The 71,029-nt window shown below is 50.5% G+C and overlaps 2 protein-coding genes and 1 pseudogene across 4 annotated transcripts; 1 reads left to right on the top strand and 2 right to left on the bottom strand.

Moving 5' to 3' along the window:
• Positions 1-17,481: 17,481 nt before the first annotated feature.
• Positions 17,482-26,727, bottom strand: LOC128843154 (serine-rich single-pass membrane protein 1-like). Its single transcript, XM_054039733.1, is given in 4 exon segments — positions 17,482-17,505; positions 24,332-24,510; positions 24,513-24,799; positions 26,723-26,727. Coding segments are annotated over 4 exon segments (495 nt in total).
• A 13,113-nt stretch (positions 26,728-39,840) lies between these two features.
• On the bottom strand, positions 39,841-47,077 carry LOC128843153 (testis-specific serine/threonine-protein kinase 5-like; annotated as a pseudogene).
• Positions 47,078-50,250: 3,173 nt separating this feature from the next.
• On the top strand, positions 50,251-64,480 carry LOC128843680 (uncharacterized). Of its 3 annotated transcripts, none has more exons than XM_054040713.1 (2): positions 50,251-50,410; positions 59,902-64,480. In XM_054040713.1, the coding sequence occupies exons 1-2, from the start codon at positions 50,371-50,373 to the stop codon at positions 60,774-60,776; spliced, it is 915 nt and encodes a 304-aa protein (XP_053896688.1). In that variant the 5' UTR covers positions 50,251-50,370; the 3' UTR covers positions 60,777-64,480. The 3 variants fall into 3 exon arrangements, with proteins under 3 accessions (XP_053896688.1, XP_053896687.1, XP_053896686.1); XM_054040712.1 differs by having other exon boundaries at positions 60,527-64,479; XM_054040711.1 differs by having other exon boundaries at positions 60,514-64,479.
• Positions 64,481-71,029: the final 6,549 nt, after the last annotated feature.

The following is a 71,029-nucleotide window of genomic DNA, read 5'->3' as shown; positions in this document are numbered from 1 at the left end:
GAAAAAAAACCTTTGAAGTGATAATCTAGATGACAATGTCCTGTTGGAAGAGTTTTCTACCACCAGAGAGGAATTTTGGTGGAGTGGGGTATATATTTGAACAGTACAATTCTTACTCGTTTATTATCTTGAGCTGATGATGTTCATTGCTGGGTTGTAACCATGTCTAAAGCAAAGAAGTAAAAACTGAAGAAAATGTCCTCATAAATAGGAAATGTTTGCACATGCTACATCACGGTAAGCGCTGTGGCGCTTCGTGGTCTTGAGATGCCCTGTTTGTGAGTTAACTGAGTGCTAATTATTTGCAACTAAATGCCTTGTTTCTTTCTTGGCGGGGGCGGGGGGGGGAACAAACCAACAAACTACTGTGAGAGGAAGCAGGGCCTTTGTGCCTTGCAGAGTCTGGGGGGGTGGGGGTGTGTCACATCCTTCATGGTGGGAATGCTGCGTGGAGGAGAGGGGGCTCATGCCCTTCAATGTCATGGGGGGAGGGCATTGTGTGTGGAAGGGAGGGGGCTCATGTACCTTAGGGAGACAGTGCTGGGGGGGGGGGAGGTGGACCAAGCCCTGCGATGTCCCTAGGGGGTTCATGCCCCTCATGGGAATGTTGGGGCGGGCACCCATGCTCTGCAGTGTTGGGGTGGTCCATGCCTCTGAGCAGGGCTGGGTCTAGATTTTTTTGCTGCCCCAAGCAAAAAAATTTTTGGCTACCCGCCACCCCCCCCAGCCCTGAGCGTCCCCCCTGCCCACCAGTGCACCCCCACACCCTCTGCCGCCCCAGCACTGGGTTCCTCCCCAAACGTGGGATCCGATACCAGCACACGGCGGCCAAGCCCTGGCCCAGCTGTGACTCTGTCCCCATGCAGGTGGAGCTGCTGGGTGGCACGGAGTGGGAGTACTTCCCGGTGGCGGTGTGGCTGCTGGGTGGCGCGGAGAACACGGCCCCCTCCCTGGGCTTCGCGGCGCTGCTGGTGGCCAAGGTGGATCAGTTTGTGCTCACCGCCCTCACCCCTGACATGTTGGCAGCTGAGGACCTGGAGAGCCCCCCGGACCTGCTGCTCTTCAGCCTCACCGCGCCCTGGCCCAGCCTCGGCGGGCGGGAAGGCGAGGATCTCCGGCTGCGGGGCTACCTGCTCAGCACCAACGAACCCAGCCAGCCGCTCACCTCTTCACACACTGCGGGAGCCCCTCTCGCCGCCGCCGCAGCCCGGGCTTGGCTCCAGGGGACCCCGCTTCCCTCCCTCCCTCCCTGGCTCCTCACACACTCTCAGCAGGGCTGCCCAGAGAATTCAGGGGGCCCAGGGCAAAGCAATTTCAGGGGCCCTGTAGTGAGTCGGTGTGGCTCCCCTCCTGCCCAGAAGAGGGAGCCCACGTGCAGGCACCAGAGTGGGTGGGACCACCACCGCCTGTCCCCGCCCCCCGGAAGTCAAGGGGCGGGACAGGAAGTATAAAGGCCGGCCGCCACAGCTCAGTCGGCGGCCAGCCACCGCCGGGAGCAGACGTGTGGCCGGGAGCTCCCAGCCAGGAGACCGCCGAAGACCGAGGCCTGGACCCTAGCTGGCCCGAGCTACCCCGGGCACGCTACGAGGAGGAGCCACCGGAGCCCATCCGCTCCAGTCACTGGGAGAATCCTTGGGAGCCTCACCCCACCAACCCTGAGGGTGAGACTGTACCCGAACCCCTCCGCCCCTGCTGCTACCCAGAGGAGCCGCCTGAGGACCATTGGCCTGACTTCCCGGCAGAGCTACCGGACCTGCCACCGAGCCCTGGCCGAGAGGAGCCCATGCAGATGGACTGGCCTGAGCCCGGCGTGACGAACGAGGTAGGCTCTGAGGGGGATCACGGAAGTGGCCCGGGGGTAGCCGACCCCGGTCCGGCTGCAACTGAATGTGATCTAGGGCCCCGGGCTGGAACGCAGTGGAGTGGGTGGGCCTGCGTTCCCCCCTGCCACCCCCGCTCACGGGTGGCAGGCATCCCCCTCACCCAACACTCGGCTACAGAAAGCCTAGGCGTGCCTTGCCTGGGCTCTGAACTATTTGCTCGCTCAGCCCCTGCAAACAAGGGCCTGAGCTTACCTGTGTTTGCCCCGCCCTGATCCAGGGCCTGGGCTTCTGAACTGCTTGCTGGCTCAGCTCCCTGCAAACAAGGGCCTGAGCTTAACTGTGTTTGCCCCGCCCTGATCTAGGGCCTGGGCTCTGAACTGTTTGCTCGCTCAACCCCTACAGTTAAGGACCTGAGCTTTAACTGTGGTTGCTCCGGCCCTGCACCAAAGAGCCGGAGCTTCGGGACTAACTGACTGCTTGTTCCCACAGTAGTGAGTCGGTGTGGCTCCCCTCCTGCCGGAAGGGTCGAGCCCCGGCTAGGACCTATTACATTTGGCGCCCAACGTGGGGCACGAGCCCCTGCCCCTGTGAGAAGGGGCTAGAGGGGGAGTGGCCGTTGCCCACCCCCCCGTTCTAAGGAATGGATATGGAACGGTTGTTCCAGCTGCTCGCGGAGAGCCAGGAGCGGCAGCAGACGGTCCAGCTGCAGCAGCAACAGCAACAGCAGGCCGCTCAGCTCGCGCAGCAACAGCAGCGAGATGCCGCCCAACTCCAGTTGCAGCAGGAGCAGCACACGGCCCAGCTCGAGCAACAGCAGCAGCTGGTGCGGCAGTTGGGAGTCCAGCTGCAGCAGCTGCTGGTCACGCTCCCTCGCCCCGCGCCGGGGCCGGCGGGGGAGGCTGCGGAGATGCCGTGGTTAGCTGCCCCCCTTCAGTTGACTAAGATGAGCCCAGACGACGACCCTGAGGCATTCCTGGTCATGTTCGAGCGGGTAGCCCTCGTCGCCGGATGGCCCAGGGACCAGTGGGCTACCCTCTTAGCCCCCTACCTGACGGGGGCGGCCCAGGTGGCCTATCGTGGATTGGCGGCTGAGGAAGCACGGGACTACGACCGGGTGAAGGCCGCGATATTGAACGCCCTTGACGTCAGTCCCGAGACTTTCCGACAAAGGTTTCGGGGCCAGACTTACCCCACCGGGGCCCGACCGCGGGTAGTGGCCCAAACCTTAAAAGAGGCTTGCCGACGGTGGCTACAGCCCGGCACCCGGACGGCGGAGGAGGTAACCGAGCAGGTGGTGTTAGAACAGTTCGTGCACACCCTACCCTCCCGAGGGCACGCCTGGGTGCTTCGCCACCGGCCGACGACGCTGGCCCAGGCAGTGTCGCTAATGGAGGACTTCCTGGCCGCCGAAGATGCAGTAGGGCCCACCTTCCGACGCCCCAGGCCCGAACCAGCCCGTGGCGAAAAGAAAGGGGAACCCCCGAGCGGACCACGACACCCCGCACCGAGGCCCGACCCCCGCCGCGAGGCCCGGACCCGGCACACGGACCCGGCTCCTCGGACCGGACCAATGGCCCCGGGCCAGGGGCCCCCAAGGGCTCGGCGAAGCCCCCCCCCCCCCGGAGCCCAAGCCGAGAGGGCCCCAGGAGCAGACGACCTGAACTCGGTCCCTGCTTCGGTTGTGGGAAGATGGGACACCTCCAGCGAGACTGTCCGGAGATGGATTGCAGCTATGGGCAAGTGTGGGCGGGCCACACTCGAGCCCGGCCAGCCATGAACCCCAAGCTGACCGTCCCGGCGGCCGTCGGAGGACGGACTACGCGGGCCTTGATCGACTCGGGCTGTGGCCAGACGTTGGTCCGTAAGGACCTGGTACCGCCGGGTGATACCCGCCTCGGGTGTATTCATCTACAATGCATCCATGGGGATGTCCGACCATACCCCAGCGCCCGGGTCCCCCTAACCATCGCGGGGATCACCCGACACCTGGTGGTTGCGGTAGCTCCCCATCTTGCATATCCTGTGATCCTCGGTCGGGACTGGCCGGCCTTCGAGGAAGTCCTACGGTCCACGCCGGCCCTGGAGGCTGATCGGCTGGGGTCCTCATCCGAGACCCCCGAGCAGGGCCCGGCGACCGAGGTAGACGACACGGACGCAGCGGGACCGCCGCCGGAGCCGGCCCCTCAGCCCCGCTTCGATACCAATTTCTGTCAGGACCAGCGAGAGGATCCCACCCTTAGCCGCTTCTACGAGCAGCTCGCGGCAGTAGACGGGAGTGTTGTGGACCCCCAGCAGGCCACCCTGTGGCCCCACTTTGAGCTGCGCCGGGACCGGCTCTACCACGTGGACCGTGACCCCCGCACCCAGGAACCACAAACCCAACTGTTAGTGCCCCTGTGTCACCGGCGGGCGGTAATGAAGTTGGCCCACGATGTGCCAGCCGCTGGGCACCTGGGGCGAGAGAAGACCCTCGCTCGAATCCTGGCGCGCTTCTTTTGGCCAGGAATCTCTCAGGAGGTGAAAGAATATTGCGCCTCCTGCCCAGACTGTCAGCGGGTCGCCCCGCCCGGGATCCCCAAGGCACCCCTGGTCCCCATGCCAGTGATGGAGACGCCCTTCGAACGGGTCGCCATGGACCTCGTGGGCCCCCTCCCGAAAAGTGCCGCGGGGTTTCAATACATCCTGGTTTTGGTGGACTATGCCTCTCGGTTCCCGGAAGCCATCCCCCTGTGAAGTATTACCGCCCGGACTATCGCGGGGGAATTGCTGAAAATCTTCGCCCGAGTAGGACTGCCTAGAGAGATCCTGACCGACCAGGGAACGAACTTCATGTCCCAATTGTTGCGACAGGTCTGTGCCCTCTTAGGCATCAAACAACTCCGGATGTCCGTGTACCACCCGCAGACGGACGGGTTGGTGGAGCGGTTTAACCGCACTTTGAAAAGCATGTTGCGGAAATTCCCAGCAGAGGACCTCCGCCACTGGGACCAATTCCTTCCACCCTTGCTGCTAGCCATCCGAGAAGTCCCACAGACCTCAACGAAATTTTCCCCTTTCGAGCTGCTGTATGGACGCAGACCATGGGGCCTCTTAGACCTGATGAGAGAGACCTGGGAACAGTCAGCTTCCCCAGCCCAGGGCCTCCTGAAATATGTCATCCAGCTACAGGAATACCTTGCCCAAGCCGGAGCCCTGGCCCGCGAAAATTTGAAGACGGCGCAGGAGCGGCAGAAACGAACCTACGATCAGGGAGCCCAAGTCCGGGAGTTCCAACCAGGAGACCGTGTCCTACTCCTCCTGTCCAGTGAGTCAAAACTGTTAGCCCGGTGGCAGGGACCTTACGACGTCGTGCGTAAGGTCGGTCCCGTCACCTACGAGGTGCGGCAACCGGACAAGCGGAAGGGGACCCAACGGTATCACGTAAACCTGCTGAAATGGTGGCAGGACCAGGAGGGCCTCTTAATTAACCCGTGCCCGCCCGAGCCGGAATTGGGACCCCGCGTACCCTCGACAGATGACCCCCCGGCACCCCTATTAGGACAATCGCTCACGGAAGAGCAATGTAAACAGACCAACTGCCTGCTGCAGGCCTTCAAGCGAACCTTCACGGCCGTACCGGGCTACACGTCCCTGGTCGAACACTCCATCCAGACCGAGCCGGGGAAAGTGGTTCGAGAGACGACCCGGCCCCTGCCCTATCGGATGCGGGATGCGGTTGAGGAGGAAGTAAGAGCCATGCTGGCTCTGGGCGTCATTGAGCTGTCCCAGAGCGAGTGGCGTAGTCCGGTGGTCCTGGTGCCCAAGCCAGACGGCACCCGCCGTTTCTGCATCGACTTTCGAAGGGTAAACGCCATCTCGCACTTCGATGCGTACCCGATGCCCCGAGTGGACAAGCTACTGGGCCGCCTGGGGGAGGCCCAGTATATCACCACGCTGGACCTCAGCAAAGGCTATTGGCAGATTCCCCTCGAAGAGGCCTCGAAGGAGAAAACCGCCTTTGCCACCCCAACGGGGCTGTACCAATTCACACGAATGCTGTTCGGTCTCCATGGGGCCCCAGCCACCTTCCAGCGACTGATGGACCATCTTCTGCAGCCCCATCAGGACTATGTGGCTGCCTACTTAGACGACGTGGTCATCTATAGCCGCAGCTGGGAGGACCATCTGCCTCGGGTTGCGGCGGTCCTAAGGTCCCTACGACAAGCGGGCCTGACCGCCAACCCCAAAAAGTGCCGTATTGCCTGGCGAGAGACCACCTATCTCGGCTATACCGTCGGGGGCGGGCAGGTCAAACCCCTCGTCGGGAAGGTTCAGGCCCTACTGGACTGCCCCACCCCGTCAACCAAACGGCACGTTCGGCAGTTCCTGGGCCTCGTTGGGTATTACCGACGGTTCATCCCCCAGTTCGCGACCATCGCCGCACCCTTAACTGGGCTTCTGACGAAGGACAGCCCCCGGCAGGTACAGTGGACCCCAGAGTGTGAGGCTGCCTTCCGGACACTGCAGAAGTGTCTCTGCCAGGAGCCGGTGCTCTATAGCCCGGACTTTAAACGCCCATTCATCCTGCAGACCGACGCCTCCGGGGTAGGGTTAGGGGCAGTCTTGTCCCAAGAAGTGGAGGGAAAGGACCACCCCGTATTATACCTCAGCCGGAAGCTGTTTCCCCGTGAGAGGAATTACGCAGTGGTGGAAAAAGAGGCCCTCGCGGTGAAGTGGGCCTGCGATGCCCTGCGCTTCTACCTCCTCGGGGCCCCGTTCACCCTCGTCACAGACCACGCCCCCCTCCGGTGGCTAATGCGGATGAAAGATAATAACGCCCGCATTATGCGGTGGTACCTCGCCTTACAACCCTACGCATTTACGGTTCAGCATCGAGCTGGTAAGGACCATACGAATGCGGACTTCCTATCCCGCATGGGGGAGATGGAAGGACCTGGCCCCGACACGCGGGAGCCAGTCTTAAGGGGGGGTGTGTGTAGTGAGTCGGTGTGGCTCCCCTCCTGCCCAGAAGAGGGAGCCCACGTGCAGGCACCAGAGTGGGTGGGACCACCACCGCCTGTCCCCGTCCCCCGGAAGTCAAGGGGCGGGACAGGAAGTATAAAGGCCGGCCGCCACAGCTCAGTCGGCGGCCAGCCACCGCTGGGAGCAGACGTGTGGCCGGGAGCTCCCAGCCAGGAGACCGCCGAAGACCGAGGCCTGGACCCTAGCTGGCCCGAGCTACCCCAGGCACGCTACGAGGAGGAGCCACCAGAGCCCATCCGCTCCCGTCACTGGGAGAATCCCTGGGAGCCTCACCCCACCAACCCTGAGGGTGAGACTGTACCCAAACCCCTCCGCCCCTGCTGCTACCCAGAGGAGCCGCCTGAGGACCATTGGCCTGACTTCCCGGCAGAGCTACCGGACCTGCCACAGAGCCCTGGCCGAGAGGAGCCCATGCAGATGGACTGGCCTGAGCCCGGCGCGACGAACGAGGTAGGCTCTGAGGGGGATCACGGAAGTGGCCCGGGGGTAGCCGACCCCGGTCTGGCTGCAACTGAATGTGATCTAGGGCCCCGGGCTGGAACGCAGTGGAGTGGGTGGGCCTGCGTTCCCCCCTGCCACCCCCGCTCACGGGTGGCAGGCATTCCCCTCACCCAACACTCGGCTACAGAAAGCCTAGGCGTGCCTTGCCTGGGATCTGAACTATTTGCTCACTCAGCCCCTGCAAACAAGGGCCTGAGCTTAACTGTGTTTGCCCCGCCCTGATCTAGGGCCTGGGCTCTGAACTGTTTGCTCGCTCAACCCCTACAGTTAAGGACCTGAGCTTTAACTGTGGTCGCTCCGGCCCTGCACCAAAGAGCCGGAGCTTCGGGACTAACTGACTGCTTGTTCCCACAGTAGTGAGTCGGTGTGGCTCCCCTCCTGCTGGAAGGGTCGAGCCCCGGCTAGGACCTATTACAGGCCCCTTCCATAAAAAAAAGTTGCAATACTATAGTAACATGTATTTGGAAATGTAAAAAATAACTATTACAAATTCATTTTTGAATGTATTTCACTAATTTGAAAATACACTAAATACATTATTTTAAAACATTAAATGCTTTAATGGTATGTATACATTTGCAGTTACATAATGGGCTGTTGCTGGGTGATGGCGACGGTTGGTGCTAATGGGCTGTCGCTACCTGAGGGTAGCGCTGCTGTTGCCCTGGGCTGGGTGGGGAGCTAGGCTCTGGGTTGGGGGGTACCTGGCTCACAGGGGCTGGGCTCAGGGCTGTGGGGAGATGGGGTCGGGGGGTGTCTGGCTCAGAGGGGCTGGGCTCGGAGCTGGGGGCCAGGGCGGTGGGGGGGATGGGGTCGGGGGGGTGCCCGGCTCAGAGGGGCTGGGCTCAGAGCTGGGGGTCAGGGCTGTGGGGGATGGGGTCGGGGGGTGCCCGGCTCAGAGGAGCTGGGGGTCAGCGCTGTGGGGGGGATGGGGTCGGGGGGTGCCCGGCTCAGAGGGGCTGGGTGCGGAGCTGGGGGGAGGATGGGGATAGGGGAAGACGGAGGCGGGGGGAGCCTTGGACATACTCATGGGGGCCCCTGCGGGGCCCGGGGAAATTGCCCCACTTGCCCCCCCCGGGCGGCCCTGACTCCGGGAGCCCCTCTTGCCACCGCCGCAGCCCGGGCTCGGCTCCGGGGGACTCCGCTTCTCCCCCCCGCTCCTCACACACTCCGGGGGCCCGGGCTGCGGCGGGCGCGAGAGGGGCTCCCGGGGTGTGTGTGTGGGGGGGGGGGGGGAAGTGGCGCCTGGGCTCAGGGCTGGCGTTAGAAAGAACGGGGCCCGGTTCCTGGGGGCGGAGCTTGCCGCAAGCCTCGCCCCCAGGAGCCGAGTCACGCTCTGGCCGGGGTCGCCGGGCTCGGGGCCGGGACGGAGCCGCGCCGCGGGGGCCGGGCCCGAACTGAGCTGGACCCGAGCCCTGCGTTGTGGGCGGGGCAATAAGCGGCCCCACCGTGCGGCATGCCCGGCAGCGACGCCTCGCCCCTTGGGGGCGGAGCCCGGCGCAGGCAGCGCTCGGGGTGGGGGCAGGGCACCGCTCCGCTCTCTCCAGCCCTCAGCACCTGGGAGTCGGAAGCCGGGCGCGCGGCTGGAAATGGAGCCGTGGGCGGGGCCGCACCGCTCCAGGCTCTGATTGGCCGTCCGCTCCTCAGTGCCCACCCTTGCCCAGCGCGAACGTGCCGCGCGGCTGTTCTCGGGCGTAGGGGGGTGGGGCCAGGCAAGCGGCTTTCCCGCCATGTGGGGCTCTGCCTGTAGTCAGCCCTGCGGGGGGAGGGGCGCTTTGGGGGAGCAGCCCCAGCGCGGGGCTCAGCAGCACCTGACTCTGGCTGGGTTTGGGGGATGGCGCCACTCAGGGAGTCGGGGTAGGGGAGCTGCCTGGAGCTGCCTTCCCCATAGGACGTGGGGGAGCAATAGAGCCATCTTCCCCCTAGGAACTGAGTGGGGGGAAAGGGACTGGAGCTGCCTTCCCTATAGGAACTGAGGTGAGGGATTGGGGACAATGGCTGGAGCTGCCTTTCCCATAGGAACTGGTTCGGGGAAGGGACTGGAACCACCTTCCCCATAGGAATTGGGAGGTATGGGAGCTACAGAGACCTCCAAATGGCCCTGTACCCACAGGCCACAGCATAGATGCTGAACTGCCCTGGAGGAGGAGAGGGTGACTGTCTGGTTGACATGCGCATACTGGGCTCCTTCCTTGTTGGAGGGAGAGATGTTAGATTGCTTGTTTGTTTGAAAAGTGTGAATTGGGAGTGCTTTGTTCCAGGTGGGCCTTGAGTGGGCCTGACTGGTATATAAGGGCAGTCAGCAGCGAACCAGCTGAGCGGCGAACAGCAGAGGCTAACAGCGGGAGTTTGCCTGGGAGCTCGCTTGGGGAGAGCACACTGAGGCTTTCATCTGCAGGTTTCTCTGAGTAGTTCCTGCAACAGTTGAGGAAGCTCTTAAGAGGACGGTGATATGGAAGGTGAGCGATCAGCTGTTGTAACCTGCACAGGTTGTGCCATGTCTGTCTTTCTTCCACAGGACAGAAGCGACTTTGTCGTACAAAGTGCAAGCTGGTCTCCATATTGGAAGAGAAGGTTCGAGGGCTGGAGAAACGAGTATCGACTCTGCGTTGCATAAGGGAAAATGAAGATTTCCTGGACAGACGTCAGGAGATGCTACTACGGCCACAATGTTCTGAAGATTCAGAGCAGGCGCAGCAGGGACAGAAGGACTGTGAAGAGGTTTGGCAGCATGTGACTTCCAGAAGGAGAAAGAGGAGCGTCCATGCACCAGCAATGGAGATACAGGTGAGCAATCGTTTCCATGTTCTCTCTACAGGTACTAATGCGGAGAGTGGACTAGATGACCCATCTGAGGGAAGGGAGCAGAAGGAGACTCCACCGATTGGAAGGCAAAAGATGCACTGTCCTAGGGATGGGGGTTCCATGACCACCACTCCCAAGAGGAGGAGGAGGGTGGTGGTGGTCGGGGACTCCCTCCTCAGGGGGACTGAGTCATCTATCTGCCGCCCCGACCGGGAAAACCGAGAGATCTGCTGCTTGCCAGGAGCTAGGATACACGATGTGACGGAGAGACTGCCGAGACTCATCAAGCCCTCGGATTGCTATCCCTTCCTGCTTCTCCACGTGGGCACCAATGATACTGCCAAGAATGACCTTGAGCGGATTACTGCAGACTACGTGGCTCTGGGAAGAAGGATAAAGGAGTTTGAGGCGCAAGTCTTCAGAAACAGACTTCAAAGAGAAACAGAAGAACTAAAGTTCATTTGCAAATTCAACACCATTAATCTGGGCTTGAATAGGGACTGGGAGTGGCTGGCTCATTACAGAAGCAGCTTTTCCTCTCCTGGAATTGACACCTCCTCATCTATTATTGGGAGTGGACTACATCCACCCTGATTGAATTGGCCCTGTCAACACTGGTTCTCCACTTGTGAAGTAACTCCCTGCTCTCCATGTGTCAGTATATATTGCCTGCATCTGTAACTTTCACTCTATGCATCCGAAGAAGTGAGGTTTTTACTCATGAAAGCTTATGCCGAAATAAATCTGTTAGTCTTTAAGGTGCCACCAGACTCCTTGTTGTTTTTGTAGATACAGACTAACACGGCTACCCCCTGATACGAGGCGCAAGTGGTGTTCTCGTCCATCCTCCCTGTGAAAGGAAAAGGCCGGGGTAGAGACCGTCGAATCGTGGAAGTCAACGAATGGCTACGCAGGTGGTGTCGAAGAGAAGGCTTTGGATTCTTTGACCATGGGATGGTGTTCCAAGAAGGAGGAGTGCTAGGCAGAGACGGGCTCCACCTAACGAAGAGAGGGAAGAGCATCTTCACCAGCAGGCTGGCTAACCTAGTGAGGAGGGCTTTAAACTAGGTTCACCGGGGGAAGGAGACCAAAGCCCTGAGGTAAGTGGGGAAATGGGATCCTGGGAGGAAGCACAAGCAGGAGAGCGCAAGAGGGGAGGACTCCTGTCTCATGCTGAGAAAGAGGGACGATCATTGAGTTATCTTAAGTGCCTATACACAAATGCAAGAAGCCTGGGAAACAAGCAGGGAGAACTGGAAGTCCTGGCACAGTCAGGGAACTATGATGTGATTGGAATAACAGAGACTTGGTGGGATAACTCACATGACTGGAGCACTGCCATTGATGGATATAAACTGTTCAGGAAGGACAGGCAAGGCAGAAAAGGTGGGGGAGTTGCGTTGTATGTAAGAGAGGAGTATGACTGCTCAGAGCTCCGGTATGAAACTGCAGAAAAACCTGAGAGTCTCTGGATAAAGTTGAGAAGTGTGAGCAACAAGGGTGATGTCGTGGTTGGAGTCTGCTATAGACCACCAGACCAGGGGGATGAGGTGGACGAGGCTTTCTTCTGGCAACTAGCAGAAGTTGCTAGATCGCAGGCCCTGGTTCTCATGGGAGACTTTAATCACCCTGATATCTGCTGGGAGAGCAATACAGCGGTGCACAGACAACCCAGGAAATTTTTGGAAAGTGTAGGGGACAATTTCCTGGTGCAAGTGCTAGAGGAACCAACTAAGGGCAGAGATTTTCTTGACCTGCTACTCACAAACAGGGAAGAACTAGTAGGGGAAGCAAAAGTGGATGGGAACCTGGAAGGCAGTGACCATGAGATGGTCGAGTTCAGGATCCTGACACAAGGAAGAAAGGAGAGCAGCAGAATACGGACCCTGGACTTCAGAAAAGCAGACTTTGACTCCCTCAGAGAACAGATGGGCAGGATCCCCTGGGAGAATAACATGAAGGGCAAAGGGGTCCAGGAGAGCTGGCTGTATTTTAAAGAATTCTTATTGCGGTTGCAGGAACAAACCATCCCGATGTGTAGAAAGAATAGTAAATATGGCAGGCGACCAGCTTGGCTAAACAGTGAAATCCTTGCTGATCTTAAACGCAAAAAAGAAGCTTACAAGAAGTGGAAGATTGGACAAATGACCAGGGAGGAGTATAAAAATATTGCTCAGGCATGCAGGAGTGAAATCAGGAAGGCCAAATCACACTTGGAGTTGCAGTTAGCAAGAGATGTTAAGAGTAACAAGAAGGGTTTCTTCAGGTATGTTAGCAACAAGAAGAAAGTCAAGGAAAGTGTGGGCCCCTTACTGAACGAGGGAGGCAACCTAGTGACCGAGGATGTGGAAAAAGCTAATGTACTCAATGATTTTTTTGCCTCTGTCTTCACAAACAATGTCAGCTCCCAGACTGCTGCACTGGGCAGCACAATATGGGGAGAAGGTGACCAGCCCTCTGTGGAGAAAGAAGTGGTTCGGGACTATTTAGAAAAACTGGACGTGCACAAGTCCATGGGGCCGGATGCGCTGCATCCGAGGGTGCTAAAGGAGTTGGCGGGTGAGATTGCAGAGCCATTAGCCATCATTTTTGAAAACTCATGGCGACCGGGGAGGTCCCAGATGACTGGAAAAAGGCTAATGTAGTGCCCATCTTTAAAAAAGGGAAGAAGGAGGATCCGGGGAACTACAGGCCAGTCAGCCTCACCTCAGTCCCTGGAAAAATCATGGAGCAGGTCCTCAAGGAATCAATTATGAAACATTTAGAGGAGAGGAAAGTGATCAGGAACAGTCAGCATGGATTCACCAAGGGGAAGTCGTGCCTGACTAACCTAATTGCCTTCTATGATGAGATAACTGGCTCTGTGGATGAGGGGAAAGCAGTGGATGTGTTATTCCTTGACTTTAGCAAAGCTTTTGATACGGTCTCCCACAGTATTCTTGCCGCCAAGTTAAAGAAGTATGGGCTGGATGAATGGACTGTAAGGTGGATAGAAAGCTGGCTAGATCGTCGGGCTCAACGGGTAGTGATCAATGGCTCCATGTCTAGTTGGCAGCCGGTTTCAAGCGGAGTGCCCCAAGGGTCGGTCCTGGGGCCGGTTTTGTTTAATATCTTTATTAATGATCTGGAGGATGGTGTGGACTGCACTCTCAGCAAGTTTGCAGATGACACTGAACTAGGAGGTGTGGTAGACACACTAGAGGGTAGGGATCGGATACAGAGGGACCTAGACAAATTAGAGGATTGGGCCAAAAAAAACCTGATAGGGTTCAACAAGGACAAGTGCAGAGTCCTGCACTTAGGACGGAAGAATCCCATGCACTGCTACAGACTAGGGACCGAATGGCTAGGTAGCAGTTCTGCAGAAAAGGACCTAGGGGTCACAGTGGACGAGAAGCTGGATATGAGTCAACAGTGTGCTCTTGTTGCCAAGAAGGCTAACAGCATTTTGGGCTGTATAAGTAGGGGCATTGCCAGCAGATCGAGAAATATGATCGTTCCCCTTTATTCGACATTGGTGAGGCCTCATCTGGAATACTGTGTCCAGTTTTGGGCCCCACTCTAGAAGAAGGATGTGGAAAAATTGGAAAGAGTCCAGCGGAGGGCAACAAAAATGATTAGGGGTCTGGAGCACATGACTTATGAGGAGAGGCTGAGGGAACTGGGATTGTTTAGTCTCCAGAAGAGAAGAATGAGGGGGGATTTGATAGCAGCCTTCAACTACCTGAAGGGGGGTTCCAAAGAGGATGGAGCTCGGCTGTTCTCAGTGGTGGCAGATGACAGAACAAGGAGCAATGGTCTCAAGTTGCAGTGGGGGAGGTCCAGGTTGGATATTAGGAAAAACTATTTCACTAGGAGGGTGGTGAAACACTGGAATGCGTTACCTAGGGAGGTGGTGGAGTCTCCTTCCTTGGAGGTTTTTAAGGCCTGGCTTGACAAAGCCCTGGCTGGGATGATTTAGTTGGGAATTGGTCCTGCTTTGAGCAGGGGGTTGGACTAGATGACCTCTTGAGGTCCCTTCCAACCCTGATATTCTATGATTCTGTGATTAGATAGAAACGCTCTGGCGCCCTTCCTCGCTCATCCTGTCCACTGGCTTATAATGTGGGTATTTTGAAAAGTGTATGCTGACACCTAGAATTGACAGGGCAGGCAGTATTGAAATGTGTTAGCTGGTCAAGCTGAAACTTTGGCTCTCCTCCTAAGCACCTTGTCTTCGCTTGGACCTTAGCCACATTTTTTAAAAGCACTTTGGTCCCATTTTCAGAAGCGACGGAGGTGCTTAAGAGCTTATTTCATTGAAAGTCAATGGGTCTTAGGCTCTTAAGAGCCTGTCACTTTTGAAAATGGGATGTGGGCACCTAAGTCACTTAGGAAAATACAACTTCCCTGACTACACTAGAATTTAAAAATGTATTAGTTAAAACAGGCCCAGAGTATTACCCTGAGTTCAATGGGATTACTTATGGTATAAGGTACTATTCAATGTGAATGAAGGTATCACATTGACCCTTAAGTTGTACATTCTTTAGGGCAGGGGTCTTCTTTTCATTATATGCGTTTGCACAGTGTCTGATACGATGTGACCCTGATCCTGACTGGCCTCTACAGGCTATTGTAATAAAAGTAATCATAAAAAGGCAGATGACAGAACAAGGAGCAATGGTCTCAAGTTGCAGTGGGGAAGGTCCAGGTTGGATATTAGGAAACACTATTTCACTAGGAGGGTGGTGAAGCACTGGAATGCGTTACCTAGGGAGGTGGTGGAGTCTCCTTCCTTGGAGGTTTTTAAGGCCCGGCTTGACAAAGCCCTGGCTGGGATGATTTAGTTGGGAATTGGTCCTGCTTTGAGCAGGGGGTTGGACTAGATGACCACTTGAGGTCCCTTCCAACCCTGACATTCTATGATTCTATGATCAACATCCTTGAATTGTGGACATCAGAACTGGACACAATATTCCAGTAACAGTTGCATCGGTCTGAAGATAAAAGTAAAACAGCTTCTTTACTCCAACTCAAGAGTCCCTTGATTATGTATCCCAGGATGGCACTAGCCCTTTTGGCCACAGCGTTGCACTGGGAAACTATATACAGCTGATTATCCACCACAACTCACAAATCTTTTTCAGAGTCACTGCTTCCCAGGATAGAGTCCTCCATTGTGACTTACATTCTTTGTTCCTAGATGTATACATTTACCCATATTAAAACACGTTGTTTGCTTGCACCCAGTTTACCAAGTGATCCAGATCATGCCGTATCAGTGACCTGTCCTCTCGCTGTTTACCTCTCCCCCAATTTTTGAGTTGTGTGCAAACTTTATCCGTGATGATTTTGTTTTCTTCCGTTGATAAAAAGGTTAACTAGCATAAGGCCAAGAACTGACCCCACTAAAAACAATCCTGCTTATTTTGATTCCTTGTTTACAGTTAAATTTTGAGACCTATCAGCCAGTTTTTAATCCATTTAACGTGTGCCATATTAATTTTATATCATTCTAGTTTTTTAATAAAATGTTGAGCAGTATCAAGTCAATTTAAGCATATATCTTAGAAGTCTACTTTGAACCCTTGATTAATTCTACCAAAACAAGCTAAATTGATTTAGTCAGACTAATACCACTTTTCTGGCATAGGCAAGGTCTATAGGACTTGGAAAAGGTCACATTGAGCCAGCTCTCCTGAGCCCCAATCCAGTGTCTTAACCACAAAGTCATCTTTGCTCTCTGATTGAAATTATGGGAGTTATCTGAGGGTATGTCTACACTACGAAATTAGGTCGATTTTATAGAAGTCGATTTTGAAATTGATTTTATACAGTTGATAATCCCGAGTCTGCAGTAGCTCTTGTCACTTCTGCAGTCCAGCTCCACAGAGATGAGTGACTGCTGAATCCATGTAGCAACAGATCTATGCCCCCGGCAGTAGATCCTCCGATGTTCCACAAATCCTAAAACGGACCATCCGTTGCCGGTGTCCTCCATCTGCAGTTAGAAGAGAGACAGTTATTATTTTGGGGCATGTATTAGTTTAGCCAAGGGAGAGTTTAAGGGCCTGGGCTTTATGCTCCCTTACTGGAATCTATTCGTGGGTAGTCGTATTTGTAGTGTTCCCCATAGTGAATCTTCCCCCAGTTGTATCTATCCCTTAATAAATCTTCTTTCTATTTAAGGTTAGATTCTTTCTATCATTTAGGTCAATGCAACACGGGTGGGAGGCACACAGATTTCTAATTCTCCCAGTTGATAGATGCTGGTAGGAGTCAAACCTGTTGTATGTGTCACCTTCTTATTATTCTACACAGAGATTTGGGGTAACAAAACTCATGTGCAATGAGAATTACCTTTTAGTTTTACCATGACTGCTCTGAAATTTCAGTTTCTTTTTCTTTTACTTTCCTCCATCTTTGAAAATTAGCTTACCCTTCCTGCCTGCTGAGAATCTTAGATTCCGACAATAGAAATGTACTAATTTCTCTCTCTCTCTTACTGGCTTGTCATACATCAAATAAAGAGTTCTATAAAAAATACATTGATTGTGCGATGTTGACCTGTAGGAATGATGTTACACACTAAAAGTTATAACATTAGTTTGGCAGGAAAAGGAAGGAAGGAAGGAAATAGAATTCACTGGAGACTACCACTCCCTAAAATAGAACTGTTACACTTTAAAGGATGGAGCTTCTGAATGTCTTCAGTGGACTGTCCTATCAGTGCAGATAGGTGAATGGAGTGAAACTAGAAATCTTCATATAGAGCATTTCTTTTTCCGGGTATATTTACATAATAATAAGAAAATAATCCTTTAATCTCAAGAAATTATAAAATCCTCTACTGTGCTTGAAGAAAGGAATCAAAACACTGAAATCTTTGCTCCTTCCTATACAAACAAGTCAGTCTTTATAAAAAGAAAATTATTTCAAACACTCCAAAATGATACATAAAACTCCACCTACTCAAAAGATAGCAATGAAAATAACAGAGGTATGCTTTTAAACTTGCTTGTAAGGTGTTTTTGGTACATGATTATATTCTGTTAAGAATGTTGCTGCAATTCAAAATGGAGATTAGAAATTCAAGATGGCGCATATGTTAGGGAGGGTTTGAACTCCATCTTGGTGCCCTTCTTCATGGCATTTTCCCGCCAAAACTCTGTTTCCAGGCAGAATTGAGGGACTGAGAACTGGCTGGAACCGGCTGGGGGCAGGGCCTGTCAGAGTGGCCTCAGAAAGGCGCACCACAGAGAGCGTCTAAGGCTCGCTGTCAGCGCAGATCTGTTGATCTCCTGCTTCGGCAGTAGATCCTCCGATGTTCCAGAGATCCCAAGAGGGATCATCCGTTGCCGGTGTCCTCCATCTGCAGTTAGAAGAGAGACAGTTATTATTTGGGGGCATTTATTAGTTTAGCCAAGGGAGAGTTTAAGGGCCTGGGCCTTATGTTCCCTTATTGGAATCTATTTGTGGGTAGTCTTATTTGTAGTGTTCCCCATAGTGAATCTTCCCCCAGTTGTATCTATCCCTTAATAAATCTTCTTTCTGTTTAAGGTTGGATTCTTTCTATCCTTCAGTTCAATGCAACACGGGTGGGAGGCACACAGATTTCTAATTCTCCCAGTTGATAGATACTGGTAGGAATCGAACCTGTTGTATATGTCACCTCCTTATTATTCTACACAGAGATTTGGGGTAACAAACCCATGTGCAATGATAATTACCTTTTAGTTTTACCATGACTGCTCTTAAATTTCAGTTTCCTTTTCTTTTACTTTCCTCCATCTTTGCACATTAGCTTACCCTTTCTGCCTGCTGAGAATCTTAGATTCCGACAATAGAAATGTACTAATTTCTCTCTCTCCCTTTAGTGGCTTGTCATACATCACATAAAAAGAGTTCTATAAAAAATAAATTGATTACGCGACATTGACCTGTAGGAATGATGTTACACACTAAAAGTTACACCATTAGTTTGGCAGGAAAAGCAAGGAAGGAAGGAAATAGAATTCACTGGAGACTACCACTCCCTAAAATAGAACTGTTACACTTTAAAGGATGGAGCTTCTGAATGCCTTCAGTAGACTGTCCTTTAAAACTTATTACCAGACAATGTTAACATCCCCACAAACTGGAAGTAAACACAGAATATTAGCTTCTGTGTTTTAAAACTCCCCTCCCACTTGTACATGCTTTTCATCGTTTTAATTAAAAAACACGAAAACAAAATGTTAATCACCCTGCAAAGGGAATTATCAAAATTCTGCAACCACATGTTCTGAATGCTGCCAATTGCCAGGCTAAACAGGGGTACTCAACACTGAAAACTCAGTTATATTTTTATTGTTAAGCTCTATCCTCTATTTTTATGTGGTCCTATTACAATGTAATGCCACAGGACGCATCAAACTATTAAACACCTCTGACATGTTGAGCTAGTCTACAGGGAGTGAAGCAAACATTTACCTTTTTCTAAAGAGCATAGCTTGCAAAGTTGCTACTACTGTGTTCTAAAATTTACATCCTTTGGGACAATATTAAAAGACCCCTAGTCATTGCCAAATTGCGCAAATAGAGTAAAAAAATGATACTTATTTGGTTTCCTATAGACTGGCTCCATGTTGCAGGGAGAGCCTTGAATAATGTAATGCCTCCAACTGGCTGAACCGTCATGTAAGAGCTGGAGTCAATTATCCGGGCTATACGTCTTGGAAACTAACAAAAATCAGAAATGAGATTTTCAGTATTTGTGTGCTGAGTGCCCTTGTCAGTCTGGCAATTGAGGCATTCAGTGAATACAAGCTAAAGGGGCCAGAATTTTGACAATTCTTTTAACAGCAGGAGCACATTTCAGATCACCAAATTCTAAGAAGGATTTGTCTGTCTGGAGCCTTTGACACCCGTTAACTCCCAACAATACTAAAAAAAGCCAGAGTTCTCAGAAAGCTAAGTGCCAAGAAACAAAAATAGAGGGCTTTGTGAGTTTGTTTTGTTTGCTTAAGGACCTTGAACCTTCTGAACACTGCTAAAACTGTTAAATATCTATGTCTTGAAAACATTTGGAATCGGAGTATTCCCTCTTTTGCAGCACATTCTTTCAATGCATATTTCCAGTATGAAGCTTGATTAACTTTTAACTGAAACCAATCATCTGATTAATAGCAGGAAAGATAGGAAATGAACATAACATGGAGCTGAATTTAACAGTGTGATCATGAGAAGATGTTTTACAAATCTATGACAGCAAGGAATACTCCCAGTTTTACACACAGGAATGTCCTGAATCTCATATGTCATTCATTCCTGGCAAAGTCTGTCCTTTGTCTACATATACTTCATTCTCCCCCCCTCCACCCCCCAAAATACAACAGCAGTCAGTTACATAAGTGCTGGTCTAATTTGTGCCAGATTTAACTACTGTATACAATAACTTTTAATGAAGCATTTCATCTTCCTATCTGAACTGTGGGCTAGATGAGCAACTTAATCATACTACCAATTACATCTGAAGTGTCACAATACACAAAATATTTTAAAGCAATGCAAGACAAAATTTGCCCATGCAGATCTTTGTTTAATTTTAATAAAATGTCTTGACTCAGAGGAACTTTCATACCAGAGCAAATGTGAAAGCGAGAACATTTTCTACACAAGCAAGCAATCCTTTTACAGTCCTTTGCCTGAAACTTGCTAAATCCCCAGTTTCTACCGTTTTAAATGATCTAGGCTCCATCCTTGAAAGTCATTGGGAGTTTTGGGTGCCCAAGGACTGCAGCATCACCCCTTTTAACTATCATAAACTCTTTCTGGTTTTCAGCCTCGCTCCTCTTTCTGCTTAATTCTGCAGTGAAGTCATCATGAAATTGAGAGTCTGTTGCTGTAGAAGCAATCGTGATGTCACAAATTCAGCACTGCACTGTAGAAATATGGAGAAGATAGTGTTACCAGATGTGCCCATTACTTTGGGGTATGCTCATTTATTCGGGTTACTCTTCTGGGGAAGGGGATTCTGTAATCCTATCAATGTACTGCTTGTGTCACTTGTGTTTTCATATGGAGCTCTACTTCTCCCATCTGCAAGTCCCCTCCCAATGAAGGTATCCTGCAGGACCTAGGTTCCCTAGGGCTGGATTACTGCAGCCTTAGAAAACAGATAAACACCCATCCACCCCCAGCAAGTCTGAGCAGACCGGGTCAATCAGCACTGTCAAGCTGACCCCTTATATTTCTCTGGACTCACTGGGATGGATGAAGCAGCACTTTGAAACTGCCTCTCCTTATATGCCCCTGGGCTCCATGGACTGGGTCAAGCAGCACTTTCAAGCTGTTACCCTTATGCGTCCCAGATTCAGCACGTCCCTATCCCCAATCTCACAACACAATTGTACTGGCAATAAACTACTTGATGAGCAAACCCCACAGTATTTTGGGTGCTGCAGGGATCTTTAGCATAGGTAAAAGAAGCGTGGCTGTAGAGTGAATGGGGGAAGCTAAAAACACAAAAGTTTTTAGTAAAGTTCAGCAAGAGAGAGAGAAGCAACCAACTTAACCATAAAAGTTATTTATTGAATAATAGTGATAACTACACAAGGAGGGCTAAACCAACATAATCATACATGATTAAAGGTTAATACCTAAGGTAGAAAGGAAAACAGAGAGAGAGAAAGAGGGGGGATCTCACCCACTCCATGAGGCTTGAACTGGTCGGGGTTCCCAGATGATGGTGGTAGCTGAGGGTCCTGAATGCTGGAGACAGGCAGAGCTCCCAGCACGATCAGTCAGGAGAAGATGGAGTTCCAGTGGAACTGATGCATAGTTTGGATCTAAGCATCAGAACCCTGACTAGAGGGTGAGTAGGGATTTTTGTAGAGAAAATACAATTGTTCAAGGGAGAACACTAGATTTGTTTATAGGTAAGCTGATGACTCAAGAGTTTTCTTTAGACTAGACAATAGGAGCTGATCCCTCTTGGCTATGGGTGGTGTTTTCTTCCACGGAGCTCACAATGCAACTAGGCTGCTTCAGTATTTGGATATCAATTAAGGATTCATTACTAGAATTGGTCTGATAATTGCTGAGCTGGGTGTGTGCAGACATAGGTTCATTAGCATCTGGAGCAGAGATTCCCATGATGCAGTGCTTCCCTGCTTTTTCTGGTCCCAGAATTCAGTGTGGTTCTCTGTTCTCCATTCTGTATGTAAACTGAGATGTCTTCCTGTCCCATCTTCCATGCAGATGAGGCTAGGGGAGTTGTCTCTGCTCTCCATTCTGTATGCAATGGAGATGTCTTCATCTTGTCACCCTTGTCAGGAGGGGTCTAGGTGTGTCTCCCAACACCCTTCACTGCTCTCTGCAAGTTTTGTCCTCTGATATGTTTTGGTTTATGCAGAGGATGGGGGCGAGGGTGTCTTTCATGAGTCAGGCTGGATACTGCACCCTGGTTCCCCAAGAACACAGAGGTGTCTGGTATCAAGTCCCCCCGTTGATGGGGTGCTTGCGCTGAGCGAGTATCCCCATCACATCCTTCCTCCGTGGTACCGGGTCTGATCCTCCATCCATTGCAGCCGCTGCATCAGTCCTTGTATCCAACAAACCAGCAGAACCAGACCAATTGCTAGTATAATTTGGAAACCGATGATCACCACAATGAGGTGAAGCATGAAATTTAAAAAACCTGTTGCTCTGGGGCTCCACCCAAACAAAGTCTCCCACCAAGAGTGATGGCCTGTGTTTTTACCTTAATGGCAATGAGACCCATTCCCAGTGAAATGGGGGAAACCTCCTTGTTGAGCTCAGGATAGGCATTTAAATGTTGTACAGTCCATATAGGCACAGAAAACTTAATATCACAACTAACAATGGTGGTTACATTATAGAAACCACGATTAACCTAAGGCACCATAGGTGGACCCAATGTCCATTAATTAATACAATATTACATCTTGTCCTTACACACACACATGCTTTACCAATATAGACAATAACAGACCCCTCTTCCTGGATAAATCTAAGGAATGTTGAGACTTATTCTCAGGTTACCCATTCATCCCAACCCTTATGGCTAGTTCCTATCAGGGGAGCACATGCAGGTGCAATATGAATTTAAACCAAATTGCTGGCATGAGCTCGTCACCATGTGTGCCCTTTAATGGAATTACCCAGACTGGGGGACCTTGCTGAATCAAGTCATGTCCAGCTAAAGTCCAGTTCAGCAGTTCCCAGTTCACAACGAATTGTGTGATATTCTTGCCTGCTGGCGTGATCAGAGACAGCTTCAGTTCCTCTCCGGGTAACGGAGGTGTCTGAGTTCCAATGACAATGATGACAGGTAGGGGCATGGTTGTTCCCCAAACAGCGGAGGAAACCAGGGCTACCCTGCACCTTCCGCCACCTCGGAGGCTGTCACTGGGTGTGTTTGATGGTGTACGTCCCGTTCGAGACCACAAAGGCTTACAGAAGAATGGGATGGAGTCTGGGGTGGTCTTAGTTCCATAACAAAACTTGAGTGACTCTCCAGTGGCACTCTGCGTGCAATTGGCAACACTTTCCCAGAGGCAACCTGAGTAGTTGCCAACAGCGTAGAACTGGTAACGATGCTGCAGGGCCAGGGGCCCTCACAAATCATAACCCAGAGCCACTCACAAATCATGCAGAGAAAGGCACCAGCCAAATCCCCACAGCTCCCAGCCTTGTGCCACCAGAATATATTATCCTAGAGTGGCACGGCCGCTTTTTTTGTTTGTTTGTTCCGCTCTGGCCACCCTGTAGGAGGCGGCGCACGGAGGACAGGAGCGCCCTGCAGCAAGCTCGGCAGGGCAGTCCTTGTCCTTCCCTCCCCGCCAACTAGAGAGGAGCCCAGCCGGCAGGGGTGCGGCACGGCGGGAGGGGCCGCGTGGCCGCGCCCCGCTGTAGCCCTGGTCGACCCCCTTCTCTCTCTCTCTCGCCCTCTCCCTCCTCCTCCCCCCGGTAGCTGATCCCCCTGCACCTGCGCTCTGGCCGCGCCGCAGGTTTTTTGTGGTTTTTTTGCTTTGCTGTTCTGGCTGCCCCATTTTATTTTTATTTATTTATTTTTTTGCTTGGGGCAGCCAAAAAGCCAGAGCCGGCCCTGCCCTCTACAGCTGTAGATGCACTGTATAATTAAGTGCATTATATGGATTTTAGTCCTTCCTCTGGATCCCTGGATGTCAAAACAGCTTCATGATCCCTCTCAATGAAAGATCTGAGATGCACAGAAAAAGCCAAGGTGATATTTTGTGAAAACTAATTAGCTAATAAAAAGCAAAGTATGTGCCCCAAACCTTTTCAACTAAGGTACTCAAAGATAAAAAGGTTTTAGAATAACATGGCCTTTGAATCAGAGATCTTCTATTAAAATGTAACTCACCCAACAAATGTTTCTAGGCACCGCAGCCCCAGCAAGGGCGCTGAAAAACAAAATCAGCCTCATGTTTGAAGGGTTATCCAGAAACAGAAGACCGATGATCTAGCAAGCAAGGTCATATTTATATATGGGGCCTGACATGGCTCCCCTCTTCAACTAAAGTGGTATCTGAATCCCATATGATTGAATTCCCACATATGTCAAAACTCTCAAGGTAGTTGGGCAGATAAGGATGTAATGTCTCCTCTAAGGGTACTTTGCACTCTGATGTTGTGATAATTGGCAGCTGGCTGAGCCAAATTCAGCAAAGCTGGCACAGGAAGGTGTCAAGTTCAAAGCTTTGCCCGCAAAGCTCTATGTGCCCTAGAGGAGATTCAGCCCTCAAGAAGGAGATGGTGTTTCCCCCAGTGGCGCTGGAGGCAGCCTTAATGCCTGTTGGAAATGCATAGGAGCTCCACTGCCGTATGCTCTGCCCAGCCTGGCCCTACCCCCTTTCACAAGTATGGCTCACTTCTGTATTGCAGTGGCTCTGTTCCTGTAACTACGGTTGTTGCCATTTTTCCCTGTTGCACCCTGGTACTCAGCAGAAGTTCAGCTTCGTTCCTCAATGAATTTGTCCCACTATACTTAAGATGGAGGAACTCCTGTGTTACATCTGCTGTGGAAAGAGATGTCTTCACTAGGCCATGCCAAGGCAATGATATTTATATTTTTAAATAAGCACACTCTTATACATACATTAGCCAGCACACTGTGCTGGGTATATTTATTGTCTGTAGCCAAGTTTTATTGGCAAGTCACGTGGTGATACCCCGGAGGAATTCTCTTCTAAAGAACTGCTCTTCCCATGAGGAGGTGGCATGGGATTAAAGAAATGCTGGGACAGCCATTTTCTTGTCCTCTTGGCTTTGCAGTGAAGGCAGGGTTGTTCGCTGATCCAGTGGCTCCCCGTATTCCTTAGCTTCCGTAGTTCTATCTTTCTCTGCCTAGGCTAGCTGTGGTGGGGATATATTCTGTTTTATTTTCCTTCCCCGAGGATGCCCCTGAATCCAAGTTCTCGCTATTTATGTCTGAGGAGTCGCTATCACAGACAGTCTGCTGGCTGAGCTTTGAGTCGAACCTTGCTTTCTTTCTTTCTAAGTAGGCCCAGGCTGCAGCCATCTCTGAATAGAGGGCAGGATCAGCGGACTGGCAGGTGTGCTCTTTGTTTTTCCCGTTGAAGAACTTGCTGAGGAAATCCCCGACGTTGAAGCTGCTGTGACGCATGCAGACAGATTCCCTGGGAACTAACAGAAGAAAAATAGCTTAGCCACACTGTAATCCATAGATTCATAGATTATAGGACTGGAAGGGACCTCGAGAGGTCATCGAGTCCAGTCCCCTGCCCGCATGGCAGGACCAAATACTGTCTAGACCATCCCTGATAGACATTTATCTAACCTACTCTTAAATATCTCCAGAGATGGAGATTCCACAACCTCCCTAGGCAATTTATTCCAGTGTATAACCACCCTGACAGTTAGGAACTTTTTCCTAATGTCCAACCTAGACCTCCCTTGCTGCAGTTTAAGCCCATTGCTTCTTGGTCTATCCTTAGAGGCTAAGGTGAACAAGTTTTCTCCCACCTCCTTATGACACCCTTTTAGATAACTGAAAATTGCTATCATGTCCCCTCTCAGTCTTCTCTTTTCCAAACTAAACAAACCCAATTCTTTCAGCCTTCCTTCATAGGTCATGTTCTCAAGACCTTTAATCATTCTTGTTGCTCTTCTCTGGACCCTCTCCAATTTTTCCACATCTTTCTTGAAATGCGGTGCCCAGAACTGGACACAATACTCCAGCTGAGGCCTAACCAAACCAGAGTAGAGCGGAAGAATGACTTCTTGTGTCTTGCTCACAACACACCTGTTAATACATCCCAGAATCATGTTTGCTTTTTTTGCAACAGCATCACACTGTTGACTCATATTTAGCTTGTGGTCCACTATAACCCCTAGATCCCTTTCTGCCGTACTCCTTCCTAGACAGTCTCTTCCCATTCTGTATGTGTGAAACTGATTTTTTCTTCCTAAGTGGAGCACTTTGCATTTGTCTTTGTTAAACTTCATCCTGTTTAACTCAGACCATTTCTCCAATTTGTCCAGATCATTTTGAATTATGACCCTGTCCTCCAAAGCAGTTGCAATCCCTCCCAGTTTGGTATCATCCGCAAACTTAATAAGCGTACTTTCTATGCCAATATCTAAGTCGTTAATGAAGATATTGATCAGAGCCAGTCCCAAAACAGACCCCTGCGGAACCCCACTTGTTATGCCTTTCCAGCAAGATTGGGAACCATTAATAACAACTCTCTGAGTACGGTTATCCAGCCAGTTATGCACCCACCTTATAGTAGCCCCATCTAAATTGTATTTGCCTAGTTTATCGATAAGAATATCATGCGAGACCGTATCAAATGCCTTACTAAAGTCTAGGTATACCATATCCACAGCTTCTCCCTTATCCACAAGACTCGTTATCCTAGCAAAGAAAGCTATCAGATTGGTTTGACACGATTTGTTCTTTACAAATCCATGCTGGCTATTCCCTATCACCTTACCATCTTCCAAGTGTTTGCAGATGATTTCCTTAATTACTTGCTCCATTATCTTCCCTGGCTCAGAAGTTAAACTAACTGGTCTGAAGTTTCCTGGGTTGTTTTTATTTCCCTTTTTATAGATGGGCACTATATTTGCCCTTTTCTAGTCTTCTGGAATCTCTCCCGTCTCCCACGATTTTCCAAAGATAATAGCTAGAGGCTCAGATACCTCCTCTATTAGCTCCTTGAGTATTCTAGGATGCATTTCATCAGGCCCTGGTGACTTGCAGGCATCTAACTTTTCTAAGTGATTTTTAACTTGTTCTTTTTTTTATTTTATTTGCTAAACCTACCCCCTTCCCATTAGCATTCACTATGTTCGACATTCCTTCAGACTTCTCGCTGAAGACCGAAACAAAGAAGTCATTAAGCATCTCTGCCATTTCCAAGTTTCCTGTTACTATTTCTCCCTCTTCACTGAGCAGTAGGCCTACCCTGTCTTTGGTCTTCCTCTTGCTTCTAATGTATTGATAAAAAGTCGTCTTGTTTCCCTTTATTCCCGTAGCTAGTTTGAGCTCATTTTGTGCCTTTGCCTTTCTAATCTTGCCCCATAGTGACCCTTACTCCATGGTGGTAGTGCCTTCAGGTTCTCCTTCCTTTGAAGGGCTAGGAAGGCTGATAGAGAGTAGGCAAACCTGATATAAAAATATATCCTCACAGGCAGCAGTGGGTAAAGCTTACATCAGTGGATAAAGACCACATCCATATAGCTAAAAAACACCAACCTTGGAGGCCATGCGTCCCTTGAGGAACCTCCCTTAGGTCTAATCCTAACCTGCCCTGCTTTCGTTTAAGGCCACTGCTTCTTGTAATATGTCCTTAGTCAACTTAGAAAATAGGTCTCCCCTTTATGGGGTTCCCCTTCACATTCTCAGACAAAGGGGAGCCTAAGGCAGAGATCCTGTCTGTATTCATGTACACTAGCTGCCCCACCATGCTATACCATCACCTCCACACACCCAAACAGAAGCTTGTAGGACAGCAGCAGTCAAGGACACATGGCAAGGAAGCATTGTGCAAACACATGGCCAAAACATGGACAGCCTTGGCCTCTAACGGATCATGGGTTTTGGGGGCTGAATCCAGTCTGTTCCAGGAGGAGCAAACTCTCCTTCTCTCCCTCCAAAGGATAGGTAAGCAGCACGCTCTGCCACTAGAGCCTGGAACTCACCACTAGTGAATTTCCCATTTCCAAAAGGAGAATAACCTGGGTAGGGGGTAATTTGACCCTTAGGTCATATCCTTTCAGTATTTAATAGAATGATCCTACCTTCTCTTCTCATTTGATTCCTTTAAAAACAGGGCAAGAGAACCTGTGTCTTCTTAGAGCAATATTACAGCTCCCTTCATTGCCCATGTTCTATACCGCATGGATTCAGAGCCTGCTAATCTGTGCTGGCAGACATTAACCAGTCTCCCATGGTTGGCAGGCCAGCAACCACTCATTTTGTAGTAGTGACGACGCTGTGCATGAACTGAGGAGAAGGCAGGATACCTAATCATTGCATAACACTGGCAGTGGCAAAGCAGAGATCCGGGGAGGATCTTGAAGAGGATCATGGATAGGTAAAAGTAAAGGCTTAGATGCATCTTGTAAACCAAATTGGATTAGATTTGTCTCATTCCTCATTTCTTACTTGCAGGCAGCCTGACTGTGTGTACTCAGCCTATGGTAGCTGGCTACATGTAAACTTGGCAATTCCTGCATCAGGGAATCATTGTGTAGCATGGAGGGCAGTGTATCATGTAAGCTGAACAACAGCCTGTCTGTAATAAAACAATGAATCCTGCCCAAGCAGTGTCTGCCTCCCTTTTTCCCAGGAGTTAGACTGCCACATTCACACTACCCCTGAGTTACAATTACTGAAGTCCTTTAACCATGATTCCTTTTACATGAGACCTTTCAATCTGTTGATCATCATTTTTGCATCTATTTGTATTCTTTCTATTTTATCACTATCTTTTTAACTGTGAGATACCCAAATCTGTACACACTGGATCAAATTCAGCTCTGTTCATGCTGGAGTTCATGTGAAGTTCATACAGTTCAGTGGAGATATTCTGGATTTACACATATATACATGAGAGAATTTTTCCCATTATTCTATGTGGGGCCTCACTGATGCTTCATACAGAAGAATTATTACCCCCTTATAACTAAAAATGCTTCTCTTTAGAGATCACATTTACTTTTTAATCCTCAGTCCACTATTCCTCTTTTTAAAACCCTTTTGATAGCCTAATAGAACTCAAATTTACCTTCTGATTTGCTAGTCCCTTTGCCAGAAGGTAGTCCTTCATCTCGGCATTTCTGGTCAATCTGTGTTTCAGAAAAACATGAATAAATGGTACAGAGTTTGCTATTTAGAAGGATTTTTAATAATTTCTACTCAGTGGATACTGCAACAATGTACAACATTGTTTCTTAAGTGGGCTAGTGAAAGATGTCATCCTGATTGTCCTGGAGAATAACGTCGATTATTCATATAGAACACATATAGCAATGGCAGCAGCAGTGCAGACTTCTCCATGTTGCCCTGCTGTTGAGCCTCAACACTGACCAGGAGGAAACCTTCTAGTGATGGGAGGAGTGTTCAATGTCTTTGGCCTTTGTGCTGAGACGGACAATAAGGGTGAGGGACAATAAGTGATAATGAGTTTTGTGGTGAGAACATTTGTCGACTGGAAACTGGACTGAGACCCCACATTTGTTTCTCAGGGGCCACCAGATAGTTTTTGGGTGGCAACATCTTTCAATACAAACTTGAGTTGGACTTGAACCAATGATGTGGAGGTGAAGGACTCTATTCATTACCACTCCTCTGAGCCATCCAGTTCAGCCCCTCATAGCACAATTTATTAGTAGTAACTGATGATTAACAATTAATTATTATAAATAACACACTGTTTTTAAAAAAGTTTGGGGCATTTGTCTCAAGAGCTATCACAAGAAGTGGTCAGAACATGTTGATGACATCATTTTTGGAACCATAGTAAGATGGATGTGTAATCTAAGCACAAAGAAGACCTATTGTATTATGTTGTGAAGTTGCATTTGCTCCAAACTTGATGTGTTTAGGTTTTTAGACCTGTTCCTGTGAGGTGCTGGGTGCCTTCAACTCCATTTCAAGTTCATGGGAGCTCAGGAAAATCAGTGCCTGCTAGGATTGGGCCCCTAATGTCGCACAATAATTCTGTTTTCATTTTTATGTTTCTGTTGCTTTTGTTCCCATGTTTGGGAAACGGATCAAAGATTGAAGGGCTTCCAGAACAACTGAAACCCTTTGATCACCATCCCGATGGGCTGGCTCTATAGCACCATCCTCCACCCCCTTCTTCTTTCCTCCCTTCCCCAGGGCAACAGTCTCTTCTTACTATGTGCCTGTTGTGGGCACCCGCTGCTCCTGTCTTTGGGTGGCTGGCACAGCTGCTACTGCTAAATATGTGTTTGATGGTCAGCTGCAGTTCTGGGTCCCCCCTACACTGTTCCTCTCTCTGTTGTTGCTCCCCTTAATGTCCCAGTCTTCCACTCCCACCTAGTCTTCTCACCTCAAAATGTTGTTGTGACAGGATTGCCAGGGTGCAACCTGGGACTGTGCCCCTTTAACTCACTAATGTGGGTTGTCTCTGTCAATAACTTACTGGTGACAAGCAGCGAACCCCTCCAGATGCTATTACCACTCAGTACAACCACAGATGCAGCCCCATACCCAGCCAGATTGTATGAATGCTCCCAGAGCCACTCACAAATCATGCAGAGAAAGGCACCAGCCAAATCCCCCCAGCTCCCAGCCTTGTACCACCAGAATATATTATCTTGCAACTCCTCCAGACCCTTTCTTGAGCAATTCAAGTTTATTAATTGATTCACCATTTCCTCAATGGAAAGTGGAAATGCACCAGCCTTTGTAACCTGAGCAGATTTACCAAGCACTTCAGTCAAACCCACTGGTCAGGATAAACACTAGACTAAGTTTATTGATTACAGAAGATGGATTTTAAAGGATTATAAGTGATAGGCAAAAGTCAGAGTAATTACCAAAGGAAAATAAAAGATAAGCACACAGTCTAAATTCTCAATCTTATTAAACTAGGCAATATCTGGACTAAGCAGTTTTTCTCACCCCGCTGGATACTGCAGGTTGGTTACAGTCTTTCATATGCAGGCTCTCCCTGGTAGCCTGGGAACCAGTCTCTTCAGCTCCAGAATTCTCCTCATTGCCTTCAGTGTAGGTTGGAGACAGGGCCGGCTCTAGGCACCAGCAAAGCAAGCAGGTGCTTGGGGTGGCAAATTTGCAGGGGCACAAGAATCCAGCATGAGGGTTGAGAACCAACAGGGAGCCCTGGGAGCTGTAGTTCCTTGGTTAGCTCCCTGCCTATAGAGCCAGCCCTGGAGCAGGGAAAGAACTACATTTCCCAGCATTCCCTTGGCTGCAATTAACAGGAAAGGGAGGGGGAAGGAGTGTAGAACTGAAACCTCATGCTACAGCTTGCTGTGAATGGTAGGGACAGAGCCAGCTCTAGGTTTTTTGCCGCCCCCCACCTCAAAGAGGACCCAGAGTGCTGGCGGGCGGCTTGGCGGGAAGAGGCCTGCGGGGTAACACGGCACCGGTTTCCCAGGAATGGGGCGTTTCGTTCGTTATCAGCACAGCTAAGATGGTGACATTTCAAAAGGCAACAAAACGCCACGTTAGGAGAATCCTGATCTCCCATGGTCAGGGGGCTGGAGAGCTCAGGGTCTTTTATCTCTAGTCCCCCAGCTGGAACCCAACCCAGACAGCTGTTCAGTGACCTATGTGAAATGGGTACATGGCACAGCGCAGCACAACAGTCCACAGTGTCGCTGGTCCAGGGACCTCCACTGCTCCCTACAAACGGTCTTCCCCTCCTCCCCTCCAGGCAAAATAAGTGACACGCCCACTTCACAGGGACTTCTCCTGAGAACGGATGGGGAGAGAAGTGAAATCCCACAGCAAATCAGAGGTCAAGTAGGAAACAGCACCCAGGAGTCCTGGCTCCGAGTCCTCTGCTTGGCCCACTGGAGGAGATCAGCGAGAATGCCAGCAACGGTGCCAGACATGACAGCAGTTTTGTAACATACACACCCAGCCGCTGGGGACTAGACTGAGACCCCCACCCCCCCGCCCCAACTCATTTAACGTGGGGGCTACCGAGCAGACGTCAGATGTGAAAACTTCTGGTGACCATCCAGGTGAGTTGCAACCCAGCTGGTGACCTAAAGAGTGAAAGGCTCCAATAACACATTAGCAATCCCCTTCCTGCCACCAACACAGGTGGGCTGTGAACTGGCACCCTAAAGGTATGAGGCTCTGTGACATTTAAAGACACTTTATCCTAAGACTGTGCAGAAGCCAGTCAATAGTCCTGGTCACCGGCTTTCTGGGCTGGCTATTTGCTGACGCGCCCGAGCTGTCGGCCGGAATGAACTGCATGGCCCTGTTTGCATTTCAGTTCTGCTTTCACTCACTCCAGCTGTCAGTTAAAATGAAGCACCTATTAAAAGAAGAATTCATTTGGGGAAAAGCCAAATGCTCTTAGAAGAAGAGAGAAGGGGGAAGATTAATCAGCTTTGGGGCTGGGTGATCTTTTTTGCAGGTTCCCCACAGCTCCACCAGGGCTGATAATGCATCGGGCTGGCAGGCATCTTGTCTACCAAGTCCAGTTTGGAGAGTCACATGTGCAGTGGCTTCATATGGACAGGGGAGGAGAGGGTTAAACGCACCCAGGGGTTTGGTTCTGTCCTGCCCTGCAGGGACAAGCTGTGATGGGGGGAGGAGGAGACTGCAGTTGTGACAACCCCAGAAAAAGAGGAAAATGTTGCTTTTCATACCAAAAAACCCCCTAATTTTAAAGCCTCCCAGAGAGAGGAGGAAAGAGAGAAAGCTGCATGCGCAGGCCACACCCCACATTTCTCACCATATTTTGCAGCCCTGAGAGGCAGAGGCACCGGAACATAAGGGCCAATGGGCCATGGCCCTCCCACTTTTTGAAAGTGTATAGGTGTGGCCCCCATCCACTTTTCGCCAGGGGCCCCTCCTCTTCCCCCTGAGGCCCTGCCCCCCGGCCAGGCAGGAAGCTGGAGCCTAGCCCAGGTACAAGCGGCCCGGGGAGCCTGAGCAGCTGTGGGGAGTCGCAGACCCAGGGGCTGCTCTCGGGTCCCCCACCCTGGGCAGCTTGGCCAAAGGGCAGGGCCTCAGGGTGGGGAAGCAACCAAAGTGTCGGATTCTTTCTGCTGTGCACTGAGCGGTGCTAAGCATGTCAGGGTTTTTTTAGGCTGCAGGAGACACAGGCCAGGTTCAATTCTTGATGTTGTGGTACCCTGTAGCCTGGCGTTTCTGGGTGTCATGTTCTTCTGACTCAATGTAACGGATTAGACGGGGTCACGTTGTTTCAATGGGACTCAAGGTTTCATTTATCAGAGGGTAGCCGTGTTAGTCTGTATCTACAAAAACAACTAGGAGTCTGGTGGCACCTTAAAGACTAACAGATTTATTTGGGCATAAGCTTTCATGGGTAAAAACCTCACTTCTTCAGATGCGTAGAGTGAAAGTTACAGAAGGTTTCATTATCCACCTCCCACAGGATGGACCATAGGATAAAAAATACAGTAACATCTACCTCACTGGGGGTGAGGGGGTGGCGTGGATTGATGTTCATTCTGCGATTCTAAGAGAGAGCCACTATCTAAGTGCTAACAACAAACAATAAATAGCAATACCAGCTCTTATAAAGGGATTTTCATCAGTAGATCTCAAAGCACTTCACAATTTTACATCATGTGTCTCCAAACAGGTATTACTCACCACTATGTACTTCTCTCTAGTGAGAGATTCGGGGGAGTCCTGGAGCATCCTCCACAGGCTGTCTACTACACTGAATTCCCAGGAGAGGAACTTTACTAGTGTATAAGCCACTTAGATCAGAATCATTGTGGCCCGCACTGAAATGTAGCCAGCGCTGGGATGGAATGAGGCAGCACCAATGCACTGAATCGCCGTGGGACACGAAGAATCCGGAAATTCCGGGAGGCAGAATGCAATTACCCAGCATGGAGTTTGCCCAGGGCAAATGGGTTAAAGCACCGAAAGTTCTTTGATAACCACAAGTGCCTTGGGTTTACATCTAATCTGAGGGACGGTCCCTCCGCCAACAGGGCTTCATGGCGCCGTTTACACGCACGGAAATGCTCAGCTATCGGTTCCCATCTGCAAGAAAGCCATCCGCACCCTGGAACGGATTGGTTTTCTCAGAGCCAGTATCAGCCGTCGCCGATGGATCCCTCTTCCCATGTAACTCGGACATGCCCTGTCCACCGGGAGCCCAGCTACATCTGCCAACAGCCACAACTCCTATGAACCTCTGTGGCAGGCCTGGCAGCGCATCGCCCCTTTGTGGCAGGGGTGGAATGGGGTGTCAGAACCTCGCCACTCCCAAGTTCACGTGCCTACCCCTCTGTGGGTGGCCCAATCTCTCCATGAAATCACCCCTTGTTTGGGGTAGCATGACCTAATGGCCAGAGTCCACATAAATTGCTCCCAGCATTGGAGCAGTGCGGCCCAATGGCCAGAGTCCATATAGCTCCCCACTCGCAGGCGGGGTAGTGCGGCCTAGCGGCCAGAGTCCATGTAACTCACCCCAAGTGTCAGGGCAGTGAGGCCCAATGGCTAGGGTCCATATGTCTATGCATATCTAATTTTATATATATATAATATGGGAAGTTTATAGAAATGAATATAAAACAGAACTAGGAATTGTAGAAAATTGATAAGGGAAGCAAAAGAATAAAAAGAGCCTTCTATGGTCAGCAGAGTTAAGGAAAATAAGAAGTTTTTTACACTATATTAGGAACAAATAATCCTAATAATAGCATTCTTCATTATTGTCCATTATTGGATGGATGGATGGTATTTGACTATTACTAGATGGAAAAGATAAAATTATCAATAATAATTCAGAAAAGGAAATAGTGTTCAATAAATATTAGGCAATTAGCCAAAGACTCAAAAAGTAAATAGTAAAATGTTTTTTAAGTACATCATAAGCAGGAAGCCTGCTAAACAACCAGCGGGCCCGCTGGATGATCGAGATGCTAAAGGAGCACTCAAGGACGATAAGGCCATTGTGAAAAACTGAATTAATTCTTTGTATTGGTCTTCATGGCTGAGGATGGGAGGGAAATTCCCAAACCTGAGCCATTCTTTTTAGGTGACAAATCTGAGGAACTGTCCCAGATTGAGGTGTCATTAGAGGAGGTTTTGGAACAAATTGATAAATAAGTCACCAGGACCAGGTGGTAGTCACCCAAGAGTTCTGAAGGAACTCAAATGTAAAATTGTAGAACTACTAACTGTAGTTTGTAACTTATCATTTAAATCAGCTTCTGTACCAAATGACTGGAGGATAACTAATATGACTCCAATTTTTTAAAATGGCTCCAGAGGTGATCCCAGCAATTACAGACCAGTAAGCCTGACAGTACTGGACAAACTGGTTGAAACTACAGTAAAGAACAACATTGTCAGCCATATGGATGTACATAATTTGTTGGGGAAAAGTCAACATGGTTCCCTTTTGTAAAGGGAAATCATGCTTCACCAATCTACAAGAATTCTTTGAGGGGGTCAAAAGCATGTGGACAAGGGGGATCCAGTGGATATAGTGTACTTTCAGAAAACCTTTGACAAGGTCTCTCACCAAAGGCTCTTAAGCAAAGTAAGCAGTCTTGGGATAAGAGGGAAGGTCCTCTCATGGACTGTTAACTAGTTAAAAGATAGGAAAAAAAGGGTAGGAATAAAAAAGGGGTAAACGGTGAGGTGGCAAAATTTGCAGATGATACAAAACTACTCAAGATAGTTAAGTCCTAAGCAGACTGCGAAGAGCTACAAAAAGATGTCACAAAACTGGGTGACTGGGCAACAAAATGGCAGATGAAATTCAGTGTTGATAAATGCAAAGTAGTGCACATTGGACTACATAATTCCAACTATACTTATAAATAATGTAGTCTAAATTAGCTGTTACCACTCAAGAAAGAGATCTTGGAGTCATTGTGGATAGTCCTCTGAATTCATCCACTCAATGTGCAGCGGCAGTCAAAAAAGTGAACAGAATGTTGGGAATCATTAAGAAAGGGATAGATAATAAGACAGAAAATATCATATTGCCTTTATATAAATCCATGGTATGCCCACATCTTGAATACTGAGTACAGATGTGGTCGCCCCATCTCAAAAAAAATATATTGGACTTGGAAAAGGTTCAGAAAAGGGCAACAAAAATGATTAGGGTATGGAATGGCTGCCATATGAGGAGGGATTAATAAGACTGGGACTTTTCAGCTTGGAAAAGAGACGACTAAGGAGGGATATGATAGAGGTCTATAAAATCGTGTCTGGTGTGGAGAAAGTAAATAAGGAAGTGATATTTACTCCTTCTCATAATAAAAGAACTAGGGGTCGCCAAATGAAATTAATAGGCAGCAGGTTTAAAAACAAAAAAAAAAGGAAGTATTTTTTTCACACAATGCACAGTCAACCCGTGGAACTTGTTGCCAGAGGATGCTGTGAAGGCCAAGACTATAACAGGGTTAAAAAAAGAACTAGATAAATTAATGGAGGATAGGTCCATCAGTGGCTATTAGCCAGGATGGACAGTGATGGTGTCCTTAGTCTCTGTTTGCTAGAGGCTGGGAATGGGTGACAGGGGATGGATCACTTGATGATTCCCTGTTCTGTTCATTCCCTCTGAAGCACCTGGCATTGGCCACTGTTGGAAGACAGGATACTGGGCTAGATGGACCCTTGGTCTGACCCAGTGTGGCTGTTCTCATATTCTTATATTTCTGTTCTGTATTTGGGGAAGAACTCACGATCTACTCATTGTGATGGGATCCCCAGGGTACAACCTGGAACTATGTGACCACCATCTAGCTGCTTCTTCTAGTGACAGTGACCTTAGTGCTGGAGAAAGGAGCCAGCCTGCCTGCCGCAGAGAATGACACTCCCTCATATTCCTCAATGCAAACGACCCTCCATGCCCACACGTGCCCCAGCCCAGAGTGGAAGGGACCTCACTGCCTCAGGGCCTCACAACAAAGGACAGTAACTACAAGGGTGTGAGTGATTGCTGGACCCAGACTAGGAGGAAGTCTAATTTGTAAAAGAAGCCTATTGGAACATCTCTGAGGGTGAGATTTACCTGCATTTAGTTTCTTACTGTATTAGGCTTAGACTTGCGTGTTTTATTTTATCTTGCTTGGTAACTTACTCTGTTCTGTCTGTTATTACTTGGAACCACTTAAATCCTACTTTTTATATTTAATAACATCACTTTTTACTTATTAGTTAACCGAGAGCAAGCAATTAATTCCTGGGGGAGCAAACAGCTGTGCATATCTCTCTATCAGTGTTATAGAGGGCGAACAATTTATGAGTTTACCCTGTATAAGCTTTATACAGAGTAAAACAGATTTATTTGGGGTTTGGATCCCATTGGGAACTGGATATCTGGGTGTTGGAGACAGGAGCATTTCTTAAGCTGTTTTCAGTTAAGTCTGCAGCTTTTGGGGGATGTGGTTCAGACCTGGGTCTGTGTTTGTAGCAGGCTAGCGTGTCTGGCTCAAACCAGGCAGGGCACTGAAGTCCCAAGCTGGCAGGGAAAACAGGCTCAGAGGTAGTCCCATCACATCAGGTGGCAGTTCCCAAGGGGGTTTCTGTGACCCAACCTGTCACACGGCACTTGTACATGTCCATAATAGTCTGAACGTATACCTCTTGCAGATTGCGTGTCCACAGGCATCACCTCTAGGGACGCTGTCATAAGCCTTTTCCAAGTCCACTAACACTAAATGCAATTCCTTGTGTTTTGCCCTGTACTTCTCTGGCCCCACCTACCTCCCCAGGGAAAGAGCCACCTGGGATTGGTGCAGAGGCTGGGCCAGTCTCAGCCAGTCACAGGGGACGACGGGGGCGGCTCAGCTGGGTCCTGCCAGACATGTGGGTCCTGAGGGAGCCTGGCCCGGGTAGGCTCTGCTCCTGCTCCAGCCTGGCTGATTGCACCCCCAAGGGGCCGGAGTTATCCTGCCCAGGATCAGCTCTGGCTGTGCTGCCGGCTCAGCCTGGCAGACACAGTCACCTCCCATCAGGGCCGGCTGTTGTGGCTGGGGGTTAGGGTGTGGGAGAGTAGGTCTCTAGTGGGTCTGGGGGAGGGTGCTGTGCAGTGGGGGTTGGGGAGATCTGTGTGTGTTGGGGGGGCTGTGCAGTGGGGGAGATCTGTGTGGGTCGGGGTGCTGGGAAGTGTGGGGGGTCTGTGAGGGGCACTGTGCAGTTGTGGCAGTGGGGCGGTGGGGGGCACTGGGCAGTGAGGGAATCTGTGGGGGGGCTCTGGGCGGGGAGGTGTAGGGCACTGTGCAGTTCTGGGAGGACTGTGGGGGGTCTCCAGCTAGGGGGCACTGGGCAGTGAGAGGATCTGTGGGGGGGGTGGTCTGTGGGTCTTTGGGTGGTGTGGCACTGGGCATAGGGAGTCAGAGGGGTGCTGGGCAGGGAGGTAGCATGGTGCAGCATGGGACTGCCCCGAAGGGGAAGAAGCACGATGGGAGCGCAGGGCCGGGTTGGCCAGTGTGCGTCTGGCAGCTTCCGGTTTGTAAACAGTGCCCTTGTACTGCGCTGGGTGGAACGGGGCAGTCCCTGCCGTGCCATGACCCATCTCATCTCCCATTGCCCCCAGCCAGCCTGTCGCTCTGAGGACTCTGCCCCCCTGCCCCATGTCCCCATTTCCCCCATGGGGGCTCACAAATATGGTTAGCACCAGGCCCACAAAAGGTTAATCCAGCCCTTTTTGGGGTGCAGGCTCTGGGATGCAGGAGTGTTGCCAGCACACAGTGCCCGAGGCAAAGCAACAGCGGGTTCATTGCCCCGTGTGCTTCGCGCCAATAAACACACCAGGGGGAGAAGCAAACAACGTTTATTTGGGATCCCAAAGCGGTGCTAGGAGACAGGCACGTCTCAGATCAAGCACACTAACAGGAACAGTTTTTCTTCTTTTATACATTTTGCAGTTAAGCCTTATCCCCCCCTTTCCCCTCTAGCCCTCCCTTTCTCCCCCCCCCCCATTCCTCCCTCTACCCCTCCCATCCCTGGTAATAGTTACTTAGCAAATAACGATTACATTTAAGCAGATAAGTCATTCTTGGCAGCTATAAGCCTAGCTTGTTAGTAACTTCTTTAAACCGTTATCTTGTCCTTTTTCCCTTCAGCCAGAAACATGCAGGCCTCATTATTACCGCTTGAGCAGGGGGTTGCACACAGATAACTGGTTGCTTACATATTCCAATTGCACCTGGCTTTTGAGGTTGATTAGAATTTAAACATGGAAGGATAGAGTTTGGTTCACTTAGGCCTAGTGCAGGAAGGCTTCATTGACACTTAGTGGCCTTCCACCCTCCCGAGTTACCTAGGGTGATGCCTAGTGACGTCAACAGGAGGGTTGCAGGCTATGGGGAGTTTGAGTGAGGGGTGCAGGCTCTGACCTGGGGCAGGGGATTGGGGTACAGGAGGGGGTGCGGCTATGTGGGCTCTGGGAGGGAGTTAGCAACTCAGCATGTTATATAAGAGAAATGAGCTGCAGTGAGTGATTTCATATAGACATAGAAACTGATAGAAAACACTTTTACATATTCAAAATGTGAGAGGCAGAGTTTGAGGGAGGGAGTGTCTGTACAATATTTCACCGCAGTCAGTCTCCTGACTAGAGCAGTAGCGTAGCCCTGCACAGGGCTGCCCAGGGGATTCAGCGGCCAGGAGTGGCGTTGGACAGCGTTGGAGCCACGGCGTGCTGAGACACAGGGGCTTGGGGGAAGACGGAGGCGGGGGCAGCCTCCGATATACTCGTGGGAGCCCCTGTGGAAAATTGCCCCACTTGCCCCCCCTCTGGGCAGTCCTGGCCCTGGCCCTGCAACACTTGTATAGGATAGAGAGGAGCTGCAGTGATTAAGCTTTGACAGGCTAGGAATTGGAGGCCTGTGTCTTTAAGACCCCAGTTCCAGGAACCCGCCCTCTGCTCCCGGGCTGACATGCCCTGCTTCTGTCTCAGTGCTGGCAGGGCCTGTGCCTCCCTCCGGGGCCTTCTCCCTCTGCCCCAGCCTGGTGTTTTCCTCGTCCCCCGGAGTCCTGTTCCAGGGGGCCTGTCACCAAGGGATCCAGGCCCTGTGGCTGGGTTCCTCTCCCCTCATTCCCAAGTTCTCATCCCCTCTGCTCCACGGATATGGCCCGAGCTGCTCCCTGCGCAGGCTGTGGGACTGGCAGGGGAGGGTGGCTGGAGAAGAAAGGCCCCAGGGGGATGGCAGGAGAGAGGCTGTGCATGGCCATGGCTGGGAGAGGCCTGGGGGAGCAGATGGTCCTGTGGGAGAGGCAGGGGTGCATAGAGGAACGAGGAGACAGGCCTGTGGGAAACGGGTCTGAGACAAGCTGGGGGGTACGGGGCCTAGAGGGAGGCCGGTGGGGGACAGCTGAGAGCCCTCGACTGAATAACATTTAATAGTGTGGGCTGCATCCATCTGTATGGGGTTTGTTTCTGTTGGGGTAGGGCCAAGCGGGGGGGTCGCTGGCCTGGGCCTGGGCGAGGCCCCCTCTAGTTTGAGATGGGCTCTGGCGGGGGCTTCCGGATCATGGAAATGGAGTGGAGGGAGATGACGGCTTGGAGGAGCCACTGCCCAGCGCTGCTGCCACAGCGGGTCTCTTCTCGCCCAGCCGCCGGCTGGCCACGTGGGCGCTGGCCGGGGTGGCCGAGCTGGGCTTGCGGAAGTTGGGGAGGTGGCGGAAGGGCCAGAGGCCGGAGAGCAGGCTGGGCTGGTACAGGGAGAATCGCGGGGAGTGCTCAGCCTGGCACGGCGAGGGCAGCTGATGGAGGCAGCCGGCAGAGATCAGCTCGGGGGCCTTGGCTTCCATCTCGGCTCGGGCGGGGAAGGCGTCCTGTGCAGAGGAGGTGCGAGGGCCTGCGGGGGCTTTGGTTCCCTTGGCGGTTCCCTCGGGAGGCTTGGCCAAGCTCTCCAGGTCTGGCAGCAAAGAGACGGAGCCTCCGCTCTCGCCTGCAAAGGAAGCGGCAGGGATAGAGGGGCCGGTGTCACGTTCCCCTGGATGCAGGGCAAGCTCCTGCGGGGTGCCCAGGGGAGTGGTGGTGGTCAGTGTCACGTTCCCCCGGCCGGCCATGGGGCTATGACCTGTGGGGTGCCCGGGGGGGATACTCCTGGTGCTGCTAGCTGAGGAGCTGTTCAGGGGGGTGGCTCTTTTCTTTGGGGCGGGGACACCGCTGGGCAGCAGTGCTCAGTTCAGATGGGGGGCTAGGGGGCTGCTGGCTCCTGGAGGGGGGAACTGAGCCCCCAAGGGGTGCTACTGCTGGCCTGGGGCTCCTTGGCTTGTCACGGAGCCACACTGGCACTGGCATGGCCGCTCCCGGCTGTGCTCAGCCCAGTGCTCTCCCCCCGCACCTACCTTGGGCGGACGGCTTTTCCAGGGCTGGGCTGCGCTCCGGGGGCCTGCGCATGGCGTTCAGTGCCTGCTGGAAGATGGCCGAGGTGGCGGGCACCATCCAGCAGTGTGTGGCCACCTGCTGCAAGCCCAGCCGGGCCCCAGGCTTCAGCGGCAGTAGGCCTTGGCTCAGGCTCTGGCATTCTGGCACAAAGAGAGAGGCTGGAGCCTGGCGGCCGGGCCTACCCACGCCTTGGCAGGGCTGCTTCCCCGCCACCCTCCCAGCCTGGCTCCCAGAGTGGGGCAGGGTCACCGGTGCCACGTGCAGCGCGCTGGGCTCCATGGGCCCTCCCCCGGCCCCCAGCCACCCCCGTGTGCACTGCCTGGCTTTTCCCTCCCTGCTCTCCAGGCCGGTGTTTGGTGTGAGGAGGGGCTGGAGTCGGCCTGGGGCAGGGCTTGTGGGGGGCAGCCCTCACTCCTCAGCGCAAAGCAGGAGCCGTGGGGCAAAGGGGGAGCCGGCTCGTTCCCTGCCCCAGCTCCGGCTGATTCTCCACAAAGCCTGACACTTCGCTTCCGCACTGCCCTCGTGCCCTTCCCCTCCTGCCTCAGGGCAGCCCCGACCCTGCTTGGCTGCTCAGGGCCCCTGCTCAGGGGCAGCAGGGCTCGCGCCACGGCTCTCCATGGGCAGGTGCAGGGCGTGGGCGTTACGTGGGGAGAGGGGCTGCCGGAAGGAGGGGCCCTGTTTTATCAGGTGGATCTTCTTGCGAGGCTGGTGCTCTTTGAAGGGCAGCTTCCCGATCACCATGGTGTACAGGATCACACCGCTGCGGGAGGAGGCTGGGGATTAGAGGGGCTGGCACCAGGCCCAGCCTCCCCAGGGACAGGGCATGGGCTGCATGGCCCACGGCAGCTCCCAGCACCCGGTACTCATGGGACAGCCTGCCCCATAGCGTACTGGTGAGCGTGGCGTGGGCCCCGTCTCGGCCCATCCACAGAGGACAGCAGCTGGCACAGCCCTGGCTACAGAGCGTTACAGCAGCCCCCGCTGTTCGTTCTGGAGCGCCCCAGTCAAACCCCAGGGCGTTGGCCATCGGGGGGCCCTGGTGCTCTCACCCCCCTGTGGGCAGCCTGCTCGACCCCCACTACATAATGCTAATGGGGCCCACGATGCAGCCGGCTCCACCCAGCCCCTCCTTCCTGGTACTCGCAGTGCCCAGGAAGTGACTGGCTCCTCTCCCTGCTCCAGGGAGCTCCTGCTTCCCACAGGCCATGTCCCTCCCTGCAGGAAACTGGCGCTCACAGGCTCCACAGGTCAGCCAGCTCGCCGTTGTACTTCTTGCTCATGAAGATTTTGGGGGCTGTGTAGGCCACAGAGCCGCAGAACGTGCTCATCAGGGAATTCAAGGAGTAGCGGTTGGCAAACCCAAAATCTGTAATGCAACGACCCCCCGGTGAGATGCCTGCTCAGTGCTCCATGGCCTGGCCATGGGAGCCGAGGGGGACATGACCTTTCTCTCTCCCCACCCACCGACAACCGACCAGGTCAGCAGTCTGGCCCCCCAGTGCAGGGCTCTCACACAGCTCTGCCCACGCCATGCCACGCCACGCCACGCCACTCCTCCAGCCTGAGCTGTCCAGGCTTGGTGCTCTGGGCGACTGTGACAGGAGGTGTAGGGATCAGGCCCCCAAACTCAGATTCAACAGTGACCTAATGGCTAATTTGAATCCAGTTGAAGGACAACAGGCCCGCCCCCCCTCCTTTCTTGGGCCCAGATCCTCAAAGGTATTTAGGCACCTAACTTGCATGGATTGCAGAGGCACCCAGTAAAGCTGCACCCAGAGGAGCAGGTGCCTCGAGGGATTGGTCCTGGGCCCCAGAGCCTTTCACCTCTTAGGTGACTGGTTGGAACCCAGCCCAGATGGCAGTGAGGAAAAGGCCCTGCTGTCTGATGGCTGCTCAATGGCCCAGGTGGAACGAGTTCGGTCCCGTTCCCAGTGGCACATCACAAAACCATCACTGCCGCTGGTGCCAGCCTGCACCCTCAGCGGTGGTCTCAGAGGGGAGCCCAGGAGCTGACTGGGCCTGGAGCCTGGACTCCCCTTGAGGGAGACCATGACTTTACAGTCCAATGGAGCCATGAAACTGTCAGCTGAGAGGGGGAGGCACATGAGTGTAGGAAACAGACCCTTCCCCAGAGATGGACCTAGACTCTGGACCTCCCTGCCAAAGAAACACAAGACCCGGAGCCATGCCGCCCCTAGAGCAAAATGCAAAATTCACTGATGTGGCAGCTTCTGTGCACTAAGTGCTGCCCCGGCTGCCCCGGGACTGACGCAGGTAGACCCAGTTCCAAGACAAGCTGGGCAGTGTACCCCCATAGCTCAGTGGGGTTACTTGCGTGAGTGTTTGTTGGGTGGGGGCTGATGGGCCATGTGACCGTTACATGAGCATTAAAGGGATGCTGTCAATGGTCACTGCACAACTTGTGTTTCACCCCCCCAAATGCCAGGTCGCACACCTAGGAACAAAGAATGTGGGTCACACTTGTGGGATGGGGCTGTGTCCTGGAAGCAGTGACAGTGAATAGGACTCAGGGATCACAGTTGGGAACCAACTGAACGTGAGCTCCCAGGGCAGCGCTGTATCAGAGAGGGAACGTGGTCCTCGGATGGCTAAGCAGGAGAAGGACGGGAGCAAGGAGGGGTGTTACCTCTGCGTACAGCACGAGTGAGCCCGTCCCTGGACACTCACTTGAACAAAGACTTTGACAAACTGGGAAGGGTTTGGAGAAGAGCTACAAGGATGAGTCAAGGGCTGGAAAACCGGCCTGAGTGAGAGAGTGAAGGAGCTACTGAGTACATCCCCGAGAAGGTTAGGGGGTGACTTGAGCACAGCCCGTGGGTTCCAACGAGAGGAAGAGATTCCTAGAGCAGACCTCTCTTTAATCTCGCAGGCAGAGGCTGTGCACGGTTCAATGGCTAGAAGATGAAGCGAGACATTCAAAGTAGAAATGAGGAGCACTGTGATGGTATTAACCATTGGATCATGGTGGGGAGCATTACTTGGGGTCTGGATTAAGACTCGAAAGATTGCTGTAGCTCCCACAGAAGCTATGGGCTGGATGCAGGGATCACCAGGGGAGGGTCACAAGGCTAGATGATCTGTAGGGGCCCCTTTGCCTGTGAAACCTGAAATCTAATCAGTTAAGACCCTGAGTTCAAAGCAGACTGAGGTTCCCTGCAGTCCCCAGCTGATTTCTGTGGCTTTGCAACAAGGTCCTAGTTCTTCCGCGTTTGTGTCTCCCTGTTGTGGTGGGAGAGCAGCTCACTCCACACAAAGAGTGACGCTGGCCCTGCCCTGGGAGCTGGCAAATGCACAAAGGAGACACACTGAAATGAGGGAGCAAGAGCGCGGGGCTGTCCCTGGTGAAACCTCGGCAGGTAGGCGCTGAATGGAAGCTGGCTTCCCGTTTGGAGCTGGGCTCCGCCCGGTGTCACAAGCAAAGTAAAAAGTAACCTAAATGCAATGGCTCGTCTTCCTTCTGCGCCGAGCGCCCCAGCACGGAGCACGGAGCAGCTCAGGGATGCCTAGCCAGGGCTGGCTGAAGGGAAACAATTCCTGCCCCTCGAAATGGGCAGCGCTCACCTGTCAGCTTAATGAAGCCTCGCTCATCCAGCAGGATAGTCTCACATTTCAGGTCTCTGCGGGGAACACAAAGCAGGAGCACAGATGTCACTGGGCGGTGAGATCTCTTGTCCCACACAGACCTGGCCCCGCGATGGGCCCCCTGCGTGACTCTGCCAGTGATGTATATCCCCGTCGATACCTGCTGGGGTCAGGTACCCAGCCAGGCTAAGCGCGCACAGCTGAGGTGGGCAGGAAGGTGGCTCTATCAGCCCTGATCCTGGGGCCATTGGGGGATGAAATGGCCCTAATGATAACTTAGAGCAGCCCAAGGGCTGAACTAAGTTACACTGGCTGGAGTGGTCCCAGAGCGGCTGCTTCACCGTTTGAAGCCCTGTGTGCTCCAGGCCTGCCCCCTCTTGCACCTGGTCTGGCCCCCCACTCCCAATGTGCCCCCCATGCTGGGAGGGGGGATATGGTGTGAAACTGACTAGGGCACCTTCAAACCTGTTGAGGTTCCCCTGGGAGGGGGCAGGCAGGGACCCGGTGGGGCCGTGAGCTGGCCAGGGGCCCTGCGCAGCAGCATTTACAGTCTCTGGGTTTTTTAGTGATGTTCGTGCTGGAGTGGCGATGGGAGCCCCAGCCCTTGGGACAGTAACGCTGAGCAGGACAAGACAGGGGGCTAAGGAGCTAGCCCGCCCTAGATCCTGGGGCACCAGCTGGATGGAGCCCTGCATCCTCCCCCCAGGCTACCCATGGAGGACGCATTGCCCCAGGGCTTGTGCTTTAAGGGAGGCCCCAAAACCTGAGTGGAGCTGGCAGAAGAAGAGACGCAGTGGCTGAGCCCCTAGGCTGAGATTTCCAAGCCTGACTAGGGGGTTAGGAGACACAGCTCCACAATTCATTCCACTAGGAGCGGTGTGTCTAAACCCCCTAGCCTGGGCTGGCCTTTGCCCGCTTGAGACTGAGAATCGCTGCAATCGCTGCCGGCTGCCCCCCCAAAGCAAGTCCGATTAGCATCCCTGGCTAATGTGTGGCCTTCGCCCGGTGCAGTTTGGGTGCCCTATTGACACCGCTCTGGCCGAGGCAGCGGGAGTGGGGAAGGGGGAAACAGCTGGGACTCACCACATTGATGTGCCTGTAGGTTGCATTAAGGGAGTAGATTTCTCTCGGGAGGAACTTTCTGGACTATTCCAAGGGGACTTTGGCTGTGGATATGATCTTTATGGCCACCTGCGAGAGGAGAGGGCAGCTGCTGAGTTGCCCGCAGGAGAATGGGAAGCTGACCCTGAGCCCTCCTGGCCCTTGGACAGAGAGCGACTCCGGCTGGCCAGTCCCGCGGGCCGTGCGGGCGCCTAAAGGAGACACTGACGCGCCCAGCAGAGGGGCAGGCTGGAGGGAGGCCAGGTGGGGAAAGGACTGGTGGGGGTGACCAGATGTACAGCACCATGTGGAGTGAAATATCTTCTGTCCGACCCAGCAGCGGCAGGCGAGTCTGGGAAACCCAAGTGGGGGGGGGCAGGGGGCTGTCTGGGTGTCTCTTCAGCACATCACTTGGGAATGAGTGTCTGGGTGTCCTCTGCCCAGCTGAGCTCTTCACCGGCTCAGCACCCCCCAGACACCGGACACCCTCAGTAACCGCCATGGCCCATCAGTCACCCGCCTGCTTTACCCAATCCTTGAAGAGACGGGCGAGAACCAACCAGCCCAGAAAGGCGGGGGTGAAGTCTAAAGAATGAAACCAGAAATGGGGCCAGGTTCTAGAGGATCCCCGAAAGCAGCCAGAAGTGGCTGTTCTTTACTGTTCTGGGTCTGACCCAGCAGCCCCAGTCACGGGCCGGGACCCCAGTGCGCTAGGCGCTGGCTGGGGGCAAACAGCAGAAAAGGCTTGGGACATAAAGACAAATCGTTAGCAGCCTAGAAAATCCTCAGGTGAATCTGAGCAAATGAATGGGAGAATTCAGAACACAACCACAGGCGGAGACGTGGCCGGGGGACAATAGCGAACCCCACCACGAGTACAATCCCACTGACAACATTCTGCACAGGAAGAGAACAACCCATCCGGGGTAAAATCCTGACCAGGGAGCATGACGCTCAGCCCCACCAGCACGGCCGGCGCAGCGAGGGACAGGGCTTGGAACAGGAAGTGGGACTTGGCCCAGCTCAGAGAGCTAATATTTGGGGATGGAATTTGCCCAGGGCACCCAGGAGACTCAGTCTCCCAGCTGCCGCTCCAGGCACCAGACTCCCTTCGACTTCTTTGAGCCTAAGAAACAGACGGAACAACCGAGACACATGCCAGCCATCACCCGGCCGGCTTGGCGTGTAAGTGACACCCCCGGTTTCCCAGGGGCTCACCCCCTGCACGGCTCTGCCAATATCCCACCCTCCAGGAGCACAGCACCCCTTGCTATCCAGGACTGGGCTTCTCCCGAGCAACCAGACTGGCTGGTCACATCCCCTGGATCCATGCCCCAAACTCGCTGCACCTCTGAGCTGAGAGCAGGACTGGGGCGGTGCCTTATCCTGCAGAGCCCCCAGGGGTATCGTACGCTCAGTGACTGAACTCCTTTTCCCGCTGGTTCCCTGGGGTTTCCCAGCCTTGTGCCCCCAGGCCCTGCAGTCCTCACCATGGCGTGCCGTTTGCTCCGAAGGTCTGAGGCCAGCTTGTAATTCTGTCTTAGGTTCTCTTGGGTGGCGTAGCCCAGGTAGACTTTGGAGAAGGCCCCAGAGCCAATTCTCCTTGCTCTCATGCACCTGTTCCATGAAAGTCTTCCTGTCCGCCTCTCGCTTAGCGCAGCTTTTCATGGCGCCCAATGCGCATTCTTGGCTCCACCCAGGCTCGCGAAAGCAAGGGCAGCAGAGCGATCCTGCTGAGGCGGGCGTGGGGATGGTGATTGCACTGGGGCTGGAGGGAATGCCACAGGGACCAGAGTCCAAATATGACTATTAGCTCCCCAGGAGGGTGAAGCTCCCCCACAGAAATGCAGCCACCTCTGCGCTGGAGCACTGCAGCCAGGTGGGTGATTGGCACAGCTGGGGAGGGGACGGGATATTTTGGCCAAGAACTCCGGAATGAATCCCAAGGGATTTTTAATAACCACATAGAACCCTCACCTCAGGGAGTCACACAAGAATGTGCGTGGGACTGAATGTGGAGACCTGGGAGAAGGAAACAGATTGTGACGGGTTGGATCACAGAAACCCCCTTGAGAGCTGCCACCCGATGTGCAAAGACTACCCCTGCTTCTGTTTTCCCTGCGAGCTCAAGACTCCAGCACCCTGTCTTGCTGAGCCAGACACTCCTGTTTGGCTCCAGACACAGATCCAGGGTCCAAATCACTTGTCCCAAAGCTGCAAGTTTACCTGAAAACAGCTCACAGTAGTGTGCTTGTCTTTAGCACTCAGATGCCCAACTCCTAGTGGGGTCTAAACCCAGATAAATCCGTTTTACCTCATAACTCATAAATTGTTCGCCCTCTATAACACTGATAGAGAGATATGCATAGCTGTTTGCTCCCCCAGGTATTAATACATACTCTGAGTAAATTACTAAATAGAAAGTGATTTTATTAAATACAGACAGTAGGATTTAAGTGGTTCAAAGTAGTAACAGACAGAACAAAGTAAGTCACCAAGCAAAATAAAATAAAATGCGCAAACCTATGCCTAATCAAACTGAATACAGATAATTTCCTCACCAGTTCCAGAGTGCTCCCTTTTACAGGCTAAGCTCCTTTTAGCCTGTGTCCAGCAATCACTCACACCCCCTGTAGTTACTGTCCTTTGTTTCAGTCTCCTTCAAGTATCCTGGTGGGGGTGGGGGTGGAGAGGCTCCTTCTTTAGCCAGCTGAAGACAAAATGGAGGGGTCTCCCACAGGTTTAAATAGACTCTCTCTTGTGGGTGGAGACCCCCCTCCTCCCTCCTATGCAAAGTCCAGCTCCAAGATGGAGTTTTGGAGTCACCTGGGCAAGTCACATGCCCCTGCATGACTCAGTCTTTGCAGGCCGTCCACATGGCATCTTGCATGTCTCCAGGAAGACTTCTCATGTGGATTGGAGCATTCCAAGATGCATTGTTCCCCAAGTGCCTCCTGATCAGGTACTTAACCTGGCGCATTCCTTCCTAAAGAAGCTGACCCAATGCCTCACAAAGCTTACTTAGAAATCAAGCAAGTATACAGCCCATATTCTTAACCTCGAGTAGAAAATGATATGTATGTACAAATTGGATGAATAGATATACCCTGTTTCCCCAAAAATAAGACATCCTCCGAAAATAAGGCCTACTTACAGTTTTGCCTCTCGTTGTAATATAAGGCATCCCCCCGATAATAAGACCTCCCCAATAATAAGGCATCCACCGATAATAAGGCATTTTTCATTTCTGAAAAATAAGACATCCCCTGAAAATAAGACCTAGCGCATCTTTGGGAGCAAAAATTAATATAAGACACTGTCTTATTTTCGGGGAAACAGGGTAGTAGACCATAACCTTTACGGAGATATGTAACCTGGCACAGGCAGCACAAAACATATTCCAGCTATGTCATCCATACATTTATAAGCACCCCCTCCCCATAAAGCCTTATGGGGTACACTGTCACACAGATCTATTTATTTCGACCCCTTTTCGACCTGAGTGTCTAGTCCATGTTCAGGGCCCCGGGCCAGGATGTTCCAGTTGGAAGTAGAAATTGGTATTTTCTTCAATTCAGGCTTGGCTATGCAAAGCCCCGGGTCTCTGAATGCAGAAGGAAGGAAGGACAAGAGGAGCAGTTTCTTGGCTCTCTCGCCAGCTTTTGCCAAGGTCATGCTGTGCTCAGAGGCCGCTGCTCAGCGTTCTCGCTTTCTGCCTCTCCCTCTGTTCTTGCCTGGTCTCCGTTTCTGTGTCTTCACTCACACACACACCTGGTCACAATCAGGCGTGACGGACACTCCCTAAAAGTGTGGGGGCCACCGGCGCCCGAACCTTGCCACCCCTTCCCCCTGAGCTCCTGCCCTCGCATTGTTCCTTCCCCCAAGACCTCGCCCCCCCTTACGTCTCTCTGCCCCCCATCGCTCATCCTTATGGCCTGTAAAAAGTGATGGGACCATGGCCCCCTGACCCCCCCGTTCAAGCACCCCGGTCACACTACCCACTGGACTCCCCTGCCCGCATGGTGCTAGTTTCTGGACAGACTGGAAGAGGTCCTGTGTTAGGTGTGGCCCCTTAACCCCGTCTCCCAGGTATTTGAAATGAAGGGCATATTCACTCATCCGTTCGAATGAGGTTTTAACTCAACCCTTAACAAGGTTTTACCCAGCTCATCCAGCCTCCATCGACCTTGTTACATTTTTCAGACAAGCCCCTTTGTGCTTTCTCCCGTGCTGCCCCGTAAACATCCGCAAAAGTACCTACATTGCCCCGAAAACTCCCCTTTGCCTTGGAGCTTACAGGAAGCTGGAGGGTGGCTCGGCTGCTGGTGTGCTCAGACACTGCCTGCCAGGCTGACCAGTGTTCCCTTGTGCTCCCCCCAGGTCGCTCTGTACCCAGCTGTTGTCTCTTGTCTTATCCTTCCATTTAAGCTTTGGGCAGGGACTGTCCCTTTGTTCTGTATTTGTCCATCCCTGGGTCTCCTAGGTGCTATGGGAATACACATCCTAGTCATTCATAACACTAGCGATCATCTTCTCAGTGGGGTCACCTTGGGGTTTGGGGCCTTGCAGAGGACCTGGATCTTTGCCCTTCTCAGAAGAAAGCGTCCGTTACCCTCCCAACAGTGGTGACAGACGATAACATCTCCAGTGTGGGGCCGGGAGCCTACCCGTGGGGAGACGGCTGCTCCACCGCTCAGTGAGAGGCCGGCTCCTCTGGGCAGTGAGGGGAAGGCTATCTAGGTTTCTCCAGCAGGTGGCACAGACGCATTTCTCTCACCTATTTGTAACCAGACTTCTGTGCATCCCAACAGACTCTCAGTTTTATTGCAGTATTTCCCAGCCCTGTCGCTCCTGCAGTGCTGGACCGCACAGGACTACAAATGCAGTTGGGTTTTCTCTCTTCTTCCTCCCATCCTCCCGCTCAGGAGCTGCTCAAGACTCAAACAAACTGATGGCAAGAAATGGGAGCTAGTGAAGGAGCATCTTCTTGCAGCTGCGCTGGTGAGTTAGAGCTGTCCCTTACCTCCGTCCTCTGTCCCAATACCCAGCGAAGCCAAGCTGCTGTTCTCTACGCTGCAGGGTTGGCCAGGAAGCGGTCAGTGGGAATTGATTTAGTTGGGATAACAATGTTCACCAAGAGTCAGTGATGGGGAAACCGGAACACAACATGACATGTAATCTGCAGGCTACTAACCAGTAGTAACCCAGTCAGGATGGAGAACACTGCTTAATGCACAGCATGTTCCGTTCGGGCGCTTGTCCGTCTGGATGTTCACAGGAGGCGCTGGTGCTGTCTCTCCCTTTCTTTCCCAGTCAGGGAGCATGCTCACAGGGAGCGCGTTTTGCAGTTGGCTGCTGTGAAGGGCACAGCGAGTGTCATGAGCATCTCAGTGAGGGGCTGCGTGTGCTCTGGTGGGTAGAATCTCGGTGGACACCACATGTGATGGCCAAGATTTTAAAGTGACTTGGGGGGCCCAAATTGAGACTCCTTAAAAGGGCCTGATTTTCAGAGAGCGAATGCTCAGCGCTGCATAAAACCAGGCCTCGAGTTGGGCACCCAAACCCCGAGGCACAGAAAATCGATCTTGGCCGGTACCTGGGTTAGACTGACCTCCACACCACACCTGACGTGCGACTCAGTGAGACCGGCAGGGGAGAGAGGCAGTCTGGGCGGCAGTAAGGGAACATGCTGGTGTAGAGTGGGAAGTTTGGATTTACATTGGCAGGGCAGTGGTAGGGAAGGAGGAGAGATTTGGGGCCAGCAGTCCTAGGGAGAACTTGCTGCTGCTAGATAAAAAAATTATAGTTCTCCTAAACGGGTTTAGCTTCTCCTGGATACTGGAAACTGCTTCCTTCTCCGTCCTAACCCTCTAACATGGGCTGCGTTGCCCACAGGTGGCTTGTGAGACAGGCTTTGGATTGATGTGGAGGCTTTGCACATCTGGTGCTATCAGCCTTGTCTACTAATGGGCACAACAATGAATGACTTTGTGCTGTTGTGCTGGGGCCAGCCCTAGGCCCAGACAACTGCCTGGTGCCCTGTGCTCTGAGGGCGTCTGCAGAGCTGCACTGGCGCTGTGACTCGGGGACCAACCTAATTTCCCTTCTCCAGAAACAGGATTGGCCCTGGGAGAAGATTCCCCCTTCATGCAACTGGACTGGATGGAGGGGAGAATGGCTTCACCGGGCAACTCAGGGTACTGCCTCAAACAGCCAGGCCAACCTGTATCACTGAACCCATAGGGCTCCGGGCTGTGGACTGCTGGGAAAGCCATCCTCCTGGCACCTGTGATATGGGCAGAGGCTTTCAGGTGGAAAGCCAGATGCTGGAGACACAGTCACACTAGTTTATTTATTAATGTGTGGGGTGTGGAAGCAGAGAAAGAACTGTCATGCATTGCATCCCCTTCCTGTCAGTTCTTTCTCTGCTTCCACAGGGGTGATGATCTCATAACACCAGAACAACCCTTTGCCCTGCCACAGCCCTTGCCATCCATGGAGTTCAACCTGCCTCACTAACGTTAACCAGGGCAGGCTCCTAGTTCCCTGTGTGGGAGGCCACCGTTCCACAGCTGCAGAGGGCGGGGGATAGAGGGGAAAGTGGCTGGCTCGAGGTCATGTGGTGAATCGGGGCAGAGCTGGGAACGCAGGTCTCCTGACTCCCAGTCCTGTGGCTTAACCACAAGGTCAGCCTCCCTCAGAAGGACGTGTTTTTTTCCTGAACCAGCGACCCAACCTCCCAGGTCCTTCTCTGAGGGCTGCGTGGCTCCCATGGCACAGTGTCCTTCGGAGCAGGCCTTCCTCACCTCCCAGTCACCACCGGGCTTTGGGCTTTAATATTCCCCACTTGACCCTTATTAAAGCTGCTACAGTACACCCGGGTGATGGGCCAGACTCCTGCAGTTGGGACACTGCCGTGTGCTGGGCTGTTACTGTAGAATATGGTGCAGCTGTCAGTGGTTGCTGGCCTGGCCTCAGGGGCAGAGCCCAGCTCTGGGACCCACGAATGCCCGAGCTTTAGTTCTAGCTCTAGGCTCGGGCAAGTCATTTCCCCTCCCTGTGCCTCAGTTTGCTGCTCTGTGTAATGGGGCCGATGACACTTACAGACCTGCCCCTTCGGGGCTAGGCTAGGAGGGTTACTTGTCAGTTTACTGGCTGGCAAAGAGCTCTGTGGTTGTGAAGGACTAGCCAAGGAAGAGCTGACTGAATACGTTTTACAGAGGAGATACTTTTCCTTCAGACTCCCATTTATTAGGAATGGGAAATTAACCCACAGCAAACAATATCCACCTTCCCCATTGGGCTCCCTCCACAGCACAGCACTGCCCTCCCTTGCCCCAGGGAGCGCTGCCTCCCCCACAGCCAACGTGCCCCAGCTGGCTTCCCTTAAAAGCAGACTCTGCAGCCAGCCCCACTGCTAAACCAGTTCCTGCAGGTGGAGCCTGGGCAAGGAGCAAGGCTGGGTGGAACCAGCCTGTCCTCTGGAAGGTAAGCATGCAGTCCCTTTGCTGCAGGGTGTTGAGGGCCTGTGGGGCTGCCAGCAGGAAGACTTAAGGGGTGATTAGAGGAGGTGATCCCCAATGTGAGGGCTTGGAGCCCTGGTGGGGATCATCTCTCTGGAGCCTTTCTCCCAGGGTCCTGCCTTGCTCCTCCTGCTAATGCTCACGGATGGCAAATGGCCTTAGCGCTTCCTCTTCCCCTGAGACCCCTACAGGCCTTGGCTACCTTGGCTGGAACCTCCCTGTCACACATGTATGTGGCCCCCCCCTCCCAGATGTGTATAATGCCCTTCCCCCAAACAAATGGGGAAAATTCCCAAAGGAAAACATGGCATCTCTCATGCCTGAATTTCCCCGTCCTGCTCTCCAATGCACTCCATGAGAGCACGGCTATCTCCTTTCCCCAGTGCCGCTTTGGAACAGCTCCCAGGCAAACACGAGCAGTCTGCCCAGGGCCCTGCAACGCTGGCGGCGTTTTTGTGGCGAGGCAGGGCCTTGCTGTGTAAGGGCTGAGACCCTTGCCCGTGTGCCATCCGACTTGGGTCTGCCTGGCTTTAGTGATTGATCAGGGACTTGACGTCCTGGGCTGGGCTTGCTGCCCCTCCTGAGTCGCTGTGGGTAAGATGGTGGTTGGGGGTCATTCAAGCCAGGCTCTAGCAAGGCTGGATTTGCTGCTGGTAATGCTCTCTGGGAAAGAAAACTCTAGCCATGTTGGCCGGGGATTGCAGCTCTGAGCCCTGTGCTTGTGTGTGGTGGGTGGGGGAAGGAGATGTGTGGGGGTCTCTGGGTGAATGGGGTCCTCGCCTGCTCTGACCGGGCACACTCCCTCTGAGCGTGGCTTGGAGGTGATGCCAGGGGAAGAGAGGCACGGTGCCCAGGGGGCCAAGGCGCGGTGCCCGTCGAGCAGGCCCATCCTCCACGTGTGTTCGGCGGCGTGACAGACGTGCGCTGACCAGGGCATGACGTGGCTCCACAGAGCTGCAGTGCTGGGGAGGCGTCCGCTGTAGGTGGAGCCTGCGGTGTGTGCCCCGCTCCCCACTGGGGCTCAGTGGGGGGCACCTTCTTGGGGTGTGTGGGTGTCTCCCTCAGAGCATAGTGGGGTGGGTGGGGGGAGAGGCCCATCATGGGGGCGGGGGGGAGAGGCCCAGCATGTGAGGGGGCAAGGGGGTCTCCTGTTGGGGGTGGGGGAGTGAGCCTCCAGCATGTGGGGGGGGGTCTCCTGTTTGGGGGGGAGGGGGGTGAGCCTCCAGCATGGGAGGGGGAGGGGGGCACTTGCAGGGGGTTGGAGTGGGAGTGGGCTGCCACACCAGATGGGGGAGGGGCTTCAGGGGGCGGGGCCTGACACTGACACTATGTGTTTTAATATAGCCAAATGTACATGTGTACATCTAGGAACAGAATTAGGCTATCCTGGGAAACAGTGACTCTGAAAAAGACTGGAGGGTCATGGTAAGTAATCAGCAGAACATGAGCTCCCAGTGGGATGCTATAGCCAAAATGGCCAATGCAAGGCTGTATTAACAGGGGCATCTCAAGTAGGAACAGAGTTGTTGTTTTAGATTGACATTTTGTTATGAATTTGCAATGGTGCAACTGCTGTTGGAATACTGTGTAGTTCTGGTATCCACAATTCAAGGAGCATGTTGATAAATGGAAGAAGTTTCAGAGAAGAGTCACAAAAATGATTAAAGCATTGGAAAGCCTGTTGTACAGTGATAGATTCAAGGAGCTTAATCTGTTTAGCATGACAAAGAGAAGGTTAAAAGGAGACTTGATTAAGGACTGTAAGTACCTACATGGGGACCAGAAAGTTGATAATGGGCTCTTCAGTCTGGCAGACAAAAGTATAATAAAATCCAATGCGTGGAACTTGAAGATAGACCAGTGGTGGGCAACCTGAAGCCCATCAGGGTAATCTGCTGGTGGGCCACAAGACCGTTTGTTTACATTGGCACAGCCGCCTGTAGATCCCAGTGGTCGTGGTTCGCCATTCCCTGGCCTTAGAACATATGAATCTATGAAATTCCTATCCCATTTCCTTTGTTTCCTTTCCTCAAAAGAATTGTAAAGAAAGTGGTATTTTCTCACCTTTATGACCACTTTGCTTAGAACCGCCTTCTTCATTTGCAATCTAGTGTTCTACTCTTTCTAATAGATGTTGCATCCCTTACTGTTTTCTCATCCCACTTAATCACAGTACATCTTTCAATCCTGTCAATCATCACTCCGCTTCTTGAGCATCTGAAGCAGAACTTAGGTAGTACATAGTCACAAATGTAGCATAAACAATTATGCCCATAATTTTCTGTATGAATTTAACTGCAGGTGCAACTGCAAGAGATCTTTTATCATTGAGCAGGATGGAATTTGAATTTTCCTATTTTCTTTTTAAACAATTGGCTTATTAATTCATACAGTGAGAAAAAATCTTTAAAAACAGGTTTTCTAGTTATGGTGAGTCAAATATAGTGCAATGTGTAGCGATACCATTTTGGTCATTTGTCACACATTTTAGTTGCTTCTGTCACACACTGGTAGTCTAGAAAGTTGAGAGTGTATAGAGTGAGGTTCCTTTTTGTGTGTCCAGTCTGATCCACTTTTTTCCACCTATCATTGGCAGGTAAATTCAGTTTTACCATCATGGATGACTTTGATTGCATAAGGAAAAAATCTAACTCTGTAAACTAGCAAACTGATGATATAGGGAATAATTTTTTTTTAAATCTCCCTAGCAGCATATTACTATGCTGTCAACTGATTACAAGTGCTGGTTTCCTGTTTTCTCTTATCTTCTACTTTTGATCCTGCAGGTTGGAAGCACAGTCTTTTTCAGATGTAGGAAGGGTTATCATATTCAAGGCTCTACTACTCGATCTTGTCTTGCAAACTTAACTTGGAGTGGTATACAGTCTGAATGCATTCGTAAGTCCTTTTTTTCTTTAAAATTGACATGTAATATAGTCTTTGACAAGGAAATAAATCAATATGCTTTTTAATCTCATGTGGTCCAGACCCTCCAGAAGTGAACACTTCTATCCTCCTATGATGATGTCAGCATTATGGCAGTGAACCCAGTCTATTTCTGGGGATTATAGATTCTATTCTAGGAGGTGAAGGTCTCCAACCTCTTCTCAATGCAGATTTCTCCCTAATCATGCAAAAGGGCACACTCCACCACCTTTTCCTCTACCACTTGCTGAAATTTCCACAGTGGAAGAACACAAACATATTTGTGGAACTAGAAATGAGGTGATAAACATCCAGGGTGAGTCAACTCCCTGCAGGATTATCTTGATGCACATATATGGCTTCTTCACATGACAGTAAAATTCTCCTGACCCCTGACAATCTTAATCCATTCAATGAACTTTTCTTAACATGGTTCAGAGGTTCCAAGCTCCACTAGAAACACTGAAAGCTAATTGGTACTTTTGCATGATGGTCAGTCTACTGCATTTACATTTCTCATAATGGAGCCAGACTACTTTTCTCTGGTGTGTTTAGTGTTGTGTGAGTTATTTAAATAACTTTACTGGAACTATTGCAAATTTTTTTTGCTTTGTTCTTGGCTGTGATGCACCAAAATGCTTCTCAAACCATTTTAAAAAACAGACGGGACTTTTGCTGCGGTGTCTGTAACTTACAGACCTAAGTTGCTGGATAGCCTGTAGTATTTTTAGTGGAAATTGGAAGCTTTGAATATTTTTTAGAAATCTTCAAAGTAGAGAGAAGAAAGTGTTTTTGACAATGGGTATTGCTGACATGACTGTATTTCGCAGACATAGTTGGTGAAGATGATGATTTTATCCTTGAAGACATAATGATAGGGTTGTGGAAGCAGAGAAAAGAACTGACAGAAGGGAACTGCAATGCATGATGGTTGTTAGCAAGAGTCAGGCTTCGTTAGCAAGAGACAGTCTTTGTTAGCAAGAGTCAAGCTAGCTGTGACCCTGATAACCCTGATAACGCGAGATTTGTAGAAGCCAGGATTGTGTGAGGATTGTGTGAGACGGGTGAGAAAGAGCTGTGTAAGAAGTCATTGTGACCTCAGTATAGATAAGGTGTAGAAGACCTTGTGTAGATAAGGTATAGAAACTAATTGTATGTAGGCAAGAGTCAAAACAAGTAAGGAAATGAGATATCAAGATGGCCTATGTATAAACAAAATGCAGCTGTCCCTCATTATTTCTGTAATGAAAGGTATAAATGCTTGCTGTAATTAGTTACCAGAGAGAGACCTGCTTGCTCTCTCCTCTGCACATGTGAGAGTTAATAATAAAGCCTCTGACTTGCTGTACCTAAACAAAATAGTGAGAACTCAGTTTTTCTCCGACAATTTGGGGGCTCGTCCGGGATGGCAACGCCCACTGAGGCAACGGCAGCTGCTACGGATCGTTCCCCTTCGAACCCCATGGCGCCACAATAGAGGTAAGAGACCTTTTGAAATCTCTATTGGGGTGTCGGAGGAGGACTGTCCGTGGGGCCGTCTGCCCCTGTTGGGCTCACGCCATCCGAACTTATTGACTGTGCAGCAAGGTCAGATGCTGAGCGGCGTAATAGGGGAATTGTTTGCCGCCCCCTGTAAGCATATGCTAGGTGCATAGGGTTTGCACCTGTATTGAGGAGTTGTTACTGCCTCAAGAGGGGTTTTTACCGCCTCAAGTGATGCATCAAGGTACTTGGGAATAGTACCTGGAGGTACTCAGGAGTAGTAGAAGGCCTTGGTATGTTGGTGTGTGTAGTCTCTCTGTGTGTGTGTGTGTGTGTGTGTGTGTGTGTGTGTGTGTGTGTACACAGTGTGAATTGAGTGTTACCGGAAGACGCCCAGAGTACTCTGCGAAGTCTTTTGGCTCGTGACCAGAACTACTCTAACGCAAGCCCGGTAACTAGAGGATCTTTAGGAGATCCGACCCATGTAGGTTGACTCGGCCTGGCATCGTCCGGCGAGGAGGCTACCTGGGTCTAGGAGTGTGTGCACCCATCTTCCCTCCCCTTTTCCTCTCCGTGTGAGCCACTGACAGTCTGACCATCTCACTGGATGCAACAGAGTAAGCGGCGCTGTCTCTCTGAGATTAGCCGACGCTCTTTGCTGAAGGGAGGTGTAGGGGGTCATGGCTATCCTCGTTAGTCACTCCTGTGTGAATACCCTGTAGGGAGAGTCCTTAGTTTATGAGCCGCTAGCGCGGACAGGGCATCCTTCCCCTTTTGAGTGTGTGATTGGAAATGGGTGAGGGACAGTCTAAGTCTTCCCTCTCACCCCCTAAGGGTACCCCAGCTTATTTCATGTATGTACATTATGGCCCGAAAACCTGCAGGTATTTAGATAGTTGGAATCTTTACACGCGTGCAAATCCATCTAAACAATGTCCACTAGAAGGTACCTTTGATTTAGACAAACTTAAATACCTTAAAGAAACTCTGGCTTCACCAAAAGCCTCTGATACACAGTGGGAGCAATTTGTCTGTTGGTGGGAGGAAGCAACAAAGAGACTCCACGAGTCTCGAGTGCGGAGTCTAAAAGACTCCCAGGAAAAGTTAAAAGCTCAAGTGCAACATTTACAGCTTAAATGCAAGGCATCCAGCTGTTTACCCCCTAGGGTGATTCCTTCAGCTCCTGTGTATCCTAATCCCGTTCAAGCAATTCCTTCTGCTCCCCTTTATCCCCAATTAGTTAGATCTGACAGTGAGGAGGAAACTGCTGAGGATATTTTAGATTTCTTCAGTAACATTCAGCAGCAGCAGCAGCCCATGCTGCCTCCTCCCCCTGCACAGCCTGGGTCTGCTAACGAATCTCACCCGGCAGTGCCAGTTTCACCACCGCATGTATCAGCTGCACACATTGTTCTCTCTTCCCCTGGGAGAGAAGCCTCCTCTTCACCACAAAGAGGTGATTCTGAGCCTCCCAGTAGCTCCCCTGATTCTAATCCCTCTGAGGAAAGTACCCGTTATCTTACTAGAAGTGTGGCACATGCACTCCAGGTTCCTTTAAGAGGCCTGGAACTATTTCTCAAATGCGTACTTTTCTTGGCATGACTGGGTACTGTAGACAATGGATTTTAGGCTATGCAACAATGATTAAACCCTTACAGGATCTGACTAAGTCAGGTACCCCTGAGCCTCTTCCTTGGTCTCCAGAGGCTGAACAAGCTTTTGTTGCTATCAAGCAAAGTCTGTCCAGTGCACCAGCCCTGGGACTTCCTGATTATGCTAAACCCTTCACTCTTTTCTGTCATGAGCGTAATGGGTTTGCTTTGGCTGTATTAACGCAAAAGCACGGAGACAAACACCGTCCCGTTGCTTATTACAGTACTGCCCTAGACGCTGTGGCAGCTGGATTTCCCCTTGCCTGCGTGCTGTAGCTGCAGCAGCTCTTGCTGTACAGGTATCTGAATCTATTGTGTTAGGTTCTCCTTTGATTGTTGCTGTTCCTCATGCTGTGGCTGCTCTCTTGTTAAAATCTAAGACACAGCATCTATCCACTTCTCGTCTTACAAAATATGAACTTGTCTTGTTGTCTTCATCTCATATTACTTTGGCTCGTTGCCCTGTTCTAAATCCTGCCTCCTTGTTGCCTGGGCCCGAAGATGGAGACCCACATGACTGTGTGTCTGTGACATCGGTTCTCTCTCGTCCAAGAGATGATTTACTAGATGTGCCTTTGCAAAATCCTGATCTTATTTACTTTGTAGATGGTTCGTGGTTCGTGCTCGCGAGATTCTAAGGGCAAATTGGTTGCTGGTTATGCTGTGTGTTCTGCACATGCTGTTATTGAAAGTGCTTTCCTTCCTTCTGTGTTTTCTGCTCAAGTGGCCGAACTTGTAGCTTTAACTCGAGCCTGCATTCTCGCTCAGGATCAAGCAGTTACAATCTATACAGACTCTCGTTATGCTTTTGGAGTGGTACATGATTATGGGTTGCTCTGGAAGTATAGAGGTTTTCTTACATCCACTGGTTCTCCTATTAAGAACAGTCTGTATGTCTCTGCTCTTTTAGATGCTCTTTTAGTGCCCAAAGCTATAGCTGTCGTGAAATGTACAGCTCACCAGACCCCTCATGATGAAGTTACCCATGGAAATGCTTTGGCAGACTCTGCAGCCAAAGCAGCGGCCCTTTCTGCACCTCAGGCTGAATATACTTGTGCTTTGATTGAACAGCCTCCACTAGCCTCCCTTGAGGATCTGGCCAAGATCCAGGAAGCTGCACCGGCAGCTGAGAAACGTTTTTGGAGTGCTAATGGCTGTATTCTACACCCTGATCATCTTTGGCGTGCCCCAGCTGGTCGCCTGGTTGCACCGAAGATGCTAATGCCCTATCTTGCTCGTGTATACCACGGAATGGCTCACGTGAGCAAAGGGGGGATGGTTGCTGCAGTTAACCGAGATTGGTGTGCATTCGGGTTCCCAGTCATTGCACATCACTACTGTCAACAATGTGTGATTTGTCAGCAGCATAACATTGGTAAAGCTGTTAAAGTTAGGCAGGCAGCTCACCCTCCCCCTTGGGGACCTTTTGTAAATATTCAGATTGATTTTATTCAACTGTCTAAATGTTGTGGCTATGAATATGTATTGGTTTTGGTGGATGTATTTTCAAATTGGGTTGAAGCTTTTCCCTGCAGGAAAGCAGATGCCAGGACTGTTGTGAAACTTCTGCTTAAAGATTTTGTACCACGATTTGGCATCCCTGTGAGTATCAACAGTGACCGTGGTCCATCAGCGAAAGACTGCCTTGGCTCCATGCTGGAAAGGCCCTTTCCAAGTCCTGTTAACTACCAACACTGCTGTGAAGTGCCAAGGACTGCCCACCTGGACCCATGCTTCGCACTGCAAAAAGACCCCTCTGCTTGGAGAGGATTCTCCAGCTGCTGATCAGCCTGTTTCTCCTGCTAGCTCTGCTGTGCCTCCTGGACAGCAGGGAAAGAGGACAAGGTGAAGTGCTAGTAACCTCTCCCTTGTCCACTGACAGATCTACTGTGCCTTTGAATTCTTTTACAGGAATCACACCAGTACAGGGTGAAGTGCTAGTAACCTCTCCCCGGTATTATGGTGAATCACAACTGCTTTTGAAGAAGAAAAGAAGAAACACTCGCTCTGCTGAAACCACCAAAGTCCAGAACTTTCTAACTACAAAAGACATTAAGAACTGGCCCTGGTGGAAGAAACGAAGTATTGTTTATTGGCAAGGAGGGAACTGTGGGGAACGTTCCTGGGAATGTGGGGTCCAGTGGTGGGGTGGATTCTTTCCAGGATCAGGGCTTTGTGCTTATGGACAGGTACCTTCAGGATGCACTGCCCTTCCTAATTGGCTTTCAGATGATGAATATCAAAAACGCCTTGCCACTACAAAGACTACACCTACCACTAGTCCCTTGACCCTTGCCACCACCACTGTAACTTATCCAGATACAAACAGTACTACACATTCCAATGATGAGAAATTGGGCCAACTAGAGAAGGCCATAGGCCTTGTTTCTGGAGCACAACTAACCCAGGTACAGGCTGGAGTTGGTGAGTTACATGTTATCTCCGCCCTTAGTTCTATGACCCAGAAGTTACTGACAGAGATGGTATTGAATATCACTGAGGCTGGGAAGGCATTGCAGTGGGATCTAGCATGCTCAGAGATTCAGGATTTCTTGAATGACCAGCTAATGGCCATTCGGAATGATCTAGAGCACCAGGCTTGGCCCACTGCCCTTACAGACACGTCAGGAGTGCCATCTGACCTGTGGCCATGGAGACATACTTGGAAACTTTCTGGGTGGAAGTGTGGACGTTCTCAGTGCTCCTTCCAAGCATATGGACCGGTACAGGGGGTGTGGGCTCCCACATACCGTATCCTGCCGGGTCCATGGGGAGGATGCATATGGGATTGGGTAATTCATCGAGACATCTGGGAAATTAGACCACCTGGTATGCCCAATCGATTTTTAGTTAGTGCTCCTAGGATTACACCTGACATTTGGATGGGGTTAGGTAACCTGTGGATATTCTGGCCATTAGAACCCCCACAGCTTCAGTGTACACGTAAACTGAAGCCAGGAGAAGTTGTCACTGTCTATGACTACGTTTGCTGGGAGGGTAGGGGACAAGGAACTACCCTGACAGGACACTTACTCTTCCAAGCTAATGATAGCTGTGTGTATGTTAATGACACCATATCACAAGACATACATTTTAATCTCACTACCACTGCAGACAATCATATCATTTACTGGCCTGCAGATAGAGTTTTTCAAGTAGCCCTTAGGTTCCAGATACCCTTTAATTGGACTAGCTTACTATCTGATAGATTTCAAAATTTGCTTTCATTGTTACCTGAGATTCAGAAAATCTCTGAGGTACAAGGGCAAATTCACATGCTTCAAAATGTATATCAAGTAGAAAAGTATGCCTTTCACACTGCTTATAGAGTATCTACCTTATGTACTAAATATGATGTATTGTGCTTTATGACAAAGGCTGTACAACAACCCCATTATAGTATTGCTATGGGAATGTTATTGCTTGTATTGTTATTAGTTAATTTAGGATTATGTTATTGTTGTTGTAAAAGACGTAATAATAGTAATACCTTTCATGTTCATGCTAATCATGCATTATCATTGCATCCAATCAAAACCCCTAAGGTTGAAGCATCTAATTTAGAATCTGAAGTCCAGGACTTGATGCAAATAGAGATTTGAGAATGTTTGTTGTACTAGAAGTACAAAAGGGGGGGGTTGTGGAAGCAGAGAAAAGAACTGACAGAAGGGAACTGCAATGCATGATGGTTGTTAGCAAGAGTCAGGCTTCGTTAGCAAGAGACAGTCTTTGTTAGCAAGAGTCAAGCTAGCTGTGACCCTGATAACCCTGATAACGCGAGATTTGTAGAAGCCAGGATTGTGTGAGGATTGTGTGAGACGGGTGAGAAAGAGCTGTGTAAGAAGTCATTGTGACCTCAGTATAGATAAGGTGTAGAAGACCTTGTGTAGATAAGGTATAGAAACTAATTGTATGTAGGCAAGAGTCAAAACAAGTAAGGAAATGAGATATCAAGATGGCCTATGTATAAACAAAATGCAGCTGTCCCTCATTATTTCTGTAATGAAAGGTATAAATGCTTGCTGTAATTAGTTACCAGAGAGAGACCTGCTTGCTCTCTCCTCTGCACATGTGAGAGTTAATAATAAAGCCTCTGACTTGCTGTACCTAAACAAAATAGTGAGAACTCAGTTTTTCTCCGACAGTGTGTGGCCTAAACAAACTCATAAAAAACATGTCCTTTAAAAGACAAATTAGACTCAACTGTAATATGTCACAGATATGTGTAAATACCCTGGTTAATATTTTCAAAAGGAGTCTACATTTCCCATTGACTTTCCATGAGGTCCTATGTCACTTATGAAAATGGGTCTTAGGCTCTGAAGTCACTTAGACCCTTTTGGAAATTTTACCCAGTGTGATTATTTTGAAGGATGTGAATGAGCCGTATCATAGCAGTGCTTACTGCATGAATATATGAGGCGAACATTAATTATATTGTTCCATATCAGTGTATTGACGTGTATAAAAAAGTGCCAGTTATGAGATGGAATGAATGACAGGGGAATGAGTAACTTTTAAAGCCTGCATTAACTACAGACGTATGAAATATGTACACCAGCACAAATATTACAGTTCTTGAGACATCTGCACAAAACTAGATAAAGTACTAGTAGACTTGTGACTTCCCTCCAGCTGGAGAGAGAGGGAGAGAGAGAAAGAAACCCTTGGGAATCCTGAGCAGTAAACAGCTTACAAATGAGACAGGTTGAAAACTTGACAGCTTGTCTAAATGCTCATTTTACTGGATGGCACATCAATGCTTAAAGCTAGTGTTTTGTTTAATTAGGATCAAGTATATTTGTGGATAATAAAATGGTTACCAGTCTCAAATACAGATAATGTATTCATAGGACAAAAATGCAAATAGTATTTTGATGCTTGTTAAATGTTTGTCAATGGTGGCTTTTTAAATTTTGAATTTGTACTTGGTAAATGCAGTGAATTATTTAAGACATCAAATCTTTAGTAACTGGTGTATATTTGATGTCAAAAATAGATGAGCAAACTTTGCTACTTCAGATATTACATTGCACAGAACACTTTAAGGAGGGAATGAAGTATTCAAAGGGTTGGGGGTTTTTGGAAGAGGACAATAACTAATGATATAATATAGCTATGGAGTGGAAATCGAAGAAGTGAGGTTTTTACTCACGAAAGCTTATGCCCAAATAAATCTGTTAGTCTTTAAGGTGCCACCAGACTTTTTTGTAATATATCTATGTCTGTGTGTTTACACAATTTTCAGCAAATTTCTGAATTTACTGTTCCTTAGCAAACATACTTTACAGTCATTCACAGTTTTAGAGATGTTACTTGTCTATGAAATGGGAAAGTACTTCCATGGGATCACGACCATAAAGCTATTTTCTCTCCCAAGTATATATTCAATAAACCACACTAATTTGGCCTAGCTGTCAGGTAAATTTTCAATGTAGTGCTTGGGGAGTTGTGTGCAAAACTCTCATTAGCAGTGACAGTTGTTACTTGAATTGATACTCATAAATCACAATGTGAAAATAAAAAAACAAACAAAAAAGACATTGTGCTATTTTTTTGCTACTTCATTGAGAAATAGAACCCACCTCAAAGTGTGGGCCCTGTGCAAGAAAGATGTGCGAGTTTCAGAGATGGAAAAATGACCAGAAAGTAATACATAGTACAAAGACACACATTAAACCTTATTTATATACACAGCAGTGATAGAGAGACCACAATCAATACATGGGGATATATGTCAGGTTAAACTGTCTAATCTACTCATCTGTCTACAGACATGCAGGTATATACCATATTCGCTGGATATTCGTTGCAGCATCAGAGTATGTCTGACATATATTTCTGTCTGGGTCTACTACTTCCCCCCCACACTCTCTCCTCTGTAAAGTACCATCACAATACTTATGTTGTTGTCAAGGCTGCTTCCCCACTCTGAACTTTAGGGTACAAATGTGGGGGCCTGCATGAAAACTTCTAAGCTTAACTACCAGCTTAGATCTGGTCCGCTGCCACCATTCCCAAAACTAATTCCCTTCCCTGGGAAGCCTTGAGAAACTCTTCACCAATTCCCTGGTGAATACAGATCCAAACCCCTTGGATCTTAAAACAAGGAGAAATTAACCATCCCCCCTCCTTCCTCCCACCAACTCCTGGTGGATCAAGATCCAACCCCCTTGGATCTAAAAACAAGGAAAAATCAATCAGGTTCTTAAAAAGAAGGCTTTTAATTAAAGAAAAAGGTAAAAATCATCTCTGTAAAATCAGGATGGAAAATAACTTTACAGGGTAATCAAACTTAAAGAGCTCAGAGGACCGCCCTCTAGCCTTAGGTTCAAAGTACAGCAAACAGAGATAAACACTCCAGTAAAAGGTACATTTACACGTTGAGAAAACAAAGATAAACTAACACGCCTTGCCTGGCTGTTTACTTACAAGTTTGAAATATGAGAGACTTGTTCAGAAAGATTTGGAGAACCTGGATTGATGTCTGGTCCCTCTCAGTCCCAAGAGCAAACGACTTCCCAAAACAAAAAGCACAAACAAAAGCCTTCCCCCCACCAAGATTTGAAAGTATCTTGTCCCCTTATTGGTCCTTTGGGTCAGATGCCAGCCAGGTTACCTGAGCTTCTTAACCCTTTACAGGGAAAAGGATTTTGGAGTCTCTGGCCAGGAGGGATTTTATAGTACTGTACACAGGACAGCTGTTACCCTATACATGGGGATATATGTCAGGTTAAACTGTCTAATCTACTCATCTGTCTACAGACATGCAGGTATATACCATATTTGCTGGATATTCGTTGCAGCATCAGAGTATGTCTGACATATATTTCTGTCTGGGTCTACTACTTTCCCCCTCTGCACTCTCTCCCCTGTAAAGTACCATCACAATACGTATGTTGTCTTTTCTGAAACTACAATTGTTGCTGCATACATCAGTCAACAGGGGACATTCAGTGAGCAGACGTAAACTCTTCATAGCAGATGTTGTGGCTTGTTCTATGTTTGTATAGCACCTGGCTCAATAGGACCCCAATCTCAGTTGGGCTCCGTAAGTGCTACCATAATAGTATTCAAAATAATAAAAGAATAAGTTGGTCCGATGTTCAATACCATCACTCAAATAAAGAATTGTAATTGCAGCAGGGAATGTTTTCACCAGTACTGAAAATCATCCCTTCCCCTTCCAATCCACATCCCGTGAAGGTCAGGAAGCCTGGGCTCATGCCAGCTGAAATTAGCTGAACATCATGTTAACGAAGTGTGAAAGTTGTATGCTTATACTGGCACAAAAGAAGCCAGTTTGAAATAAATAATTAAATAAACCCTCTGTGAAGTAGGCAAAGGACTGAAGTGACTAGAACAATGAAACATGGGAGATTTACAAGAGGACTGTGTATATTTCTTTGTTTTAAAACTTTTTGTGAGCCATTAAAAAAAAGCTGTGGGAAAGTGACAGACATGAATTGACTTAGACAGTAAAAGCATGAAAGAGAGGATGCACAATAGTAGACACAGTACCAAAATTTTGTGTCACTTTAAATAAGCTTGGCCTCCTAATAGCAAATTTACTTTTATTTTTAAACCTGAACGGCATCAACACTCAAGATTTACCAAGTCTAAGAGCTAGTTCCTCTCATCACCCTCTTTCCATGGAAGGACACTCTGTATTTATACATCTGTTGACTAACTAGGTTTTGGAAAGGTCTCCTCAGGACTTTCCCATCCATACAACCTATCACCCCTCAGTGGCACCTCAACCTCATTCTATCAGCGTTAATGAAACTACCCTTGTAGCCTCTGTGCACCTCATTTCCATGAAAGTTGCCTTTCTAGTGGCTATTACTTCAGTGAGAAGGGTAGATGAACTTCATGATGGCGGATTCTCCTTTCACCACATTTCAGGACAAAGTCTCCTTGTGTCTACACCCAAGTTTCTACCAAAGGTTGTGTCTCAAATTATTGTTTTGCCAGTATCATGCATCAGCAGCCATGCCATGCTTGTATAAATTGTATTAAAACATTTAGACTTGGTTGTGTTGGTGAGTGTAAGCTTTTTTAATAGATCTCTGTCTTGGACTTTGGCCAGTTCCTGAACATTATCTGTAATTTGTTTTTTTACAAACAAATTCCAGTTAGACTGGAATTCCTCCAGTTTTCTAAAGGACTGACTAATCTCAAATTTAAGAAGTGTTGAATACTTCCTTTGTATTGTATTTGGAATTCTTCCTTTGTATTGTATTCTCTGCCTGAATTAATTTGGCTGGCTATAGAATTATTCTAATTCTAATGCCAAAAATCCCCCAGACAGTGTTTGCTAAATTGAAGGCAGCTTCTTTCATCTGTATGTGTGTGTATATACACACTGAAATACCAGAAAGCTGTTGGATAATCAGTTTGTGAGATGGACATTTTGAATTATAAAATGTATAACACTTACACTGAATATGCAAAATAAAATCTTCCTAACATAGACTATCATAAAACAACTTAACCCATTTGGTTATGAGGTAAGAAACATGATGGTAAGAAACAACATGGAGGCTGTTTGAATATGGCCTTCTGGGTGGTGGGTGGGGCGCTTGAACGGCTTTTGGAAGGATAAAATATCCTTCTAAAAGGTATTATCTTGTCCCTCTCTAATTCCATCTGAAATGTAATTCCTTCCTTTTCCCCTCTATTTCCCTTTTTAATATTATATATTCAATAAAAAATTCTCATCAGTATCAAAAAATTACAAATAAAATGCCACAGCCTGGAGCCTCTATGTATTTGGCTCCTTATACCAAGAGACTGAGAATGGTGATTGAGAACTAGACTAGAGAATTCCTGCCCATGCCCTAAATCTTAGCAATACACCTGCAGTTTGCAGTCAAAACTCCATTTTACAGAGAATGTCTTATTGTCAGGCTAGTGGGAGCAAAGATCTTTCTGCCATTGGTTAATGCACAGCAGGGTCAGCACCCCCGCCACGCGCCCATTCTGAGTGGCGCTGCTGCCTGCTGAGAGCAGGAGGGGGAGGGGCAGGGGCGGATGGGGCCGGAATGCACCACGCTGGGGGAAGGGGGGGGAAGCTTGGCTGCGGCAGGACCAAGCTTCTGCCTCCTGCCCCTGCAGGGGAGAGCGGTGCGGGGGGGTCCCACCCCCTCCCCACTCATCCCCCCCGCCCACCGCTCTCCCCTGCAGGGGCAGGAGGCAGAAGCTTGGTCCTGCGGCAGCCAAGCTTCCCCCCCTTCTTCCCCCAGCGTGGTGCATTCCGGCCCCTCCGCCCCTCCTCCTCCCTCTCCCTGCCCGCATGGCCCTTGCCAGGGGGAGGGGGGAGAGCGGCCGCCTGCACACAGCTCCCTAGAGCCGGCAGAGAGAGGGAGGGACGGGCCTGGGGGAAGGGGCTGGAACAGGGCATGTCCCTCCCAGCCCCCTGCCATGAGCCGCCCAGGGCAGGGGGCTGGGAGCACCCCCATGAGCCGAGCACCCCACCCCTCTGCCCTGCACCTCCACACCCCAACACCCCCCCAGCCCTCTGCCCTGTACCCCCCCCCAGCCCCCTGCCCTGCACCCCACCCCTCTGCCCTGACGTCCTCCCAACACCCAGCCTTTTGCCCTGCACCCCACACACACCCCAGCCCTCTGCCCTGACGTCCCCCCAACACCCAGCCTTTTGCCCTGCACCTCCACACACCCCCAGCCCCCCCAGCCCTGACGTTCCCCCAACACCCAGCCTTCTGCCCTACACCTCCACACACACCCCAGCCTTCTGCCCTGCACCTCCCCACCCCAACACACATCCATCCCTCTGCCCTGCACCCCCCACACCTCCCTGGCCCTCTGCTCTGCACCTCCCCACCCCAACACACATCCATCCCTCTGCCCTGCACCCCCCCACACCCCGCCCAGCCTTCTGCCCTGCACCTCCACACACACCCCAGCCCTCTGCCCTGACCTCGAGTCGCCCCCAACACCCAGCCCTCTGCCCTGCACATCCACCCCCCCAGCCCTCTCCCCTGACCTTGAGTCCCCCCCAACACCCAGCCTTCTGCCCTGCACCTCCACATACCCCCCAGCCCTCTGCCCTGAACCCCCCCCCAATACCCAGCCCTCTGCCCTGCACCTCCACACACACCCCAGCTCTCTGTCCTGCACCTCCACACACACCCCAGCCCTCTGCCCTGACCTCGAGTCGCGCCGCTCAGCCCACTGCAGGCCTAGGTGAACAGAACCCCAGGCTGGAAGTGAGCTGAGCAGGCTGGCGGCGTAAGATCAGCATTTTAATTTAATTTTATATGAAGCTTTTTAAACATTTTAAAAACCTTGTTTACTTTACATACAACAATAGTTTAGTTATATAATATAGACTTATAGAGAGAGACCTTCCAAAAAACATTAACATGTATTGCTGGCACGCGAAACCTTAAATTAAAGAGAATAAATGAAGACTCGGCACACCACTTCTGAAAGGTTGCCTACCCCTGCACTAGCTGAATCACTTTATAATGTGTGAAAGGAAGCAATATTTTTAAATAAAATTTTCTTTAAAAATAGAGAACAAATTGTGTCAAACCAACCTGATAGCTTTCTATGACAGGGTAACAAGTGTTGTGGATAGGGAGAAGCAGTAGACGTGGTATGCCTTGACTTTAGTGAGGCTTTTGATACTGTCTCGCATGAGCTTCTCATACACAAACTAGGGAAATGCAACCTAGATGGAGCTGCTATAAGGTGGATGCAAAACTGGTTGGAAAACTGTTCCCAGAGAGTAGTTATCAGTGGTTCACAGTCATGCTGGAAGGGCATAACGAGTGGGGTCCCGCAGGGATCAGTTCTGGGTCTGGTTCTGTTCAATATCTTCATCAATGATTTAGCTAATGGCACAGAGAGTACACTTACAAAGTTTGCAGACAATATCAAGCTGGGAGGGGTTGCAAGTGCTTTGGAGGATAGGATTGAAATCCAAATGACCTGGACAAACTGGAGAAATGGTCTGAAGTCAATAGGATGAAATCCAATAAGGACAAATGTAAAGTGCTCCACTTAGAAATGAACAATGAGTTGCACACATACAAAATGGGAAATGACTGCCTAGGAAGGAGTACCGTGGAAAGATATCTGGGGGAGTCATAGTGGATCACAAGCTAAATATGAGTCAACATATTTGCAAAAAAAACCAAACCTCATTCTGGGCTGTATTAGCAAGAGTGTTGTAAGCAAGACATGCGAAGTAATTCTTCTGCTCTACTCCGTGCTGATTAGACCTCAGCTGGGGTATTGGGTCCTGTTCTGGGCACCACATTTCAGGAAGGATGTGGACAAATTGGAGAGAGTCTGGAGAAGAGCAACAAAAATGATGAAAGGTCTAGAAGACATGACCTATGAGAGAAGATTAAAAATATTGGGTTTGTTTAGGCTGGAGAAGAGAAGACAGTTTTCAAGTACATAAAAGGTTGTTACCAGGAGGAGGGAGAAAAATTTCTCTCCTTAACCCCTGAGGACAGGACAAGGAGCAATGGGCTTAAATTGCAGCAAGGGAGGTTTAGGTTGGACATTAGGAAAACTTCCTAGCTGTCAGGGTGGTTAAGCACTGGAATAAATTGCCTAGGGAGGTTGTGGAATCTCCATCACTGGAGACTTTTGAGAGCAGGTTGGACAAACACCTGTCAGGGATGGTCTAGATAATACTTAGTCCTGCCATGAGTGCAGGGCACTGGACTAGATGACCTCTCAAGTCCCTGCCAGTCCTATAGTTCCCTGATTCTATGATTCTACCCACACCGTGATCACTAACATAGGAGGAGAGCTAGAAAGAGTTGTTGCATTCATATGGGGGAGAGGACAACTCCCTCCTTTGTGATGAATTTGTTAGAAAATGTGAAGAGTCTCTCCCTCCGGTGACAAGTGTGTTTAACAGGCTCGCTTTTGTTTCCCTCACCCAAATCACCCAAGTTTTATATGACAAATATTCCAGGTGGTCAATTGCTTCTGGTTCCACTCGCCATTGGGAAAGGAAGTGCAGACGCACTGACCCAGGGATATGGTACACACCT

This window comes from Malaclemys terrapin, chromosome 9, assembly GCF_027887155.1.
Source record: "Malaclemys terrapin pileata isolate rMalTer1 chromosome 9, rMalTer1.hap1, whole genome shotgun sequence".
NCBI lineage: Eukaryota > Metazoa > Chordata > Testudines > Emydidae > Malaclemys > Malaclemys terrapin.
Note: the sequence above shows the minus strand (reverse complement) of the source record. Positions and strands in the feature narration are given on the sequence as shown.

Bases quoted from the DNA above. Each gene is read 5' to 3' on its own strand.
- LOC128843680 (XM_054040712.1), top strand. From the start codon at position 60,722: ATGCTTCGCACTGCAAAAAGACCCCTCTGCTTGGAGAGGATTCTCCAG.